Consider the following 60,602-nt stretch of genomic DNA (forward strand, 5'->3'; position numbering starts at 1 on the left):
GGTCTTAATCCATGAAGGAACGATTGTAGTTCGGTGAGAAACGCTTAGAGCTGGAGTTAATTTGGTTGCTAGCGACGTTGTTAGGCACGCATTCAATCAATACCATGTTCAACTAATGACATCATTAATTATACAAAGAAAAACTGGCAAACTCAGGAGTGATGTGTCATAACTTCACGATGGGTATATGAGAGTAGGATACTCTCCTCAGTATATATTATTATGAACTCTTGCTACTATATAATTAGTGGGTGAAACTTTAGTAGACAGCAACAAAAATGTAATACCTTATCTCATTAGAATTTTTGGCAGGCTCCAATGAACCTTGAATATATAATACAATGTTGAATTCAACACAATAGTGAGTGTTTTGTGTGATCCCTTTGATGTGGCCACACTGCTACATTATTGAACAACCATGTATACTACTTATGTGAAAAGTTTCATCCTTTTATGAAAAAGTGCACGATTTTTGCATTGTGCCACTATACTAGATGGCTTATCAGAAAAGATACTCAGTTCTTATCAAACAGTACGGTAGTACTGTTTAAGTAGGGATTCCCCAAAAATGATGTGCCACCTAAATTGCTGCCTTTAGAAATCATCCTAGAGGCATCTTACACCACAAAAATCACCTTTATGGAATAATATTAGTCCATCTAACATGAACTACAGCATTAAAAACTTACCGGTGACCGGATATAGAATTTTTTTAAATCTCCAAACTTGTAATTTTGTCTCATTCACTGACTGACTGACTGACTAACCATAGTTGCAAACCTAGACCCAAACGAAGCAGCACACGGTCAACTTTTTACGTCACAACAACAAACTCGCTGGTGGGATGTGCCTTTTGGGCTTCCAACGAGTGTACGCTCTGTGTGCCTTGTCTTTCCTTTTATCTTCAATCAGGTTGGTTGTCTTCTTCAAGCATCAAAACCATACCGAGGCATTAATTTTTCGTATCAACACTTTTCTGTAGACACCACAAAATTATTTCAAAAAGGGCTTATGTTGCTGAAAGAGTGGGGTGCTTATAATTTTAAGTGTTGCACATGAAACATAAGGCTGCTGAGTTGTCACTTCGACTTTTGCCAATGCCTGGACTGCAACCAACAAAGAGATTTGTTACTTAATAGATGGACTGATACTTGATGGCTTGTTCCTCTGAACACACTAACTCAGCCACTCAGTGCTGAACGGCAAGATCAGCGAGTGATTGGATAGTACTTGAGTAGAAATTGTATTACTTCATCCTGTTAGTTGAGACTAAGCTCCAGGCAACTGAAAGGGCCTGTTCATTTGAACAACTTCCGGCCCGGGTGGACCATCGTACTGAGACAGGTCATAGATCTGAGTGTCACTGCTACCACGATCAAAGGTAAGCTATGCATACTACTACAGGTCTATGTGCTTCCAAATTTGGCACAGTACGTACTTTGATAAGCTGTACAGGAACTTAATAGCTAGCTCACAAGTTACACTGTAACTAACTGTGCCACAACAAAAAACCAAACAAACTAGTGTTTTAAAACAATAAATACTTTAGGTTTAAAGAAGAAAATCCATCCCTCCTGGAGGAGACTGAGTGTGGCCCTGACTAGACATTGGGTGACCTGCAGTTCGAATCCTGGGGTTGGAGGGATTTTTTTCCTTATATTGGCCCCTTTTCTGTTACACCTTTTCAACTATAAGTCACTAAGTCTAAGTCCTTGCAATTAGGTTAGGTAATCCTAAGGCTGCAGCACATGTTGCTGTCAGACCTTCAGTGCTGGTCACTGTAAAGCGCTAATAACAATAGCAATAAAAATTGTTAATTTAAAAATATATTAGGGATCTATGCAACAAAAAGTAGTGAAACAAGAGATGAATGATGGTATTACAGCATAGCTTGATGGGAAAGTCCCTACTTTGGCACATTAGCTATAATTTGCTCAATGCCAAAGTAGGGACTTTCCCACCGAGCTATGCTGTAATACCATTGTTCATCTCTTGCTTCACTGCTTTTTATTGCATAGATCCCTACTTCATTTTTAAATTAAAAATACTAGTAGTCTATTATATACGGGACAAGATTAAACATTATAACAATTTATTTTAGGTGAAGACAGGACCAAGTTTGGTTGAATAAAATGCCTCAACCTGACCTGGACAGGTCAAATTTATCAACCTAAAGTGTTTCAACTTTGGCAATATTTATTACCCTAACCAAAATTATAGCCCAGCCACTTTACATTAGACACTGAGCATGCGTATTTGTTTTTCCTTTCTTTTTTATTTCCTTGGCTTAATTGTATTACTGTAAGTACTGATCCTAATAGACTTGTTCACTTACACAACAGTCAACAGAGTTAGGGATAAGGTTCGGGTTCAGGTTTAGTGGTGCTTAGTTACCTTATCCCCAAAACATACAATTTTATTGTGTAATGCTTTCCGGCTAATTTAAAGGAGGCTAGGTGGTGGATGAAAGTGGTGAAATAGTTCTATGATTATTTGTAGTGCATTACAAGCTCATGCACACAAGTGCCATAAATCACTTACCGTACAGTATGTACGTACTCCACAGTCATGTATTATATCATTTTTGTCCATTCTTTCAATTAGTCAAAGATGGGTCAATGCCATAACAAAGGACTACAACAATTTGGTGCACCAGAGAAGGGTATGTGTGTGCATGGTCAGTATTACATCATGTATACTATGTGTATCATACAGTACGATAATATAGGATCATGAAGATTTGGGTTTTTCTGGCCAAAAATCACCCTAAACCCAGCTTCACAATACCATCCTGATGTATTGACAGTATTGGTTAGGTATATAACCAAGCCCAAAAGTGCCTTCAGTACTACCCTAAATGCTTCCAATAAATTGCAACAAATTTCTAAAAAGTTGTTCACTATACTAACTGACTAACTGCCTGCCTGCCTGATGCCTTCAGACAAGCATAACTTGATAACAGCTTTACAGCTATTATTTTCACTGTTCGACTTTGCTTCAGCCTGACAAGTGCCTTTTGGCACACTGCAGTACATACAATGCACACATCATGGACTTACCTTTGTCCTCATTTGCGTACCATTTCTTTTGCTGACAGTCCGAGGTGTCAATTTGCGGTAGCTTGATGGCTTCCCTATGTTTTTAAATGGGAATTGTCCATATTTTCATGGTCAATGCATGGATTGATTGCAGAGACACTTCTCCTACTGTTCTTTGTTTGTAACGCTATGAAACAGGCTGAACATAACTGAAAGTGAAGTATAATGGCCACTTCACTTTCGAGTCAGTAATTGATAGTGTGCACTCCAGTACCTCCTATCTCTAGATGCATTATGCGAGGGCTCATCAGAAGCACTATAACTACGCAAAGTGTAACATGATACCATCAAGAGTTCAAAAAGTGATATGAAGTTTTATGGAAGTGATAAATTTTGGAAAGGATTTACAGTCATTCTAACGTTACAAAAAAGTAAACAAACAAGTATAAGGAAAAATTAATTTTAAGTTTGATTAGGAATCATAAAAAAAGAGTGTAGAGAAACAAGGGGTGTTGCCTACACCTGCAGATATGCTAGTGGACATTTAATCCATTCATGGGTATAGTGATTAAATGTCTACTAGTATATTTGCAGGTGTAGGCGACCTCCCTTGTTTCCCTCTACTTTTATCTATGATAACTAATCAAACTTAAAATTCTTAAATTTTCCTTTATATACTTATACTGCGTTTACACTTAGTAACAGCCCGTTCACACTATCCCGGGTTAGCCAGAGTGTTTTCAACTCGGGTTATTGAACTCGGGTTGGCACTTGTTCACACTACTGCATCTGACACGAGCTCGATAGTGCGAGCGCCGAATAATAATTAGCTAAGAGAAGTGCATGAGCTTTTGATTATTTAGGCGCTTAATAAAAAGACACTAGATTTGTAGCAAGGAAGTATAGAACCAGCTGAAATAAGCCGTACAATGTTAGAGACACCATGTTTAAGCTAGTGGATGCTCCTTTCTCCAGGATTATTAACACGTCGTTCGAGCGTAATTGTCACAAAGTCTACTAGAACTACGGTACGTCATAGCCATTCAGTTTGAAGAACAGTTTTAGAACATAGAATATACTTGCTGTGTGGCCAACAGAAACAAGTTATATTGTTAACCTGACTTGGCCAGCTCGGAATGCGTTCAGACTGTATGCTATCCTGAGTCAACTCAGGGCCAACCCGTGCCAGCCCACCTCTCCTTGTCGTGCCATGCTGGACCCAGTTCGGCACGGTTTGATTGATTCACACTCCAGTTTGTTTCAAGCCGTACCGTGCTCTACCGGGTTAGAGGGTAGTGTGAACGGGGTGTTAGCGTGGTTTTGCAACTAGGTTTATGAAACTGTGACATCCCATTTATGGGCACATGTTTAGATCACTATAATGAAGCATGCTAGCCTGGAAATGGCGTAAAATAGGGCTCTGTTAATGGGTGGTTGGGAAGAAAGGCAGTGGCGAATTAGCATGGTTGTGCTCTAGGGATGGTTAATAGCTTATACCAGCCATTAATACCCTTATTACAATGTGGTCGATACCCATAAGTAATCGTGTACTCTTCCTACTATGAAGTGTTGAATTGTTCTGTTCAATATAGTGTTTCTTTTATCCATTTAAGCTTTATTTTGATACAATATCTAGTGGACACATTCAATATAGAAAACCGAACCGAGTCATGCTGGCATGGCAGTTTTATACGGGTTGGCCCGGTTTGGTTCGGCTCGGTTTGGTGGGTGTTTATACTGTAGTGAAAACCAAAATGAGTTGTGCCGAACCAAGCTAGTGCACGATATGAAGCAAGTGTAAACGCAGTATTATATATTCTTTGTTTTAAAGTGTTAATAATTTACTGTTGTATTGTTTTGTTGTTGTGTGCATGCAGCAAAGTGTTGTGTTTGTTTATTAATTACTTTAGTGAAGCCTTTGAGCTTAATGCAGCGTTAGTTTCCTGTCTTATAATTTGCAAATGTAGGGACCACCACTCCACTGCTAAAAGATCTCTATGAACATATCACTCCACAATATGCAACAGACTGGAAAGTGTTAGGAACACTACTAGGTCTACCCAATGAAGACCTGAAGATCATACAACATGACAACTATCACAAAGCAGTTCCCTGTTGTAATGCCATGTTGGAGAAGTGGCTTGAAGTGGACAACACTGCCACTTGGAATAAGCTACTAAGTGTCATCCAGTCACCTGCTGTGTCCAGCAGTCAACATTGTGAGAAAGGTAACCATATAGCTACAGTACCTCTTGAGTATTTATTGCAATTCTGGGTTGAAACCGGATAAAATGCTGGTCTGGATGACCCATGCACTGACCCAGATGTGACCCAAATTAAGTAAAAATCAAGGAATATACGTCAAGGGCTGTTTTTGTGGCTTTCCGCTAGCTTATTATGTAAAAGGGTAGTTATAGGGTCTGTAAGAACAAAATCTTAGTTTTTAAATTGATAGTTGATTAGTTAACATTGTTTCATGACAGTAAAACAAAATTCCTGTACCTTTATGCATAGCTATAGACTTCAATACACCTTTACTTTCCCAATAAGTAGGCTTAACTACGAAAAAAGCTAAACTGCTGTGAGTGCTAGATTGTGACATGTGCAAGTGCTATTAATGATCAATACTGGTTACTGGGCATGGCTCAACATAAGCCTAAAGGCTTCATGTATATTACACAGACTGCAACACACATTAGTGTGGCTCTACACTGTCTACAGACATGAAGCCACACCCAGACTTATGATAGGTGGAGTTGGTTCATGAAAGAAGCCAGGAAGACTATATATGACATGTGCATACTTTTTCTCATTGTCAAGCTAATTTTACTTCACATGTGATCCAATCCGAGTCAGATATTAGTGGTTAAAATCTGAATGACCTAACCTGGTTTCAATCCTGCATGGTCCTATGTCCTTAGATATAATCATTGCATTGTGTTATTACATATTATAGCTACTAAACATGAATTGTCTGATGACAAGGTTACTGTCACTAACAAAGGTACAGTGTATGGTGTACTCCACATCAGCTGCTACACCTTGTTGTTTATCCTGTAGGAACTGAGGCTGTCTCAATATTATCCGGCAGGGTGGCAATTATCAATGTACAGACTCGGTATAATAGGGCTGATGAGGATACATGGCCACCAGACAAACCATATCATTTTACATCACTTCTAATGGTCCATCATGAGGGACAACACAGCATGGACCAAACTGTGGAATTTGCCAAAATATTACAAGAAAGTAAGATTACTTCATTAGCTACTAAAGATAGCACTCACACACACAATCCTGAGTTACATGGTGATGCGTTAGATACTCAGAAAGTTACCAAAGAGATAATGGATATTTTGGTCCCGCTAGAAAAAAATGATGAGCCACAATTTATAATGATTGATGGTGCAGCTGGCATTGGCAAATCTGTGTTGTTACGTGAAATAGCTTTTATGTGGGGTAAGCAATACATCTTAAAAGGCTTCAAGTTAGTCCTACTGCTCTGCCTGCGTGATCCCAATGTTCAACAAGCCACATCGGTTAACCATCTCCTGCAACTATTTTGTGAAGGAGATGAGAGGGCAACAGAAATTACCAATCCATGCAGCGATTACCTTTTTAAAACTGGTGGAAAAGAAGTGGTGGTCCTTTTTGATGGTTATGATGAACTTCCAGTACAATTGCAAGCAAACAGCTTGGTTGCTAAAATTCTTAACCGTCGAGTGTTACCTAATTGTGGCTTGATTGTATCATCTCGTCCACATGCTTCGGTGACCCTACGAAAGCAAGCCACCATCACAGTAGAAATATTGGGTTTCACTGAGGATGAACAACGTCATTATATTGAACACTCTTTGAAGGGACAACCTCAATGTATTGAAAAGCTAATTCACTATTTGGAAGATCACCCAATAATCAGTGACTTATGTCTGGTACCTTTCAATATAGTAATCTTACTATTCTTGTATAAAATGGGTATTCCCCTTCCCAGTGATACTAGCAAGTTATACCATCACTTCATTTGTCTTACCATCTGTCGACATCTTGCCAAATCTGGCCACACTCTTGAAAACAACACCATCACTGATTTAGACCACCTGCCAGAGCCATGCAGTAAAATAGTTAAACAACTTTCCAAGTTAGCATTACAAGCACTTAATAACAACCAGCTAGTGTTTACCTATGATGACATCAAAGTGACATGTCCTGATGTCATAGCAACTCCAGAGGCAATTAATGGTTATGGGCTGTTACATGCTGCACAACATTTTGGCCTTACTGGGAAGACAATAACATTTAATTTCATCCATCTTACCATCCAGGAATATCTTGCAGCTCACTACATCATCACTTATCTTTCACCAGATGAAGAGCTTTGTTTACTTCAAAATAAATTCTGGAGTGATGTTCATGCTAATATGTTCACCATCTATGTTGCACGTACTAAGGGACAGAGATCTGCTTTCAAACATTTCTTACGTGGTGGGAATGATAAAATCATCATTGCTGAAGAATTTCTTAAAGATCAATTAAAATGTCTTCACCTCTTTCGCTGTTTTCATGAAGCTTCTGACAGGAGAATGTGTGAAACCATTGAAAACTCAGTGGTTTTTAACAGAAGAATAATCAACCTTGACAAAATCAAACTGTCAACTGGTGACATTGAGTGCTTGTGCCTTTTCCTCACCTCCTCTACCCACAAACAGTGGGTGGAGGTTAGCTTACATGATTGCTATATCCAAGATCATGGCCTGCATATTATTCACAAATACCTCAATGATAGTGGCATTGCTATCACCTCATTGTGGTTGAACCATAATGGCCTCACCCAAGCCTCCTCTTCTTTCATCAGCAATATTGTCCTCAATTGTAGAGTAGAGACGATGATGATCAGTGGTAACCCTACTATTGGTGATAATGAAGAGCTGTACACCATGTTGTCCCATCCTTCGTCTGTAGTAGACTCCTTGCATATGAACAGTGCTTCGTTATCTTCTGCTGCTTGCAAAGCATTATTTGCTGCTGTCAAAGATGCTTCCAAATTGCAACATCTTTTCATTTCTAGGAATAACATCACTGATGATGTGGCTGATGACATAGCGAATGCTCTAGCTGTCAACAATTCTTTACAAAGATTAGATATGTACAGTAATCCCATCACTGGGGAAGGTATGCAAGTAATACTACAAGCGTTAAAAGGTAGCAAAAGCTTGATGAAACTAAAATTTCCTAGCTGCCTTCCAGCAAGTAAAGAGAAAGTTATATTGTTAAAAAACGAAATCAATAATGTGAGATCAAAACAAGGCATCACACAACACTTGGATGTTATCTTTCACTAGCAAATTTGTGTATACGTAATATTTTTGTACATTATTTCATATATGCGTATACTTATTATACATTTTACATAGCTTATTGAATTTTGTTTAATGTAATGTTAGTAGCACATTATACTTGTGACCAGATTTTACAAATCGCACATCAGGAAAAATCAAATTAACACCACCAATGGATTACACTATTATACTACTAGTTTTGACCTTCACTACTACTCAAACTACTCGAGGCAGGTTTTATCATGTCTTTTCTGGGTAGTGTGGAGCTCGACTGGCGGTTTCAGGCCTAGTGAAGGGTCTGGCTTGGGAAGAATCAGTACTGGTGGATGGACTGATTATGTTGGCCAAATTCTTTTTGTTGATTTTGCTTCATATCAGCCACTAAGAAGCCAGCACATACAGCCCTGTAATCTCGTGTCTGGGCTTCAGTCATGGTCTGCTTCCAGTTTGAAGTCTATCTCAGCCACTAAGAAGCCAGCACAGCCTGTGTCTGGATTTTAATCATGGTCTGCCTCCATTTTGAAGTCTACTGATCTCTTGCCCACCCTGCCACCCCCTTCCTTTTGTGAGAGGAAACTCTACAAGCAGTTACAAGTACAGGAAATGGTCTAAATCGATGCTTCTCTTTAAATTTCATATGCGTGTTAGTTATCCTTAGCAAGTTATGCTGACTTGAATTCTTTAAAACCGTTGATTTGGAATGTTGTGCCAACCATAGAGCAGTAAAGGATCTATTTCCCAACATTCAGTCACATTTTGATTAACTGTATACATTTTCTAATTTATTTTACTGTGTTAATTGAACTCACAGATAATCCTAGAAACAACAGATTATTATGCACAATTGATTATTAGCTAGGTAAATTGGTACATCAACTACATCATGCAACTATATTGGTTGGGATAGTAGTTTCTGCAATTTGATTGTTGAAGGTAGTAAATGAGTTGAAGTAGGACATAATAATTAGTTCTGATGGGAGGAATGGTGGAGTTTCTAGGACTATACATTTTCACAATACTTAATGAGGGATGTTAAAGTTATTGGAGGCGTTGACAGTCCCATGAATTATCATGCATATCTGAAAAGCTATTGTTCTTCATTATTTATGCATTGACTGGTCAGCTAGGGTTGTTTAGCATACAGTGTAGTGAGAAAAGTTATTCATGACAAGACAAGATGCACATTCACTCCATTGTATCTTTTCTTGGTGATTTATGATAAATTTTATCTCATCTGGTACTCAAGGTGTGGGGACCACACCATAGCTGCAAATTCTAAAATGAGTTTTAATTGCTAGAGATGCATCTATAACAGGCTGCAGCCGGCCTATAATATTAGATTAGACAGCAGTTAAATGCTGTATTGAAATTCATTTGCTTGTTAGGCATATGTTATAGCCTTATTCTTCATTTATGTATTCTTTCCAATTGTCATATATAGCTGGATATTCATGAGTTAATTTAATTCCCTGTATAAGTATTTGCCATTGGCAGGTGTACTTTGTTGTATATGCTCGAGATAGATCTGATAATAATGGTGGATAATTTCAAATTTTCTTGTAACCATAAATTAATTGTATCTCAAAAAATTATACAAATAATTATACTTTACACATAATAAATGCCATGCAAGGTCCTTGCATCACCAGTGTATATAGAAAGGGGGCTGGTACCTCCTTAATTGTGATGTATTATATTAAGACCAAATATTTCCTTGATGCCTGCATGGTTCACCAGTAGGCATGCAGAAGTTTAAGCAGCAAGCCTCTACAGGAAATTATTGTTTAGCAGAATATTGCATGATGGCTATTAGCTTAGAAGCAATTTTACTCAAACATTGTATCAAAAAAGAAAAGTGAAGTTAGATTGGTACAGTACCTTGAGGTGGTGGTGGCTGTGTAAGTCAGTAAATATAAGATACACGAACAAAGGACAATCATGCAAGAAAGTACCGAGTTGAATGAAAATAACAAGGCAACCATTTAAGACATATATCGATGATGTGGGATGCATATGAGTGAAATCACACTGCTGGTGTGGACCACCATTGCAATTATTGACAGCAGTGAGCAGATCTAGAGTACTGGAGGCAGCTAAATGCCAGTAGTAAATGGTCAAAACTCATATGAGAAAAATGATAGCTGACTAGGATGAATTATTGCTAAGAGCCTATGTATTCCAAGTCTTACAGGAGCATTCAGAATTAGGCCAATGAAACTTGATTACCAGTTTCTCGCTCAATTCTTTTTGAAAAGGGATGTGGGTGGGCAGGAGGTTATTATTCATTATTTCACAGTCATGTTTTAAATACATACAAACCACTAATGCATGTACATACATATTACTTGTCTTTTGTTTTTCTCCGCTTATCCGCTTTATTATATAGGTTGATGTACTTCTGCACATGAACTGCAAATGGCCTGGGATAACTACACCTTTCTTTTCCTCTACAATCAAGTCATCTGTAGTAGCACAATAGATGCTTCAAAATTTGCTGAAAAATAAAGTTTTTAATGGCATCTCCACACCTGTGGCCTTTTGTACTACTACTATAGGTGACTTGATTGTAAAGGAAATTTTACTACTACATTAGACAGGTTGCCTGTAAGATCAAAATCTTCTAATAAAGCACCACAGGCATACACAACATCTTCCAATATACAGTCCAGTTGAGTATGCTCAGAAAGTGTTATAACACAGTAAAAACAAACTAGTGAACGTCACTACTAATGTCTGCCACAATACTCACTATTTTTGTGTAGTAACGTTCACTACTAATTTTGTAGTGAATGACACTACATTGACCACCAAGTAGTGACGTTCACTGCAAAAAGTAGTGACGTTCACTACAAAAAGTAGTGAACGTCACTACTTAAAGGTAGTGAGTATTGTGGCAGAGCAATTCACTACTAAATTTTTACAGTGTAATTTTCATTTAGAAAACAAAAGAAGCCAATATTACAAGAAACTTTTCCTTAAAATTAGTACCATCAGCTTCCTGAATGGTGAAAGAAAAACTATCAGTATACGTCACCTGATGTATATCAGAGTTATGCGTAGCAATGCTAGATAACATACACTCGCAATGCTGTTATTATAGAGATGCAATAACATAACATAATAAACATTGTTGGAGTACCTTCTGGTTCTATGTACCTGTACTTTGTACATCCTTGGATGGCCAGAGTATCCATGGATTCCACAAATACATCTACAGTACTTTGACAGGGCAGTGGCGGATCTAGGATTTTTAAAAGGGGGTTTCTGAAAGTTGGTATAGCTGAATATGGCATCTGGCGACATTTCTCTGGAAATTTTTGAGATTTTAGAGGTTCTGAGATCAGATTTTAGGCTATTTTTAGTTAGCAATAACAATAAATCCAATGCTTTAAACTAGTACAAGGCAAATATGGTGACAAGCTGTAGCTTTGATTGCTCTATTAGAGTAGTTACTTGACTGGTCTATTACTGAGGGTTTAATAGCTATAAGGGTGTCATTAAGTGCAATTGCATGCATGCTACTGAAATACAGTGGTATATAGTTGTTTGCTATATATGACAAATTGTCAGTACAACAATGTTTATGTATTTAGACTGCCACTGAGCTAAATTTAAAAGGGGGTTTCTGTCGAAACCCCAGAAACCCATCTAGATCCGCCACTGCAGGGGTTACCCTCTGGTTCTATGAATGAGTGACATCTTACAATAGTACAATATTAAAATGATCGAAGACCGAAAATTATCCTACACAATCATTAATTAGCCAATCAATAGAGTATACAAGGAACATATTAAGACCAAAATCTTGCACGCTTCCATGGCACGTGATCGTGAGTTGCATCAGGATCTCGCTAGGTCGATCATGTTTCTTTCAACACAGGTTGATGCTCTAAAAGAGTTACTGGAACTTGCATGCCACTGACCAGAATTCTTGACAGCTTTCCTTGTAGATAGGTAAAAGCCAATTATTAAATCAACAGGAAATTCAAATTCAAAAGCAAAATAAACTGGTATAATCCCTGAAGCAACTCTGTCATCCTTCATCATTTCTCCTGTAACTGCCATATGATAGTTACTGATTCTATTTCATCAAAATTCCTTCCAACTACGTATCAGGATGACAGGATCACTGTGTTTCTTTACCAGCTCTTTGCCTTCATCTTGGGTCTAAAATTCACAACATGTAGCAAGAATTAATAGTAGTATAGTAAAGGTCAAAATTGCCTTTGAAAGCAAGCAAAATTTGTTTATCAATTGACCTCAAGGCTACTATACCTTGGCTTGAGCAGGCTTCAAATTAGTTAGGATGTACTTTAATTATAAACAGTACACAGTTAGCTCTACAAGTTAAAAATACTTATGAAACATATAGTTACACATTAGTAAAGATTACATTGCTATGCATTATGTATATACCATAAACATAATTTTTAACCAGAGGTGGTTCTAGAAAATGTGCTGACTGCATGGTTTCTAACACAAAGGCAGAAACTCCCATCTTGTGCGAGGGACATTTTAATTACAGCTGTTTTAGCTAAATATGAATAAAATCATCCTAACAAATCATATCATACCACTCTAAGCCTATACAGAAAGATTTGATGCATTTTTAACAGGGGCAGTTTTAGGGGGGTTTCTGGGGTTTCCAGAAGGGTTGGGTTTACTTCAGTACAGCTGTCCAGCCCTTAGGCAACTAGTATTATACTAATTCTTCCTTAACTACAACTATAAACTCATAGGACATAACACATGAATCATATCACATGACCAATTCCCATCTGCTAAGTGATACTTTCCCTATTCTTGCAGTACAACTCAAAGATCACAAGTTATTTTTGAGAGCATAAGATAGAGATACTCTAATAAAACAGTCATATATTCTAATAAAACATTCGGTTGAAACATTAAACAAGATGCTAGTTCCGCAATTTAATTTACTTTTAGGATGCAATTTATCCAAACCTGTCTGCAAGTTAGTAGAGTGGCATAGCACCACAAAGTGGGCATTTCGTGCACTTTGTGATACAATTATGAAACTTTCCACACAGATTGTGCTCCTCGTGATGTATGTTTTTTTGATATAGAGCCATCACAGATTCAACCTTTGGTGACCTTTAGAACCATTTTTTCACTGAAAATTAATCATTTTTGTCTTTATCTCCCTGAGGCATTATTTTACACTGTTAAAACATGGTATCAAATTAAAGGTGTTGATCTAAGAACTATATTGACTTTTATTTGAAGTTTGCATCTCATTCTACTACAAAGTTATGATCATTTTTGTAAGTCATGAAATTCTTTGCCCTTGGGGTGTAAATTACTAATGAGCAAGTAGTTCATAGAATTTCATAGTTAATATAAGTGATCATAACTTTGGAATGCAATCACCTATACACTTCAAATAAAAGCGAAGTAGTTTGTCTTTAATTTGAAGCTGTGCCAAATGATGCCTCAGGAAGATAAAGACAAAAACAATGAAACTTCAATACAAAAATGGCTGTAAAGGTCACCAAAGGTCAAATATGCGATGGCTCTATATCCAAAAAATCAGTCATGTCACAAGGAGTACATGGAAAGTTTCATAATTGTATCAAAAATTGCACAACTATCGCACTATGCCGCTCTACTAAGTAGATATGTGACCGGATTTCACATAACAAGGCTTCCACACACACAAAATCAAACTTATACGGTTTTACCAGAAATGGATTGCTGGCCTAATACACTATCATATTCCACACTGTGCTTCCTTCAGGACTGGCAAGTCTGGTTTCTGTGGCAGCTTTCTTCCGACCCTGTCAAAGCCACGAGTGGGAGATTGGTGCCATTGAATGGCCATGGCTTTGTGATAATGGTGTGTAGTGAGCGGGGACTTCACAGAGAGCTCGCCAATAGTGTTCTCAGTCAATTTGGAGTGATTTGAGGGCTATGGAGAGCCATGGAGAGCCCAAACTTGGCCTCTGGATTCCAATCGTCTTCTTGCTTCATTTTATACCCCTATATTAACGGGGACTTCACAGAGAGCTCGCCAATAGTGTTCTCAGTCAATTTGGAGTGATTTGAGGGCCATGCATGGAGAGCCATGGAGGGCCCAAACTTGGCCTCTGGATTCCAATCGTCACTGGGCTTCTTGCTTCATTTTATACCCCTATGTTAAGCCCACCCACCGCCCCCCACCCTCCCACCCTATTACTACCGCCCTTCACCCTCCCACCCTATTACTACCGCCCCCCACCCTCCCACCCTATTACTACCGCCCCCCGCCCTATTACTACCGCCCCCCACCCTCCCACCCTATTACTACCGCCCCCCGCCCTATTACTACCGCCCCCCACCCTATTACTACCGCCCCCCACCCTCCCACCCTATTACTACCGCCCCCCGGGCCATCCTCCCACCCTATTACTACCACCTGTGATATTATTACCCGCTCGAGAAAAGCTGCCCAAAACAGGGCTAATTTTGGGCATCAGAAATGTATACACCCACTCAGTGATAGCTAGTAAATAGATGTATACTTGGTGCAAATTTTGTTTGCACAGCTGTAGGCACTGGGAAGTTATTACACAATGATTACTTAAAATCACCATATCTCCTAACGAAGCTTTGTGCGTCGAAGCCGGGTTTTGTCAAATTCAGTCACATAGCTATGTATCTTTACAAATTTATGTGTGTGCCGCTTCAAAGGCCTTCATTTATTGATAGCTACTTGTACAGTACTTAATGACCAGTCATGAGGAATACTGTCTTCATCTCCCCATGCACGGTACTGAAATTGTTCTCAGATTCAATCTCAAAGCATTCAACTTTTAAAAATTTTCCTGTAGGACATGCATAGCTATATGGCCTAATATTGTGATTTGCACACTAAGGTGCCATTAATGATTCTTAGATACCTCCTGACTGTTAAACGCCTCATATGGCTTTGCCCCTCCCCCAACTTAGAGTACTTTTCTGTTAGGGTACTGTACCTTGCCCCTATTAATTCTTTTAACTGACATAGCAGTAAACCTTCCAAAGTTATACAGAGTAAACAGAAGAGGATATAGAAGGTGATGGTAACAGTGATAATGAAGGAGAAATGCTATAAGTAGCTATGGAGATTGATAAATGGAATCATGACTATAAATACTTGAATCTAATTGTAAAGATTCAGTAGACCAATCTATCATAGCTAACTACATAACTATTGGTGAAAACATGACATACTAAATGCTAGTGAGTATCAGTAGATCAGAAACTCTGTAAAACAGTAGGCTTTAAACAGCAAGCTTTAAAAATAAAACCTTGTCAGCATCTGGGCCCAGACCCCTGCATCTATGTCCTACTACCACTGAAAACCCCCTTCTAAAAATCCTATATCCACCCCTGTTTACAAACTTACATAAGTCACAACAGTTTAATCAATATTTATTTTTAGAAGCACTTAACATGTTCAAATGCTTGGGAGAAGCTATTTTGTGCTGGAGAGAAGCAGTTTACATAATTTGATCACTAGAAGTTACTAACTTTTTAGTATTACACTTTGTTTTAACTTAAATTTGGCTTACTGTTTTATACATTTTTTGGCTGACTGGTTTTCCATCTATAGAGGAAATTCCCATCTATTCTGGAGAAGGAAATTTGACAACCAGTGCTATCAAGTCAGCACAAACTTCACGTTCGTGTTACTTATAAAGAAATTAAGGAGCAACCTTAAGCATGCTTCAGTTTTTCCAGCTTTTTATGATTGCGCCAGAAACAGTGGCTTGAAAAGCTGCGCCAATCTTATAGCTATAACTTATAACGAAATAATGGAAATGGACCGAGGCCGAAATGGACCGCCCGCACTGCATGCGAATATGCCTGAGTCCAGGACGGGAAACAGAGAATTTATTTGGAGTGGCCCTTGCATGGGAGTGACCTAAGTTCAGTGGAAATCAGTCGCTAGCTCGGTCGCTAGCCGACGCCAAGTTTCTCAGTTCCTCGACAAGTCATTGCCACTGCCGGGCCTGAGTGCTCTTATCATCTTGACTTGAGGTCTAATTCAAACTCAGGATAGCAGCCGGCTGAGTTTTGCGGTGGAAAGACTTCACGAATTTGACACTGACCCGCTTAAATTTGGCCGGCGCCAGTGGGCAGGAACAGTAAAAAAAGTGGTATTTCCTGTGTTCAGTATTAAGGACTGTATTGTACCTTTCATTTTGTGAATGTGAGTCACTTAGCTACCGTGGCCATGTGCAAAAGTATCATTCTAAGGATCGATACTTTGAAAAGCAACAATCATTTGGACTCAATGATCCCACTATTTAATGATGGATCAATAAGAATCCTCACTTCTGTTTCTGATATAGTATTGTAAATTCACAGAAACAATGAGCATGTGAGGATCGAGCTTGGTAATTACATCAAGTATAACTATAGCTACCTTAAATTAATCACTTATCCCTACATGTGATCGCTCTTTGGATGACTAATTAAAATCACAATTTCTTGTTGAAACCTGTTGAAAATCAAGATTCCGTTGCTGAGAAAAAAATTGCCAAGTATACTTTATGAAGTTTGACCTCATTATGGATGGACTACACTATAATAAATTGGTTTTAGTAAAGAGGGCCTAGCCATGCAGGAATCTTTTTTTCCCTGGCCAACAACCTGCATACATCTTGGACTTTGTATACTCCTTCCCTTACTATGCAGCTCCAGGATCCATTCTGACCACTTCTGGGATTCATCCTTTTGAGGTTATTTTACTGCATTTTGATACCCTGCAGTACTAAGAAATTTAGCCACATTTAGCACAGACCAGGTGCCACTCACAATTTTGATAGGACAAAGAATCAGATTTTTTTTTTTGGGGGGGGGGGGGGGGGGTTATTCTCCAAATAGCCCCATGCAGAATAATCACTACAATCATACCAGCATATTTGAATTGGTAATTGGTTTGTATGGGAATTACGAAGTAAGGTGATGTTTTGGAGGAAACATGGTTTTTGTTTTTGTACACAAAGATACTAAAATTAGCATGCACTCAGACATTCTAACAGAACTTAGTGGCAGACATAAGCAGTTCATTGAAAGCAACAAACTACACACAGAGACTCCTTTAATGCAGCAAAAAATACAAGTTAATAATGTATTGCCAAAAGATATCTATAGACAAAAGATGGAACAAAACATATAGGCAACTTTAATAGAACAATGCTTAACATTTTGAGTGTTCATAAATTATAGCATGCATGCAGCCTTGTGATAAATTTTTTCATGCCAACACTCTTTTATCCCAAAAGTAGATTTACTATAATTTACGTAGTAGTAACATTCTAGTATCGTCACCCTGAAGGAGCTAATTAAACCCTGAAAGAAATTAAGAAACAGCACAACATAATTATAGTGGGTTAAAGGACAGAGGTGATGAAATTACAAGGATATTGCCATAATATTATATGGTCTCATAAAGGTTTTTTCAGCTTTGACCACAAGAATAAGGATTCATGATAGACTTAATGGGGCTATCTTGAGGTGTATACTTAAATGTAATTATATGTATGATTTATTATTTTAAAAATACAGTTCATATAGTTAGTTACTTAACACTGTAGTTTGTCTATCTGCAAATGTTGTTGTAGTACATGTATACAGTTATCACGTAGCTATCTAATCTTTTATTTTAAGTTCAAAGATACTAGTCATAATTATCACAGATACAAAGGTAAATGATATATATCCTCTAAAGTGCACTATACTTTTGGGAAAGATATAGAGTTTATATACACATTCTATGAAACTTAATCAAATTCCATAAGCAGCCACAAGCCAGGGGAAAATATTGAATTCCAAACACACACATGCATTAAGAGTGATGTAATGATTGTAAGTGGCTTGCATGTAGTGTTGGGTTTCTGAGTCTTTATAAGATATCTAACACTACAGCCATGCCAAATTTAACTGTCCCTTTATACTACACTACTTCTTCAGGTCCAAGTTATACAGGCAAAGATATGCAGCTATAAAAATGGGTATAACTTGGTACTAGCTTCTGCACAATTCTCTTAGCTTGTGTACCTCTTCTGTAATGATAATACAAAAGATGAACTGACAAAATATTTGCATGTTTTTCTTTCTAGTGTAGAAATTGATATGAAAAGAAAGCCAAGAGCTAATTGCAGTAAGTGCCAAGATAAAGTACAATTTTGAGAAAGGTATAGAGTTTGTAAAATCAAGTATAAGCATGATATCCAGGGGCGGATCTAGGGGGTGGGCTTTGTGGGCTGAAGCCCCCCCCTTCACTTATAGGCTGCTGAGGATTACAATGAAATTTTGTCTTAGCATAATGATATGATCACTAATAATACAAATACTCATAAACCCACCTTATAAACATCTCTCCAAGGAATTATTAGTGGATTTATGCTAAAGGTTATGGAACAAGGAGCATTGGAGGTGTACAAGATCGAGATACTCTAATAGAACAGTCACCTAACTACTCTAATAGAACATTCAGTGTAAGCATAAAAGTTGGTTCTGTTATGGAATTTTCCAAATATGCCTTCACCTATACATACAATGAAGTGCATTGGTCTGTTTTAAAAGGCTTGTTTATCTACTTGTAGTTATTACCGGTACTGGTATACTTAATTCATGCTCTCAGATTCAATCTCATATCATTCAAGTTTCAAAATTTTCTAGTTTCAACATTATTATTCTATCATGCGTGCAATTATGAGAGGGTATGGACTAAGCAAGAGTGGAAAGCAATCTGGTAAGTACACACTGTATAGTGCTTACAACTTGTAAAAAAAAATAATGCTGTGGCATTTTATGTATATGTAATGCAAGTTAATGTTGAATCAAAATATTAACTTACCATTAGTCATTTAATTTGTCTATGTAATTCCCCTGCGTCATTTTTGCACCATGCATTATAAATGCATGGTGCTTATGCAGAAAGCATCACAACCAGTGGCAATTCTAGACCTGATCTGCAGGGAATGCCAAGTAGGGAACAGCATAACTATTGTTGTTTAGCTGTAGTATAAAGTAGAATTTCAGGGAGGTCTGGGAATGCAACCCCCAGAAGCTGCAGGATTTTTTGCAATTTAAAGGCTTTAAAACAGCCTAAACGTTATGCTAAAAACATGAAAAATGCTAAAAATAACAATGTCAATCTATACTGCAACTTTTCCCCAAGATTTTTAGAAGTTATTTTTAGCAGGGGGGAGAATTGGCTATGATCACAACTTCATTCTTTTGCCATGTCGCCATTTAATGTTTTCAATGGTTTTAAGAATTTTGACTTATGTGTGCAGGATCTCAAATGTGGCAACTCTTTCATATTACAAACTTTGTTTCTTTGCCATTTGACACTGGATGTAACAATGAGTACTATGAATGTCTTTATACTTCTTCAAGAAATTGTAGCAATAGTGTTTTCGTCCCTTATTGCTGATAAGCAAATCAGTTATTTGGAAGTGTTATATAATCCATCAGTGCTTGAAAGCATTGAGGTAAGTAGGTAAGTATACTGTAGGAGGTATAGTATACTGTATAATTAGAAAATGTGTACATTGCTAGAACAGATGTTACCAATCATAAAGGCACATATACAGCTAGTAACTTCAGTTCTCTGCTCCATTCCATGGTCTGACCTGTGGAAACGAAATATAATTATGAAACAGTTGCACGTTTCTTAGATTTCTGTTACTATGTAGGCTCTAGCAATGATCAGCTATATCATTAATTGTATTAGCTCATAGGTTAAAGACAAGGAGATTATGATCATGTCAAGGTAATTTGTAAGTGTTTTTATTGCATATCAAATGTACCTATAGATGTTCACAAGTAACAATACAAGGAACAGAATATAAAGTTGGATGTTGGCTATGTACTGGTACAAAGTTGAATGACACATGTTCTCTACCCATAATTATTTGCAAAAAATATTCTTTACAGTTATCATCTGATGTATCCTACATATAAAGCTTATAATAATTATAAAGACTATATATATGTTGCTGATTGTACAAGTCAGTGACACTTGGATTTATTAGAAGGGTCTATGGATATGTGGGTACAGTTGGATGAACCAGAAAAACATAATTATTTGCATTTCTGTTAGCTGTTTAAAGTGTTATCACCCTCTTGATGCAATTTTGACTGATTAAGGTTAGAAACAAGATTTGCATACCTTTATAAGTGACAATTAATAATAATCATGCAAATATCACAGTAATACCAGATTGTAACTGATGTACAATAATTGAATACACGTAGTTGTTGTACCATGCCAATTAGGCAAGAGGCATGCCTTCTTATTTTAAGTGAATATAGCTATATAACTGAAATTAAGATAGAATTTTGAACTGAATGTTCAGATTTGCATTAAGTATAGAAACTTTAATGCATTGCATGGCCTTCTTAAAATAATTGTGTAGGTTTAAAAGTTTTTGTACTAAATCTTAGATGAATTATTGGAATGTATTATGATGATACATAGCATACGTAAGTATTATAAGTTTTTCTAAAAAGAAATCAGACATCTAATACTAAATTTATGGACATTCTCTTTTTAAACTCATCATCTTACATTAATACAGTTTGGTTTAATAAATAATATGTTTAAATTTAAATTAAGCACTAAAGCTTAGAGTAAACATAGCATACTAGATATTATAGATCATAAATTGAATAATACACTGTAAATTTTGGAGTATGAATGTCATACAAAATTGCCACAACAGCCATACAAAATGACCATTTCGTATGATTCCTGTTGGAATTTGGTATGATATTTATACTTCTGAATTTACAGTGTAGCACTTAGGCAATATAAGAAGGGATGCTTACATTAAGGGTAATTTCACTAATACTCAGAGTGTTCTCTCTCATTGTGAGAAAACATTTTTTGCTGTGTGTGCATGTTTTGTAACACTCAATTAAGCTCTTTCAATGTTGATATAAATAGTATGTGTTCAGGTAATTTTTGTAAGTTTTCTGTTGTAATCTGTCCTGTATAAATTGTGCTATTATCAGTGAGACTAGAGTAGTGATAAGACAACTGTCTAGTAAATCTACTGAGTAGTAACTACAAAGTTCTACAGCTTCAAGTCGCGGATCAAGGTGAAATTTTGTCTGGTAAATATCTTTGACCATGATCACAGATCAACCTACAGTAAGTGTCAAACTTCCTTGTAATGCTAATTACCTTTTGATGAGATGTTCACTGTAAAATTAATGATAATTAAAATGCTGGTGTGACTATATATACAATTGGAAAAACCCTAGATGAATAACAATTATGTGTAGTGTAAGTTAATACATGGTATTCTTAGCAATGTAATACTATTCATAGTGTGGTAAGGTAAATGGAGGTGAAAGGACCGACACCACCCCAAAATGCTTAAGATTCCGAATCTCACCAATGCTTTTGCAAAGATTTCAAATTCCAAGTTTAAAATCCAGATTCCAAATTTTGAAGTTTACATAGCTGGGTACACATATAATACTATTAACAATTTTTATGCACTCGGCTGGCTTCCAGGCTGATTGGATCACTGGTGAGGCCAGAAATAGAGGTTAAAGTTGTGCCATTACCTGTGCAAACGTGTTGAGACACATGCTCAGTGCTCATGAGACTAAACTGATTGCAACTAGCACACGAGATAATACATCTAATCCAAAGCAGACAAGATGTATTAAAAGAGTGCAGCCCTCAAAAAGGCTATGGTGAAAAAAGATGTGAAATCCAAGGTGGCGGCCAAGAGATGGCTTATGGTAGGTTAATAGTAAAAATTTTAATAATGACAATTCAGGTCAAGTTGGTGTCGCTTGAATTTGGCACCAAATTCACCTGAATTGTCATTATTAAAAATTTTACCATTGATCTACCATCACAGCCATTTCTTGGCCGCCACTTTGGATTTCACATCTTTTTTCACCATAGCCTTTTTGAGGGCTGCACTTTTTTTACAGCTTGGCTGTTCTGGATTGGATATCACTTCTTTTTGTATTTGTATTCCCTAAGCCAGTCTATGGCTGGCTTTGGGGCTTTTAAACCTACCTTTTTGTCTTTAACACAGCAAGAAGAAAAGATAAAGTAGATTTCTAATACTTTAACTATTTCTGATTTTATCAGTAAATATACAAACTATATAATACACACATTTATTACGTTCCCTGCAGGATAACTTGTTTGCAGCTGATCTCTCTACTGGGTGACTTGAAATGTAGCTGAACTCTCTACATGGTTATCTGTTGTAGTTGAACTCTCTACAGGGTGATTTGTTTGTATATAGATGAAGTCTTTACAGGGTGGGTGATTTGTTTATAACTGAATTTTCTAAAGGGTCATTTTGTTTGTAGCTGAACTCTCTACAAGGTGACTTGTTTCTAGCTGATCTCTCTACAGGGCGACTTGGGGCTGATCTTTCTACAGGGTAACTTTAAGTTACTCTGTAAAAAGATCAGAGAGATGATCTAGAAATCAGATACAATGTAAAGAGTGCAGCTACAAGCAAATCACCCTGTAGAGAGTTCAGCTACAAATACTCTATAAGGTGACTTGTTTCTAGCCGATCTCTCTACAGGGTAACTTGTTTATACAGTAGCTGAAGTCTCTAGACTCTCTACATGCAGGGTGGTTTCTTTGTAGCTGAACTCTCTACAGGGTGATTTGTTTCTTGCTGATCTCTCTACAGGGTTACTTTGTCTGGCTGATCTCTTTAAAGCGATTTGTTTTTGTAGCTGAACTCTCTACAGGTCACTGATTTCTAGCTGATCTCTCTACAGGGTGATCTGTTTGCGGCTGAAATATCTACAGGGTGATTTGTTAGTAGGTGAATTCTCTACAGGGTGAATGGTTTCTAGCTGATCTCTATATAGGGTAATTTGTTTTTAGCTGAGCTCTCTACAGGGTGGATTCTTTGTAGCTGGACTCTCTACAAGACCTGATCTCTCTACAGGGTGACTTATATCTAGCTAAATTCTCTCTATATGGTGAACTGTTTGTAGCTGAAATCTCTACAGGGTGATTTGTTTGCAGCTGAATTCTCTACAGGGTGACTTGTTTCTAACTGATCTCTCTATAGGTAACTTATTGTGGTTGAACTCTCTACAGGGTAGATTCTTTGCAGCTGAACTCTCTACAAAGTAACTTCCTCTAGCTGATCTCTCTACTGGGTGACTTTTTCTTTCTAATCTCCCTACAGTGTGACTTGTTTCTAGCTGAACTCTCTACAGGGTGATCTGTTCGTAACTGAACTCTCTACACGGTGATTTGTTTGTAGCTGAACTCTCTACAGGGTGATTTGTTTGTAGCTGAACTCTCTACAGGATGATTTGTTTGAAGCTGAAACTCTCTGCACGGTGATTTGTCTGTAGCTGAACTCTCTACAGGGTGGTTTTTTATAGCTGAACTATCTACAAGGTAACTTCTTCTAGCTAATCTCTCTACAGGGTGACTTGTTTCTAACTGATCTCTACTGGGCGACTTGTTCCTAGCTGAACTCTCTACAGGGCGATCTCTACTCTCTACCGAGTGATTTTTTTGTAGCTGAAATCTCTACAGGTTGATTTGTTTGTAGCTGAACTCTCTACAGGGTGACTTGTTTCTAGCTGATCTCTCTATGGGGTAACTTGTTTGTGACTGAACTCTCTACAGGGTGGGATTTTTTTGTAGCTGAACTCTCTACAAAGCAACTTAATTCTTCTAGAGATATTCTTCTAGCTGATCTCTCTACAGAATGACTTGTTTCTAGCTGAACTCTCTACGGGTGATCTCCTTACAGTTGCCTGTTTGTACAAACAGAGGGAGGTAAAAGGTAAATATAGGGACAGATACACTAGACAGTGGACACTAAATCCATTTTAAAGAGCCACAATATTCAGCATGTCCCTGTGGCAGATGGAACAGTTTAAAATGAAGGTTTGGAATAATTTTGTTTTGCAAGTGCCCAGATAGCCATGATTAAGAACACACAATGGCTAAAGAGATCATGTGGCAAAAGGGTATTACAGTGGAACCTCTCTTAACGGACACCCCTGAATAGCAGACAGCCTCTTTCTAAAGGATGTTTAATCAAGTCCTGAATCCAACTTCCAATACTTATGTGTACTAATACCCCCTGAATAGCGGACACCCCTCTATTCCATAAACCGGACACCATACAATTCCCTGGATGTGCAAACACTATGTAAACCAACCTCGCTAATCGCGGACACAGATAAAATCTGGATTAGTAAATTTACAAAGGTTCATTGTCAGTTTATAATGTTAATTAATGTATTTCCTAAGTGTGTCTACATGTTTCTTTGGACCATACAGACGATATTTACAAGGAATTTCTAGTCCGTATCCTACTCCTCTGTTAATTTGCTCTCCGGTAACTTCTACAGTCCCCTTGGTTACGCTACTGTTTAAAAAGCGAGATACTGTGGGAGCAATGTTGAAGGGGAGATGTTCTACCACACGACCTTCAAGCTTTACAGCGACTGCAAATTTATCCTCAGGGTTAGTGGGCTCCCGCTCGATAGGCAGAACTTCTAGCTGAGGACTCCACAAGTCTTGATATTAAGCATGGTAGCCCCTGACAAATGACTTGATTTCAAAGACTTCTAGTGGTTTGTTTCCACAAACTACTTGACTTGCCATAACATACTTTATAACACGCTTGCCATACTGAGCTACTACAAAATTTGTTCACTATAATTAGTGCTCTTGTCGGTTTTCACGTGCTTGCTAATTAGTCCAGCTGTAACAGAGCGTGACTGGCAACTATCTTTGAGGGATATGTCTACTTTAAAGCCTAGGCCTCCAGGGAAAAATACACTTACTCTCAAGCAAAAGGTAGAGGTAATAAAGACAGCTGATAGCAATCTGGCCTAAACTAGGTGTAAGGAAGCTGGCTGAGTTATATGACTGTGGAAAGACACAGATTTCCAGTATCCTGAAAGAAAAACAATCAATTCTTGAGCTTTATGAGGCAAATGTGGCTAATGACAGTGTAAGTTCAAGGAAAAGGACAAGAGCTTGTGAGTATTCAGATATTAATGAAGCTCTACATGAGTGATATTTACTTGCGTGCTCTAAGAATATCTATCTGGTTGGTTCACAATTATGTGAAAAGGCCCAACAAATAGCAGAACGTCTTCAGAAGCCAGAATTCAAGGCATCTAATGGCTGGCTTGATAGATGGAAGAAACGGTATAACATAAAACATGTAAAGTGAAAATATTTGGAATCTTGATGAAACTGTTTGCTTTTGGCGTGCCCTTCCTGACCATGGATTTGGCCAAAAGGGGACTCAGTGTAAAGGTGGAAAAAAAGCAAAACATAGAATAACAGTTGCCTTAATTGCTAATGCAGCAGGTGGTAAGGAATCTACTGTGGTTATTTGGAAATCAGCAAAGCCAAGGTGCTTCAAGTCAGTTGATACAGCCACTCTTCCTGTACAATATTTTAGTCAACCAAAGGCGTGGATGACAGGAGAAATACACCAATCTGTGTTGCGCAAGTTGAATCGACAATTGAGTGCCAAATCTCGGAAAATTGTTCTGTTCATGGATAATGCAGGATGTCATTGAGAGGATATCAAAGATAACTTTAGCAACATCAAAATTATATTCTTACCTGCAAACACAACATTGATGTTACAACCACTGGATTTGGGAATTATCAAAAACTTTAAGGTGCATTATCACACTCATCTGCTGAGATTTGTTATTTCTAAAATTGAAACTTGCACAACTGCATCGAGGTCACGAATAGTATAAATATTTTACATGCAATTAGATGGGTGGCCCAAGCTTGGGAAGCAGTCAAACCTGAAACAATCAAGAAGTGCTTTAGGAAGGGAGGTGTCTTAGATGAAAGCTTTGCAGTACCCAGTCGTCCATGTGAGGAAAGTGACCCATTTGAAGATGACGATGAGGTAGACACTTCAGAGATGCACAAACTCATAGGTCAGTTAGGACCTGCAGAAGATAATTGTTCAGTTAGTGAATACATCAGTGGGGATGACAATTTACCTGAGGTTGACAGTGAACAGTGGGAAGAACAGCTTTTCTCATCCATTGACCCAACACATTCACCATCTTCTTGCATTGAGTCTGAAGATGAACCTGAAAGCCTCCACCTCCTAAGTTAAGGAACCTTGGTGAAGCTGTAAGAAATCTAGAAGATGTACAGGAGTTTCTAGACAACAAAGGCTATATCTCTGAAGCCACTGCCACAGCTTCTGTGATTGATGCAGTGGGTACTTTACGATTCAAAGTCAGCCATCTGAGTACTCTTGACCAGTTCTTATCCAAATCTTAGCTACCGATTATTCAATTAGAAACTAGCTTGTTGATTACCATAATATTAAATCATCTCTCTACATGTTTGTTATACTACAATGTACATGTTGTTATACTACAGTGTACGCTTTTTTTCAACAAAACTGTTTTTACATTAAAAATTGATTGTTTTAAAAATTGAAAAAAACCCTAAAATGAGGACACCTCCATGTAAAGGACACAAGCCATTTCCCAAATGGTGTCCATCTTAGAGAGGTTCCACTGTACAAGTAGCTAGCATAAAATCATTGGAATTGTCACACATCAAATCACATCACAATCATAAAACATCAGTCTATGATATTTACAATGAACATATATGATCCTTATACATGCATAGCTGCATGAATATCTGTTCAAAATTGCCACCAGTTCAATATCAGAAAGTTGATTTTTCAAAATTTACTTAATGCTATACTAGCTACATGTAATCCTTTCTAGCTCAGTATAATTATAGCTACAGCTATACCTCCAGTGTTAAACTCAACCAAGTTCAATCTCAGAATGTTACTTTTTCAAAATTTCCTTAGGGAGCAGCCTATAGGCCTTTACACTATACTACTTCTGGTTTTTAACTCAGTAGCTATATTGTTAGCATTCATACTTCTGGTGTTTAACTATCAACAGATTTCAGTCAAAATTGCCACCAAATTCAGTCTAAGAACGTTAATTTTTCAAAATTATCTGGCCCTCACCCCAGACCCCCTGGAGGGCTCATGCTTCACATTTCGCAGAGTGAGCTTCGCACACTGTGAGTGACTTCTACCTGTGCCCCCCCTCCCACCTTAGCAAAATCCTGGATCTGCCCATGCCAAGCGCCACACTCAGTGGTCAAAGCAGGTAAAGTTGTTGTTTTTATCTGCTTTACCAGTTAGGCACTGGAGGGTGAACATTGGAGACAAAGCCTGTACAAGGTGCTTACCACAAGCCAAGGAACCTAAGCAAAAATTGATAACTAAATTAAGTGAAATGAGACAAATACCTAGAAGGGGTTTAAAAATTTCACCAGACCCATGAAAGGCAACAGCTGTTTTGGCTATGAAACCACCATTCTCAGTGACAAAACTTCGAAGACTTATGGGAATGGTGACAAAATTCTCCCCAAACATTGCTCAGATTTCCAAACCACTGAGGGAATTATTAAGCACCAACCAAAAATGCCTGGACATGGGAAGTTACTCAAGAAGACTCTTTCAACAAGTTTAAAGAAGAAATCACCTCACACAGAGTGCTGGCACTTTATGGCCCATCAGCAAGAACCAAAAGTAGTGCAGATGCCTCTGCTTATGGCCTAGGAGCTGTTCGTCTTCAGGATCAGTGGTGCTTGACTGTATTCAGTTCTTGCGCCTTGAGTGAGATAGAACTTTGATGCACCCAAATTAAAGAGGAGGCTTTCGCTCTGACATGGACCTTAAAGAAGTTTTCAGAATACATCCTTGGCAAGGTCATCCAGCTGGAAGCTGATCACAAGCCCCTTGAACCATCCTTAGAACAGAAGAGTTTGAATTTACTACCTTCCAGAGTGTCACTGCCTTACAGTTTAGACAAAAAAGAGTTACTAAAATGAAAAAAACCCAAAAAACTTATCTGAGGCTCAAACCCTGGACTACCGATGTGTTAGGCCAGTTTGCTAACCACTGTGCTACCTCTGCTAGCTACCCACCCCCTACTTTTCTTTCTTATAAATGTGACTCAGAAGTAAGCTGTATGTAGTGAGAAGAATGTAACCTAAAGGTGCAGAAGAAATCCTGATCCTAACCCTAATGCTAATGCTATTTGTTGCATGCCCTAAAGTTGAATACTTAGGGCAAAAAACCGTGTGCCCTAAAGTTGAATACTCAGCTACTAACCCTAACATACAATCAGTTGCTTGATACTCATGTAGATAGATGACTGTCAGTTATTTTGTGATGATACTCCCTAATAGAACAGTCAGCAAAAACTGCAAAGTGCTACAGAGTACTCAAATGCATAGTATATAGCTCCTTAGATCAATACCGAACAGTCACACTTAGTCATGAAATCCTCTAATAGAGCATTCACCAATTTACGTTCCAAGAAATGTTACATCAATGCCTTCTAGAGAAAAGCTACAGCAGATAGAAGCTTTATTTAAAAATGAAGCAATTCTTAGATTATGGGTGCTTTGCGTTTACCATAGCGACTACTTCAACATGTTAGTGAGATAATTGTGTGATGTCACAGGAATGTATCTATAAACATACAGATGGCTTTTCAGCTCTGATGTCATACAGCTGAAGGAGAATGGGTGTTAGCTGAGAATAATAACATAGTGGATAGTATAGCCTAGCCTTGAAAATCAAGAACCAGCTTTAGTATTTTAAGTCTTGAATATTTTTGCTATGTATTTTGCTGCAAAGCCCTTTTTTGGGAATAGCTACAATACTCATGTATCACAAATCTCAGTCATACTATCCAAAATAGTTATACAATACAGCACCAGGGGCGAATCCAGGAGCTGGCAAGGGGAGGGGCACAGGAGCCTAAGTTGTATGTGGTTCAGATTCTCTTTTTAGGTGCTGTATTTTTTAAATAGCAATGATCACTCCTAAGAAGGTTGATTTTTTCATTATGTCTTGCAGGTGGTTGTGAAGTCTTAAAAGCTGTATTACACACCAGCAGCATGATAATTATTTTTAGAGGCGCTTAGTTCGTATGGAGGTACCGTATAGCCTAAATATTTTGAGGGCAAACTTTTCACTGATTTCGCGGTTTTGGATGTTATCAGCAAAAATTTTACTCTAGAAATATTTAGACTTCCATATAGTCTAATACATTTGGGAGTGTGTGCAAATCCGCGAAAATTTTATTTTTAGCAACATTGCTCAACCTCGAAATATTTGCCCCTCGAAATATTTAGGCTATACGGTACTACCATATGCAAGGAAATTTTGATGTAAGAAAAATTTGACAAATTCACATTTCAGCAGATTTGACGAATAAAATGTTGACAAAAATCAAGAAATTGTTGACAAAACCTGTACTTTTAAAGGCGCTTATAAACAATTGACAGATTAAACTGATTCATCAAATTTTTCTGATGTCAAAATTTCCTTGCGTATGGTAGGTGACAGCTTGACAGCTGATTTAACTTTGGTTTCAGGTGAATTTGCAATAAATGGTGATATATATATATATATATATATATATATATATACATGTGATTGTAAAACTCACAAATTTGAGTATAAAAATGATGTCTATAGATTAGCTATCAATTACTGTTTTTCATTGAATGTGTCTGTGTTGATTGAAGAATGCTATCAAATCATTTAGGGAAAAATATCATTGATTGGTAGTTGATTCCATAGGGTAATTGATCTTGGATAAAAATTAAATTTGTATGCATCAACAGTAGCAGATGGTTTTATGAACTTATCCTGGTTTCCTTGTAAACATCTTGTAGAATGTACAATATAGCTGGGGATAGGAAGCTCTACTAGGTGATTGACAATTTTATAGAACATCAAGAGATGAAGCCTTGTAAAATGATACACTATGGATTTTAACTTTACTGAATTTAGGATATGTGATATACTACTTAATCTGCGACAATCTGACGAGCGGCATGTTGCTGAACAGCTTCTAGTTATTGATGCAGTATTGTGTGTGTGGGGACCAAACTGTTGCAGCTTAGTTTAAAATTGGTAGAACAAATATCTTATAGGCATCTAGCTTAACTCTTTGGTGACAGTGTTTCAGATTTCTTCATAAGAATGCTAAGGTGTTATTAGATTTTTGGAAAACAGTGTTCACATGATGGTTGAATGTAAGCTTGCTGTCAAAATTGATACCCAAGTATTTAGCATTTGCAACAGGATTCAGTTTTTTGCCATGGAGGGTGTATTCCGCAATGTAAGGATTATGTTTTAATGTGATTGTTACTACCATACATTTATTGAATTTCATCCCCCACGTCTCTTCCCATATGATAACATGCTTATATAAATTGATTTTGGTCTGAGAAGGTGTATAGTATTTCTATCAAAGAAGTATGGCTCTTCCACTGAGGGAGAGGGAGGGGGGGGAGCATTTTCCCAAAATGCCCCATCCTGGATCTGCCATTGAGCACAGTAACAGCAACAGAGGAAGGGGAAGGGACTAAAACTGGTTTTCAGAAGAGCTTAGCCCTCCACTTTGTAAGATTGAGATACTCTAATACAGCAGAAATAAAGCATTTTATTAACTAATTTTAGAAGGGCAACTTTATTTTTAAGGAACATGCATGTGCCTTCAAACCTTCCTAGATACAGCATGGTTTTTACAATGTGCAAATTATATCACCCAGTTACCACACTTCTTATGTGTATTATTTTTTTATTTACTATTCCACTAGGGGCCTGCAAGAAAGCTATAGCTTTTGTAGCAGAGAGTCAGAGACATAACATGATTCTCAACCCCTTCACTTAAAATTTTGCTGCTGTTCCCCTGCAATATAGCTAAATTGTAGCCTCACTACATATCATGTGTAACATTGTTGTTGTTTGCTCTCCATAATAGGTCAAACTGAAAGATGGGGCAAAGTGATAACAAAGGACTACAACAGTTTAGTACACCAGAGAAAGGTATGTGTGCAATGTCAAACTTTATTTAGGCAACCAGTATTCTGTATCATATGTAAATAGGATTCCATTATGAATTGCATTATTGCATTTTACATTGATTGTGTGTACCTGTAGGTATGTGTATGGTTTATAATAAGGTGCTTGAGCTAATTGCTTGAGTATTATCAAACAGTACTACCAGCAGTACTGTTTTAAGTATAGGGATACCCTCAAAAACGACACACACTGCCTAAAATGCTGCCTTTAAATCATCCTAGAAACATCTGAAACATCTCCTATATTAGTCACTTATGGGCAGCCAGATACAGAAATACAATCATTTATGATGAAAATATGTACCAAAAATGTGTAAACGTGTGAGTCCTCGGGAAACGTACAGCCACAAATGGGACAATGAATGGAACCAATGTGGGCATGGTAAGGAAAAGAAATAAAATAATCATTTAAAAAATAACTGAAACTCAAATTTTTGCCTGCCTGCCTTCCTATCTGCCTGACAACAGTCGCAAGGCTGAGGCCAAATGAAGGAGATGGCATTAGGGAGAGGATGTTATCCGTAACATGAACGTATGTAGTATACTGAAAATAAAGATACTTCTAAATGGAGCACGGTAGAGTCAGCTGGATTGATATACTCAGATACTGATGCTTCAGGTGAGCTTTAAACATTGTGTATGTACTGTGTAAAGCAACTAACCCGTCTATTCTGTCTAACCTGTCTATAGCAACTAACTTGTCTATACTATCTATAGCGACTACCCTGTCTATAGCAACTAACTTGTCTATACTATCTATAGCGACTACCCTGTCTATAGCAACTAACTTGTTTATCATGACTAACCTGTCTATAGAGCAGGTATGTTTAACAGCCAATTTTGGCACGTTTTGATAAACCTGCTTTTTGCCAGTTTTGGCAACATTCAGTATCACACTTTTGCCAATTGCGGCAAAATTAGGCTTATCCCAGATGTTGGTAAATTCAGTATTGTCCACATTTTGCCAAATGTAGATCCAACCTGTTGCCATTTTTGTCAATTTATTGGGTTCCATATTTTGCAGCATTTGGGTTATTGCAAAAGTTGGAACACCCTTAAAAGCAAAGTCTAGCAATGTAAAGAATTTTATTTTGCCATTGTTGGAAATATACGAAATGCAACTTCAAAGTTGTGACAACAACAAAGTTAATGTAAAAGTTACCAAGCTTCCAAAACTGGCTCTTTTAAGCCCAAATTTGGCAGGACATTTTTTTGTCAAATTAGGCAATAATTTGTAACCCCCATTATTGCCAACATTGGCATTATGTGGGATCTGAATTATTGCAAAAAAAATAGAACGTATTTTCCTTGGCAAGCTAAGGAGAGTATATACAGCTTTGTCATGGAACCAGTAAGTGTTTCAATTTCTCTCACAAGCATATTACAGTTATTCCAAAATTGGAAGGTATCGGGTTTTAGTTATATAGTGGTGTGTGTAACCATTGATTGTGGGTTTGAGTTTCCATTTTTGGCAAGAAAATGAGATACAGTACTTATAATTATTGTTTTTATTGCCAAGTTTGGCATGCCTACTCCATGCCAATAATGGAATATTGGAAATTCTAACTAGCCAATTTTGGAAAATCAAACTTGCCAATTTTGGAAATTATAAACTTACCAACATTGGATATTACGAAACTTGCCAATTTTGGTAATTACAGAACTTGCCCATTTTGGAAATTAATTTTTATAAACTTACCAAGTTTGGACTTATAAACTTGCCAATTTCGGTAGCTATAAAAACTTCCAGTTTTGAAACTCCAAACTGAAATTCAATCCCACAATTAAAAGATACTTTTGCAACTATAAAAGGACATGGAATTTTGGAAATAACATAAAGCTGCTAGCGATACATTTTTGAAGCAGCTCTTAAAGTTGCCAGTTTTGGCAGCTTATGAAGTTGCCAGTTTTGGCACCGTTTGAAGTTGCCAGTTTTGGCAGCTTTGAAAGTTGCCAAAAATGGCAAAAAATAAGTTTATCAAAACCTGCCAACAATGGTTCAGGAACATATCTCGTCTATAGTGACTAACCTGCATGTCTATAATTTATACTGTCTATGGTGATTAACCTGTCTATACTGTCTATGGTGACTGACCTGTCTATATTGTCTATGGTGGCTAACCTGTCTATAGCAACTCACCTGACTGTAGCGACTAACCTGTCTACACTGTCTAACCTGTCTACACTGTCTAACCTGTCTGTAGCGACTAACGTGTCTAACTTATAATATCTACACTGTCTAACCTGTCTACAACAATCAACATGTCCATACTTTCTAGAGTGACTAACATGTCTATACTGTCTAACATGTCTAACTTGTCTATATAGCAACTAATCTATCTGTACCGTCTAACCTGTCTACTATGTGTATACTGTCTATAGTGACAAATCTGTCTATACTGTCTAACCTGTCTACACTGTCTAATGTGTCTATAGTGACTACACTGTCATTAGCGACTAATCTGTCTACACTGTCTAACCCATCTATATTGTCTACAGTGTCTAAAATGTCTAACCTGTCTCTACTGTCTGTGGTGACTAACCCTTCTATAACGCCTAACCTGTCCACACTGTCCTGTCTATACTGTCTTTAATGTCTAACATGTCAATACTGTATAATGTCTAACATGTCTATAGCGACCAACCCTGTCTAACCTGTCTATACTGTCTAGAGTGACTAACATGTCTACACTGTCTAAAATGTCTAACCTGTCTATAGCAACAAATCTGTCTACACTGTCTAACCTGTCTACACTGTCTAACCTGTCTATGCTGACTAACCTGTCTATGGTGGCTAACCTGTCTATGGTGGCTAACCTGTCTATAGTGACTAACCTGTCACCTGTCTACACTGTCTAATATGTCTATAGTGACTAACCTGTCTATACTGCCTATAGTGACTAACCTGTCTATACTGCCTATAGCGACTAACCTGTCTGCACTGTCCCTGTCTACACTGTCTAACCCGTCTACATTGTGTAACCTGTCTACACTGGACAAGTTAGTTGCTATAGACAGTAGGGATGCACCAATAATTGTGACTGTCTCTGGGAAAACCGGTCTTATTGCCCATTTAAAAGTGTTGAGAAACATCGGTTTTAAATATTCAGAGTGTTGTAGCTGGTCAATGGTGGTAGCTATGCATACCAAATTTTCACACGTTTTACAACAATTTCTTACCTTCCTGATCACCCACTGAAGAAGTAGTCAACAGCTAAGTTTCCCGCCATTTTAGATAGTTTTAAACCTGTTATCAGGCGAGCTGCAAAAAGGGTGGGAGGTGGGGGCCCTGGAAGGCAGACAAGATGGTGTTCAAAAAATGAAAATGAATGTGTTGGGATGAATTAGGCCAAGTTATGAGCCATTCAGGGCTCAGAACTGGCTAAAATGAAAGGAAATTTACAGCACCAGTCATTGTCCAACCCCACGGAGCTGTACAGCCACACACAGCCATCTCCTGGTTGGCCAGGGCTCCATCAAGACCCCAGAGCACTTGTACCAGTGCTTTAAAAAAACAGCCAGCAAAAGCAGACCATTTTACTCTGGTCAACTGTGACAGTGAAATTTGATAGTGCATTCAATAAGCTTTGTGTGTGTGTGAAAAAATCTAACTTCCTGTCTTGGGTGATAACAACGATTTTTGCAGATCCAGTCACAATTGGCTTGCTTATCGCCAATAAGGCATTTCTACCATATTGGTAATTGGCACAAATGCTCTACAAACCGATATTACTACTGATAGCAAACACCATTATTGCATTGCAGAATAAAAAGGCCAGTACAAACAAATAGAAATCCCTATTTCTATGCTATATAGCACTAAGCTATTAGAAGCCATACAAGTGTACAAGCTAACATGGCTGTTGTTATTATTCTTACTTAAGTTTTCTGAATACATTACAGCTGTTACAACACTAAGAATAAAGAACTGCACCACAGGATGAACTAAACAATTTGTTAAATAGCCAGCTAGCCATTTTAATAACTAATTAAAATATGGAGTAATCCAGACAATTCTTGGTGGAAGCATTAATTAAAATTTTTGTGGTGCCTAACTGTCTAACACAGGCCACACCATCGGGTAGGTATAAACAGTTGACCTGGGGACTGGGGATCCAAAGATCCAAAGATCCAAAGACTCGGGGACCCAAGGACCTGTCTACACTGTCTAACCTGTTAATACTGTCTATAGCGACTAACCTGACTAGTAGAGATGTACTGATGAATTGTACCAATATCTGATTAATCTGTACCTTAGAGAGCCGATACCGATTATACTGATCCAATATTTTTTGCAAATGTAAATCAAATAGTACAGGTGAAGCTACTACATCTTTAGTATTGAAGAAACAGAAATCTTAACTATAAAGCATAACATTAATATACCTAGTTATAATACTTATGGTGGTGTGGGGTAGGTATAAACAGTGGACCCGGGGACCGGGATACAAGAACCCGGGGACCCAAGGCCTGAAGGGGACCCTACATTTTGTAGAATTTTTGATGTTTATACATTCTATCCTTGTACTAGACTTTCAAGTCACAATGGCTGGTCTCAAATGGTCTAGATCACTCTTTCTCTGTCCTGTCATCATGGTGGTTCCTTGCACAATGCCTAGAAATTAGAAGTACCTTGTAAGCCAATCATTCTTCATGCCTTCACTGCTTCAGTAACTGTAGTATAAATTAATGTTCTAACAGGTCATATCCTTCTGTGCTACATGGCACAAAGCTGTTTATCGAGTTGCTGGTATGCTTTGCAGTAATTGCTTCACTGAAGCCATTTTTATGTGCACTGAAGACTGACCTGGTGACATAATAATCTAGCATGCTCTTTGTGCAGCACAGGTGCAGCAATGAATAGCATACTGCAGGCAATTTTCAGAGGTGCTTGTAATTTATTCTGATTAAAACATGGTGTGAACAATTGCAACATACAGAAAGCAGAGAAAGTTAAGGAGAAAGTGGATTGGCCATGTGAGATTAGCCACTGTGACTAGCAGAGGTGTCTAGTGAAAGTACAGAATGTATTATGAATATTGCAAAGTATGTAAAATTCCATGAAAAGTTGGGTCTTCGTGCAGGTTATACAGGATTAATCATTATAGACAGTATAGTCATGTTAGACACTGTAGACAATATATAGACAGGTTAGACAGTGTAGACAGGTTGGACAGTGTATACGTACAGGCTGGTTACTATAGACAGCATAGAGAGGTTAGGCAGTGTAGACAGGTTAGTCACTATAGACAGGTTAGACAGTGTAGACAGATTAGACAGAATAGTTGCTATAGACAGTGTATAATTATAGACAGTGTAGACAGGTTAGGCAGTGTAGACAGGTTAGGCAGTATAGACAGGTTAGTCACTACAGACAAGTTAGACTGTGTAGACAGGTTAGACAGCTAGTATAGACAGATTAGTCACTATAGACAAGTTAGACTGTGTAGACAGGTTAGACAGCTAGTATAGACAGATTAGTTGCTATAGACTGGTAAGTCACTATTAAGTATCACCAAGTCCTCTTCGAGACACAACACACAGGCTTACAATACAAGAACTGGATGTTGTATATGGTACCAATATGACTGTTTAGAGCTGTCACTTGCTGAGGCCAGAGCCTGGGAACTCCTACAGCAACATTTGTGTGTCCACATTGCAATGACAGCAGCACTTCCAACATTTCTGATTTTTCATCTGTTGCTACTGACTGCTGAACAGAACTCAGATCTTAGTGATTACACCCTTACTTTTATAAGCCCTGCACTGAGTTTTTGTGGAATGACATGAGTGATGGGGAATTCTGTAAGTTTCTCGTGTTGAAAAGGTTGTCCATTGGAAACCACACATTTTCTGATACCTTTTGGGAAAGAAGGCAAATCTTTTGTTCGTGAGCTGGCAAGAGCCTTTGCTGACAATTCTGCACTTGGTTCAGTTGCACTGATGGCCTGCTCTGTGATGCAGCCCTTGCTACTTCAGAAGTGAGGGGCATTGTATACAAGACCATCTCAGGCGCTCGCTACCATCTAAGAAGTCTGATGATAAATCTCGACTTTTTGACCACCTGACGTCAGAAGGAATAGTCAATATGGCCATAGTGGCCCTACTTCTCCTTGCAAAGGATTTTAAGAGTGGAGTGCTGTCCCTTGACTCTATGATCCCATGTGGCTTGGACTCCTATTCTCCGTACAGCTAAGGACGTTCTACTGGAGAAACATCCCTCCCACTTTTTGATTGTTTAACCGGTGGTATCATCAGATGGGCATCACTTCACACTCATGGGGCAGCAGGTCAATCTGGTGTCGATGCTCACGCTTGGAGACATACTCATTCAAAGAGGCCTGGGCTGGACTGTCTAAGGCTCTAGCTTCTGTTGCCTTTTACCTCTGTACCACTTTGTTAGAGGATCCTGCTGTTCTGATGCCCTTTGTGGCATGTAGATTGATCCCTTTGAATAAGTGTCCTGGTGTGCATCCCATTGGTATTGGTGACGTACCCTGATAGATTGTGGCAAAGGCTACACTGTGTGTAATTGTTGAGGATATTATTGTTTCTGCTGTTGGCCCACTTCAGACCTGTGCTGGCCATGCTGCTAGATCAGAGGCTGCAGTCCATGCAATGAAAGAACTGTTTGAGGATAATGAATGTGAAGCCACTCTCTTTGTTGATGGTTTAACTGTATCAACCGTCAGGCTGCATTATATAACATATCGGTGCTTTGTCCTTCTTTTTCACCAATCCTACTAAATATTTATGATGCTCCTATTCATTTGTTCATTGTTGGAGATGGGGAGATCCCCTCTATGGAAGGAACCACCCAAGGTGATCCCCTTACATTGCCATGGATGCATTGGCTGTAGTTCCCTTGATTAGGCATCGCCGAATAGCTGTCCCTGGTGTATCCCAGGCCTGGTTTGTGGATGATGCTTCTGTAGTTGGATCACTGTCAGCATCTTTCATCTGTTGGACCAGACTATGGTTACTTTATAAATGGCTACCAAGATAGTTTTGATTGCAAAACCGGAACATCTCTCTGCTACACAAACCATGTTTGTAATACAAATATACAGATTACTGCACGTGGTCAGTGACATCTTGGTGCTGCTCTAAAGTTTGCTGAAGCTGCAAAGGTAAAGTCTTGGACTGCAGAAGTTTCTGCTTTAGCTGAGGTTGCTACTAGTAAGCTGCTTGCTGCTCTTTGTGCACTTACCCATGGGTTGATTGGTCATTGGGACTATCTGATGAGAACCACTCCTAGTATTAGTTCCTTTTTTCAACCAGGATGCTAACTCTTTACAACTTTTTCCTACACCAACTGGACATCCAGCAAGCTCTTCCATCGAGCATAGCTTGTTTTCTTTTCCATGCCATATTGGTGGTCTAGGTGTGATTAACCACACTAGCATATGTGATTCACAGTTTGCTGCTTCAGTTCTCAACAGATCATTAAATGCACTGATAGTTGAACAGACTGTTTGTGCTCACCCTCAGGACACTCAACACATCAAGGCTCGGGTCCATCAGAACAGACATGTGGTCTCTAAGGAGCATTCTCTAGAGATAAGGAACAGCTTCTCTCCACAGCTTCAGAGAGCAGTTGATTTGAACAGTGAGCCTGGAGCCTCTTCATGGTTGTTGGTCCTACCACTACATGATCAGAGTTTTCATTTAACTAAGCAGGAGTTCTGGGATGCATTCCACTTGCACTATGGTGGACTTTGTTGAACACTCCTGTCAACTGTGTTTGTGGTGCTAATTTTAGAGATGATCATGCTATAATCTGTCACCATGGTGGCATATTCATAATGAGGTACAGGACATTACAGTTGAGTTACTATCTAAGGTTTGCAATGATGTTGCAATTGAGCTTCCTCTTCAATCTCTCAGTGGAGAAGTGATTCTTCTTCCGACTGCTGACCAACAGGATGATGCCAGAGCTAACATTCATGTCCGTGGATTCTGGGGGTGGCAGCAAAGTGCATATTTCGATACAAGGGCATTTCATCCAAATGTACAGAGCTACCGCAAAACCTCTATTCCATCTATTTATAAATGCCATGAGCTACTGAAGAAGAGGGAATATAGTGACCGTGTTTGAGAGGTGGAGTTGGCATCAATCACTGCTTGAGTGTTTACTACAACTGGGGGAATGGGCAGGGAAGGACTTACCTTCTATTGTTGCTTGGCTGAGTTTCTTTCCAGGTGTAACACCATGACTTATAGCAGCACTCTTGCATGGCTTTAAAGCACACTTTCTTTTTCTTTGTTGCAATCAGCAACAATGTGCATCCGGGGAAGCCGTTCCATCTTTTACAGGTCATCTGATGCTTCCCTGGAATTGGGCCTTGTAAGTGGCCCTGGGAACTTCTAATCTGTCCCCTAACACCTTTGTTTCAGTTAAGTCCAGTGCATTTGCCTCTTGTGCTGGGGGTGGTAGGTAAGGGCATTCCATCTAGTCCTGGGAAAAAAAACTTTTAATGATCACATGATTTGTACAAGCGTGGCATAATCACGCAATTACAATCTATAAAGACACACAATACTGTGCCATGTGGCCAAGTACAGCCAGTATGGGCAATCGACAGACAAGTGTGCATCTTACAAGAACCAAGAAAATGCCATTTTCATGCATCCGTAGCTTGACAATGCTCTGGATGGAAACTAACCATTTTTTGCTGTGGAAACTCCTTCAGAGTAGGGAACCTCCCATGCCAGAATTCACCATCCATCGCTGCCTTCAAAGGTCGCCTTATTTTCTTCTTAATAGTCTTCTGGTTCTTCTTTTTGCACACTTTAGAAAAATCATAATAACTCGCACATGCTTTGGTCGATTTACTCAAACGTTAGAGGGTGGTAAGAGCGTAATACTGCACAATTACTGTCCAATTTTGGTACAGATCAAAGAAAGAACAAGGCAGTTATGTGCATAATCTTTTGTGGTTTGAAAGAAATTGCACTAACAGTCATGGAAGTATACCAAAAATGCCAACCATGTGTAAAAATAGTATGATCATAATAAAAAGTATTACTTACCACGTCTACCAGGCAAACTATCTAATGGAATCAGCTGAAAATAGGTAGAGAGGTAGATTAATTATTTTAGAACAACCGTTCAGTAGTTTACAAGGAATGAGATTAAAAACCACTGAGTTACACTATGAAAGTCAACTAGGTGTAACAAGTATGCGATCAAGATACAGTACTCTAGAATGTTCAGCTACAATCGAATCACCATGTAGAGAGTTCATCCACAAACAATCACCCTGTAGAGAGTTCAGCTACGAACAAGTCACCTTGTAGAGAGTTCGGTTACAAACAAGTCACCTGTAGCGGAGAGTTCAACTACAAACAAGTCACCCTGAAGAGAGTTCAGCAACAAACAAGTAACCTTGTGGAGAGTTCAGCTACAAACAAATCACCCTGTGGGAGTTCAGTTACAAACAAGTCACCCTGTAGAGAGTTGAACTACAAACAAGTTACCCTGTAGAGAGTTCAACTACAAAAAAAGTCACCCTGTAGAGCGTTCAGCTACAAACAAACACCCTTTGGAGCATTCAGCTACAAACAACCCAGTTCAGCTACAAATGAAGAGAGTCCAGCTATACTGGAAATCACCCTATGGTATTAATTGTTGTAAAAATATGCATTATTATAAAAAAGTATCCAGAGAATTCAGGTCTGATGTCTTCTACCTTTTTGCAGTAAAGAAAAAGACAAGTAAAAGAAACTCCAAAGCTGGCCACAGGCTAACTTTGGAGTATACAAATACAAAAAGAAGCGATATCTATGCAAAACAGCCAAGTTGTGAAAAAAGGGTGTAGCCCCCATAAAACTCAGGGTGAAATAAGATGTGAAATCAAAGGTGGCAGCCAAGAAATGACTAAGGTTAATAGCAAAAAATTTAAAAACAACAATTCAGGTAAATTTGGTGCTGAATCCTAGAAGAAGGCAACACAAATTCACCTGAATTGTCATTATTAAAACTTTTGCTATTAACCTGCCATCACAGTCATTTCTTGGCCGCTACCATTGATTTCACATCTTTTTTTACCCAGACTTTTTGGGGGCCCCTCACCCTTTCTTACAACTTGGATTAAATTACATTACGTATTCTATACAATTACTACAAATAAATGTTACTAGTTCATCTCAACAACAATAACAAACTCACCAATGGGATGCACCTTTTGGGATTTTGATGACGGTAATGACTGTGTGCCCTCTGCACCTTGTCTTTTCTTAAATCTTCAATCAGTCCTTCTTCATGCAATAAATCAAATTGAGGCATCGATTTTCCCTATCAACCTTTCCTTGAGCAGCATATTTAGGCATCGCAAACTTATTTAAGTGCTTACACTAGGTAGATACACGAAACGTCATGATAGGTTCGATATCACGTGTATTAATGCAATATTGGTTGCTAATAACGATCAAGCATCAAGACCACACAACATAACAATCTATTTACTCAATCACAGACACAATAACACACCCTATTATTACTGGTCTAGCTGTATAGTGACACACTCCCTGGTAGGTGAAAAGCTGACTCGAGATACTCTAATACAGCAGTCACCCTATTAGACCGTTACCATACTCACCTGTATATTTGAATTTCATTTCTTTGTTTTTTTCTGGACTGAAATGTGGTGAGGGGTTAGCCATAGGTAGCAGTGGTGGGTGTAGGCATGTCAGATCAATACTGGTTAGAATTAGTCCAACTAATTTATGGCTTTACATGTACTGTACAGCCGTTCCCATAAGCTGTATGCTATGACAAAATAACCAAACAAGCTAGTATATTTGAAATTATTAATTTAAAAAATGAAGTAGGGACCATGCAACAAAAAAGGTAATGAAACAAGAGATGAATGATGGTATTACAGCATAGTTCAGCCGGGATATCTCTACTTTGGCATTGAACAAAATCATTGTTATAACATGCCAATGTAGGGATTTTACCACCAAACTACACTGTAATACCATCTTTCATTTCTTGTTTCGCTACTTTTTATTGTTTGGATTCCTTCTTTCATTTTTAAGTTATTATTTTTAACATGCAAGTCAATATGTAGTCATGATGTTCAATTGGGGACTTGTTTTATTATTATATATTCAGGGAAGACAACACCGCTACTGAAGGATCTCCAAAACCACATCACTCCAAACTATGCGGCTTATTGGAGAGTGATAGGGACACAGCTGGGTCTACACAAGGGAAGGCTTGACATTATAGAACATAACAACTACTTCAAAGCTGAGCGTTGCTGTCATGCAGTACTGGAGGAGTGGCTTGAAGTTGACAGCACTGCCACTTGGAATAAGCTACTAAGTGTCATCCTGTCACCTGCTATGTGCAGCTGTCAACATCCTGAAAAAGGTGACCATATACCCAATGGCGGATCCAGGATGGGGCATTTGGGGCAAATGCCCCCCCTTAAACTTGTGGAGGAGCCAGCCATACTTCTGATTAAAATAGCTACTAAACTTTATGTCAGGCCAAGTAATTCTTGAAAATATGCACATTTTACTAGCAAATTCACCTGAAATCAAAGCATACCAAAGTCAAACTAACTGTGAAATAGTCACTCAGCACCTTCGTGCGTATCAAGCGCCTCTAAAAATAATTATCGTGTAGCTGTTGTTTGAGACATTCAGAGCCTTTTAAACCGCTTTTAAGACTTCACAACTATCTGAAAAGGCCAAATGGCAAAAATCAACAGTGGGACACTACTAAGAGGTGATTATTTGCTGCTTCAAAAATGTAGCACTGAACTAGAGAATCTGGCTATCCCCAACCACTTAAAACTTAGCCTGTTTGTGCCCCTCCCCTTGCCAGCTCCTGGATCCGCCCCTGATACCCTTGTGTATTTGTTGTATCTACAGTAGCTTAGTTGATTATTGTATTGTTATAGTTGTGACTACTAAACATGAAAAGGACCATTGTTATTTCTTGTTTACATAAATGATTTACCCGATACTATTTCTTCATGTTGTAGTCTATTTGCTGACGACCGTTTGTTATATAGACAAATAAAAAACAAAAATGACCAGGAAATTCTCCAACATGATTTACACAATTTAGAGCAGTGGGCCAAGAAGTGGATGATGATCTTCAATGTCGATAAGTGCCAAGTATTACAGACATCACTAAGAAATATATTTGCTTTCCCCTATACATTGTATAATCACTTTCTTGAAAATGTAAATGAAGCTAAATATTTGGGAATTGTCATCGATTCCAAGCTAAATTTTAACAAGCATATTGACTCGGTGTGTAAAAAAGCAAACAGTGCTCTAGCTTTCTTAAAGAGGAACTTGTCTTCATGTAAATGTGAAATGAAATCTGATGCTTATCTGATGTATGTTCGACCAATTTTAGAATATGCTGCTTGTTCCTGGGCCCCCCATACTAAATTTAACATCGATAAACTGGAATCGGTACAGCGACGAGCAGCAAGATTTGTAAATGGCGATTACCGATATACGAGTAGTGTTACTGAGATGATAAATACACTAAGATGGAACAGCCTGCACAGCCGTAGAGATACTCTCAGATTACAAATGATGTATAAGATTACCCACCATATAATAGACTTAAAACTACCTAACTATATCAACTACAATCCAGGAATTACTAGAGGCCATGATTACAAACTTACTGTACCCTTTACACGGATTGATCCATACAAGTTTAGCTTTTTCCCAGCCACCATTGCATTATGGAACAAATTACCAACTGAAATAGTTAACGCTACTTCAATTGACTCTTTTACTTACTTACTTAATATTAATTAATTTTGTACATAATTATTATATTGCACTTACATACTCGCTTGCGAGGTTTTGCAATTATTATAATAATAATAATAATAAAGTCTGATAACAAGTTTACTGTCACTGACAAAGGTATATACAGTGTATGGTGTACTCCACATCAGCTGTTACACCTTGTTGTTTATCCTGTAGGAGCTGAGGCTGTCTCCATAATATCCAATAGGGTGACAATAATCAACATACAGACACGGTTTAGGGTTGATGAGGATACATGGCCACCTGATAAGCCAAAAAACTTTACACCACTTTTATTGATCCATCATGAGGGACAACATCATAACATGTACCATACAGTTGAAGTCGCTAAACTGATCCAAAAAGGAGATATTATCTCATTAGCTACTAAAGAGCTATCAGACAAGCCTGAGCTTCATGGTCATGCACCACACACTCATAAAGTTACCAAAGACATGATGGATATTTTGGCTCCACTAGAGAAAAATGATGAGCCACAATTTATTATGATTGATGGTGCACCAGGAATTGGAAAATCTGTGTTGTTACGTGAAATAGCTTTTATGTGGGGTAAGCAACAGATTTTAAAAGGCTTCAAGTTAGTTCTACTGCTGTGCCTGCGTGATCCCAATGTTCAACAAGCCACATCAGTTAACCATCTACTGCAACTATTCTGTGAAGGAGATGATAGTGCAACAGAAATTACCAAACCATGTAGTGATTACCTTTTTAAAACTGGTGGAAAAGAAATGGTAGTCCTTCTTGATGGTTATGATGAACTGCCAGTAAAGCTACAAACAAACAGCTTGGTTGCTAAAATTCTTAGTCGCCGAGTGCTGCCTAATTGTGGCTTGATTGTATCATCACGTCCGCATGCTTCAGTGACCCTGCGAGAGCAAGCCACCATCTCGGCAGATATCTTGGGTTTCACTGATGATGAACAACGTCATTATATTGAGCACTCTTTGAAGGGACATCCTCAATGTATTGAAAAGCTTATTCATTATCTGGAAGATCACCCAATAATCAGTAACCTATGTCTGGTACCTTTTAATATAGTAATCTTACTTTTCTTGCGTAAAATGGGTATTCCCCTTCCCAGTGACACTAGCAAATTATACCATCACTTCATTTGTCTTACCATCTGTCGACATCTTGCCAAATCTGGCCACAATCTTGAAAACAACACCATCACTGATTTAGACCACCTGCCAGAGCCATGCAGTAAAATAGTTAAACAACTTTCCAAGTTAGCATTACAAGCACTTAATAACAACCAACTAGTGTTTACCTATGATGACATCAAAGTGACATGTCCTGATGTCATAGCTACCTCAGAGGCAATCAATGGTTATGGGCTGTTACATGCTGCACAACATTTTGGCCTCACTGGGAAAACAATGACATTTAATTTCCTCCATATTACCATCCAGGAATATCTTGCAGCTCGCTACATCATCACTCAACTCTCACCAGATGAAGAGCTTTGTCTGCTTCAAAAAAAATTCTGGAGTGATGTTCATGCTAACATGTTCGCCATCTATGTTTCACTGACTAAAGGACAGAGATCTGCTTTCAAACAATTCCTTTGTGGTGGGAATAACAAGATCACCATTGCTGAAGAATTTCTTAATGATCAGTTAAAATGTCTTCACCTCTTTCACTGCTTTCATGAAGCTTCTGACAGGAGAATATGTGAATCCATTGAGAAGGCAGCAGTGTTTAATAAAAAAGAAATTGACGTCAGTGAAGTTAAACTGTCGTCTGGTGACATTGAGTGTTTGTGTCTTTTCCTTACTTCCTCTTCCCACAAACAGTGGGTGAAAGTTAACTTATATGACTGCTATATCCAAGATCGTGGTCTCCACATTATTCATAAATACCTCAATGATAGTGGCATTATTATCACCCAATTGTGGTTGAGCTTTAATGGCCTCACGCAAACATCCTCCTCCTTCATCAGCAATATTGTCCTCAGTTGTAAAGTAGAGATGGTGATGATCAGTGATAACTCCACTATTGGTGATAATGAAGAACTATACACCATGTTGTCCCATCCTTCCTCTGTAGTAACCTGCCTGTTTATGGACAGTGTTACATTATCTTCCACTTCATGTAGAGCATTATTTGCTTCTGTGAAAGATTCTACCAAGTTGAAGTTTCTTTACATTAGTCACAATAACATCACTGATGATGTGGCTGATGATATGGCCAATGCTCTAGCTGTCAACAAATCTCTACACACACTAGTGATATATAGTAACCCCATTAGTGGGGAAGGTATACAACTAATACTACAAGCCTTAACGACTAACAAAATTTTAGAGGAACTACAACTTCCTAGATGCCCTCCAGAGAAGTTAGTATCATTAAAAGATGAAATTAACAATATGAGAACAAAACAAGGAATTACACAACACCTGAATATTAACTTTATCTAGCAAAGATTTAATTGCAACTACTTGTAATAGTAAAACTTATTGAAGTTATGCAGTATAACTTATGAAGTTATACAGTATAGTTGCATTGTGACTAGCACACTTGTGTTGATATAATGATTAACTGTATACAACTATATGCATATTTACTATGTAACACTTTTACACCTCTGATCAAAGGAATCCCAGAGGATACATTTGCCATGTATCAAGACACACGATAGTGTGTCGTGCGGCCCAAGAAGCCGGCGCGCCACACCGTGAGTATATTGACAGGAAGAAAGAAAACGTCATTTTCACACTTTTGTATCTCGGTGATAGCTTATCCGATTGAAACCAAATTTGCTGCAGAGTTGCCCGCCAGCTAGGGGAGTCTACATTCCAAATTTGAAGGAAATCACTCAAGCCATTTCCGAGATATGAGCGGCCAAAGTTTCGTTTTTTTTCTTCGTTTTTTTTCTTCTTCTTTTCGCACACTTGCAAAAATTGCTATAAAACGCAAACACGTGCTCCAATCGCCTTGAAATTTGGCACACAGAAAGGGAGTCCAAAGGCGCATCCTAGCATCAAATTTGGTGCAAATCCGATGAATGGTTCAGGCGTTATGACCTATTATTCGCATAAAACAAGATCGATTTGTTGTCACGCCTACAGGGTAAACCGCTTCATGGAATGAGCTGAAAATTGCTATGTAGATGGAGTAACCATCGTAGGAGTGCCTATTGGTGGTTTGAAAGGAATCGAGATTAAGACCACGGAGATATGACACAAAACCCAACCTGTGTCACAATTACGCGATCGATTTTTAGTAATAAAAAAGTATTAGTTTTTACGCCTACTAGGCAAACCGCTAAGAGCAATGAGCTGAAAATCGGTGTATAGCTGGAATAATCTTCATAGAAAGTCCTTGCAGTAGTATAGAAGAATTGGATTACAAACCACTGAGTTATGATTCGAAAGCCAACTCTGTGTAGCAAATGCGAGATCGAGATACTCTAATAGAACAGTCACCCTAATAGAGCATTCAGCTAATTTATTTACTCCATTATAGAATCCTATTACATTACAAGTTATCCTGTAGGGACTTCAGCTGCAACCAGTTAATCTTATAGACAGTTCAGCAAGAAGCAAGTCACCCTGTGGAGAATTAAGCTACAATTATATCACTGTAGAGATTCAGAACATTACAAGTCACACTGAAGAGAGTTCAGCTATAAACAAGTCATGCACCCTGTAGAGAGTTCACCTACAATTAAATCACTCTCTAGAGAATTCAGCTACACACAAATCACTGTGCAGAGAGTTCAGCTACAAACAAATTATCCTGTAGAGAGATCAGCTACAAACAAAACACTTTGCAGAGAGTTCAGCTACAAACAAATCAATCTTTAGAGTGATCAGCAACAAACAAATCAACTTGTAGAGAGTTCAGCTATAAACAAGTCATGCACCCTGTAGAGAGTTCACCTACAATTAAATCACTCTCTAGAGAATTCAGCTACACACAAATCACTGTGCAGAGAGTTCAGCTACAAACAAATTATCCTGTAGAGAGATCAGCTACAAACAAAACACTTTGCAGAGAGTTCAGCTACAAACAAATCAATCTTTAGAGTGATCAGCAACAAACAAATCAACTTGTAGAGAGATCAGCTAGAAACAAATCAACCTGCAGAGAGATCAGCTACAAACAAATCAGCTTGTAGAGAGATCAGTTACACACAAATCAACCTGTAGAGAGATAAGCTAGAAACAAATCACCCTGTAGAGAGTTCAGCTAAAACAAATCAACCTGCAGAGAGATCAGCTACAAACATATCACCTTATAGACAGTTCAGCTACAAACAAATTACCCTGTAGAGAGATCGACTACAAACAAATCAACTTGCAGAGAGATCAGCTACACACAGATCAACTTGTAGAGAGATCAGCTAGAAACAAATCACCCTGTAGAGAGTTCAGCTAAAACAAATCAACCTGCAGAGAGATCAGCTACAAACATATCACCTTATAGACAGCTCAGCTACAAACAAATTACCCTGTAGAGAGATCGACTACAAACAAATCAACTGGCAGAGAGATCAGCTACTCACAAATCAACTTGTAGAGAGATCAGCTAGAAACAAATCACCCTGTAGAGAGTTCAGCTACAAACAAATCAATGTGCAGAGAGATCAACTACAAACAAATCACCCTGTAGAAAGATCATCTAGGAACTAGACACAATGTAAGGAGTTCAGCTACAAGCAATACACCCTGTTGAGATTTCAGCTACAAACAAATCAACCTGTAGAGCGATCAGCTAGAAACAAATCACCCTGAAGAGAGGTCAGCTACAAAAAATCACCCTGTAGAGAGATCAGCTAGAAACAAATCACCCTGTGGAGACTTCAGCTACAAACAAATCAACCTGCAGAGAGATCAGCTACAAACAAATCACCCTGTAGAGAGTTCAGCTAAAACAAATCAACCTGCAGAGAGTTCAGCTAAAACAAATCAACCTGCAGAGAGATCAGCTGCAAACAAATCACCTTATAGACAGTTCAGCTACAAACAGATTACCCTGTAGAGAGATCGACTACAAACAAATCACCCTGTAGAGACTTCAGCTACAAATAAATCAACCTGCAGAGAGATCAGCTACAAACAAATCACCCTGTAGAGAGATCAGCTAGAAACTAGACACAATGTAAGGAGTTCAGCTACAAGCAAATCACCCTTTAGAGAGTTCAGCTACAAACAAATCAACCTGCAGAGAGATCAAATCACCTTATGGAGAGTTCAGCTACAAACAAATTGCCCTGTAGAGAGATCAGTTACAAACAAATCAACCTGCAGAGAGATCAGCTACACACAAATCAACTTGTAGAGAGATCAGCTACAAGCAAATCACACTGTGGAGATCAGCTAGAAACTAGACACAATGTAAGGAGTTCAGCTACAAGCAAATCACCCTGTAGAGATTTCAGCTGCAAACAAATCACCCTATAGAGAGATCAGCTAGAAACTAGACACCATGTAAAGAGTTCAGCTATAGAAGAGGTCACCTTATAGAGAGTTCAGCTACAAAGAAACCATCATGTAGATAGTTCAGCTGAAAACAAATTACTCTGTATAGAGTTCAGCTAGAAAAAGTCACCTTGTAGAGAGTTCAGCTACAAAGAAACTGCCATGTAGAGAGTTTAGCCTCAAACAAATTACCGTGTAGAGAATTCAACAACAAACAAATCGCCCTGTAGAGGGATCAGCTAGAAGAAGTTACCTTGTAGAGAGTTCAGCTACAAAGAAACCATCATGTAGAGAGTTCAGCTACAAAGAAAGCACCATGTAGAGAGTTTAGCTGCAAACAAATCACCTGTAGAGAGTTCAGCTAGAAACAAATCACCCTGTAGAGAGATCAGCTAGAAGAGGTCACCTTGGAGAGAGTTCAGCTACAAAGAAATCACCACCTAAAGAGTTCAGCTACAAAGAAATCACCCTGTAGAGAGTTCAGCTAGAAGAAGTCACCTTGTAGAGAGTTCAGCTACAAAGAAACCATCATGTAGAGAGTTCAGCTGCAAACAAATCACTCTGTATAGAGTTCAGCCAGAAAAAGTCACCTTGTAGAGAGTTCAGCTACAAAGAAACCGCCATGTAGAGAGTTCAGCCTCAAACAAATTACCGTGTAGAGAATTCAACAACAAACAAATCGTCCTGTAGAGGGATCAGCTAGAAGAAGTTACCTTGTAGAGAGTTCAGCTACAAAGAAACCATCATGTAGAGAGTTCAGCTGCAAACAAATCACTCTGTATAGAGTTCAGTCAGAAAAAGTCACCTTGTAGAGAGTTCAGCTACAAAGAAACCGCCATGTAGAGAGTTCAGCCTCAAACAAATTACCGTGTAGAGAATTCAACAACAAACAAATCGTCCTGTAGAGGGATCAGCTAGAAGAAGTTACCTTGTAGAGAGTTCAGCTACAAAGAAACCATCATGTAGAGAGTTCAGCTACAAAGAAATCACCCTGTAGAGAGTTCAGCTAGAAGAAGTCACCTTGTAGAGAGTTCAGCTACAAAGAAACCATCATGTAGAGAGTTCAGTTACAAAGAAACCACCACGGATGTAGAGAGTTTAGCTGCTAACAAATAACCTGTAGAGAGTTCAGCTAGAAACAAATCACCCTGTAGAGAAATCAGCTAGAAGAGGTCACCTTGTAGAGAGTTCAGCTACAAAGAAACCATTATGTAGAGAGTTCAGCTACAAAGAAAGCACCATGTAGAGAATTTAGCTACAAACAAATCACCTGTAGAGAGTTCAGCTAGAAGAAGTCACCTTGTAGAGAGTTCAGCTACAAAGAAACCATCATGTAGAGAGTTCAGCTACAAAGAAACCACCATGGATGTAGAGAGTTTAGCTGCAAACAAATCACCTGTAGAGAGTTCAGCTAGAAGAAGTCACTTTGTAGAGAGTTCAGCTACAAAGAAACCATCATGTAGAGAGTTCAGCTACAAAGAAAGCACCATGTAGAGAGTTTAGCTGCAAACAAATCACCTGTAGAGAGTTCAGCTAGAAACAAATCACCCTGTAGAGAGATCAGCTAGAAGAGGTCACCTTGTAGAGAGTTCAGCTACAAAGAAACCATCATGTGGAGAGTTCAGCTACAAAGAAATCACCCTGTAGAGAGTTCAGCTAGAAGAAGTCACCTTGTAGAGAGTTCAGCTACAAAGAAACCATCATGTAGAGAGTTCAGCTACAAAGAAACCACCATGGATGTAGAAAGTTTAGCTGCAAACAAATCACCTGTAGAGAGTTCAGCTAGAAACAAATCACCCTGTAGAGAAATCATCTAGAAGAATTTATCTTGTAGAGAGTTCAGCTACAAAGAAACCATCCTGTATATAGTTCAGCTATATTTTAAGTCACCCAGTAGAGAGATCAGCTGCTAAAAAATATCCTGTGGGGAATAATGGGCATGTAATAAATATATGTATATAATTTGTATAATTACTAATAAAATCAAAAATAATTGAAGTATTAAAAATCTTCTATAAGTTCTTTTCTTCTTCCTGTGGTAAATAAAAAAAAACACATGGGTTAAAAAAAAACCCATACAAATACAAAAAGAAGTGATATCTAATCAAAAACAGCCAAGCTGTAAAAAAAGGTGCGGCCCCCAAAAAGGCCATGGTGAAAAAAGATGTGAAATCCAAGGTGGCGGCCAAGAAATGGCTGTGATGGTAGGTTAATGGTAAAAATTTTAATAACGACAATTCAGGTGAATTTTGTGCCACTTGGTCTTGGCATCAAATTCACCTGAATTGTCGCTATTAAAATTTTTACCATTAACCTACCATCACAGCCATTTCTTGGCCGCCACCTTGGATTTCACATCTTTTTTCACCATGGCCTTTTTGGGGGCCGCACCTTTTTTTACAGCTTGGCTGTTTTTGATTAGATATATCTTTACAGGGAGACATCTAAATGTACACCGGTGTACATTGAAATGTATTCCGGGAAAGTGGTTGCACTTCTAAAAGAGCAAGCCATTTTCATCAAAGCAAGCATGGCCTTGCTGTGTATGAAGTAGTGGTACCGCCCTCTGTTTGATTTATATATACAGAAATAGATTGTGGGAATAAATTAATGCTCACATGATGATTACTAGAAATTGAAGTGTTGCTACAAGAAGCACTCAAACGAGTGCATTTCAATTTTAGTATCCTTGCCGTTCTACAAGTTGGAAGGTATAAAGGTGATAACTAGTGTTACAGTGCATTCAGAAGCATTTCAGCATGTTATTGAAGTGGACATGCCCACATTACAGACGTCATGACTTAACCACTCTATAACAACGCTTATCCCTTTAGGTCTTTATTATACGTTGTGATCAGTCTTTACACAATGTGAAAGCATTAAAACACTCGTAAATTCCCTGAAATTTGCCCTACTCCACTTTTCCATATATCCGTAGGACTCGTCCGTTTATTATAACAATCATAGCTACAACATTACCTACTGCCTAACCATAATCGAATCTTTCAGGCATGCATATAAAATGAATCCAGTGGTTACACTTGTATTGGCATCAAGGTTATCAGCCTGAAACAGAAGTGTTACATAGTAGCTGTAACATGGGCACTCGTGATTTGCCTGATATGCATAGGTGGATCTGAGGGGGGGCCAAGGGGTGCTTTATTATTATTATTATTATTGTTTACTGAGCAGTCAGCCCTGCTGGTGTGCTCAGGAATCACATAAACAAATACATTAGGTACAATAATATGATTGGATGCTGTGCCCCCCCCTGGCCCTTCTCTTGCCCCCCTTGGACTTATAGCACCATATTGATACCAGAAACTGGAATCATGCATTCACACTGTATTCAGAAGCATAGAAAGCCAATGCAATAGACAAATAAAAGGAAACAGTTATAAAAGTACTTTGCAGTTATACTGTACACTGTAACGAAAGTGAGGCAGAATTTTTGTGCTATACAAGATCGAGATACTCTAATAGAGCAGTCATTACTCTAATAGAACAGTCGCAATTCTAGTGTCATCAATTTATAATTTTTACAAATTATAACAATACTAGCTACACCTTATTATTGATTTAGTACACTTTACCATCAAACAGGTTTATCTCAGCCGGGCTAACTATAGCTAAATGCTCCCAAATTCAAACCTAGGAGGTCTAATTTTTAAAAGTTTTCTTCAACTACAGTCTTTACAACTGTATATGTCCATCATTTATCCGTCTATACCAAACAAAGTTATGCTAATAAATATATCTAATCCAAAACAGCCAAGCTGTAAAAAAAGTGTGCGGCCCTCAGAAAGGCTATGGTGAAAAAAGATGTGAAATCCAAGGTGGCGGCCAAGAAATGGCTGTGATGGTAGGTTAGTGGTAAAAATTTTAATAATGACAATTCAGGTGAATTTTTGTGCCGCTTCACAAAAATTCACCTGAATTGTCGTTATTAAAATTTTTACCACTAACCTACCATCACAGCCATTTCTTGGCCGCCACCTTGGATTTCACATCTTTTTTCACCATAGCCTTTCTGAGGGCCGCACACTTTTTTTACAGCTTGGCTGTTTTGGATTAGATTTCATTTCTTTTTGTATTTGTATACCCCAAAGCCGGCCTATGGCCAGCTTTGGGACTTTTTTAACCTATGTTTTTTTCTTTACTACAGGAAGAAGAAAAGATGAAGTAGATGTACTTTAAATATTTTATCAGTAAATGTACAAATTATATATACTGTATAATACATATGTGACCGGATTTGCGAAAAGGGGTCCAATTTGCCAACTTTGACAATTGATAACTTCAGATTGGAAAGAGCTATTGCCTTGATATTTGGGCAGTGGTGAGCACCACTATAGCTGAATACATGGTGAAATGTTCAGGTTAATATGTTACTTGAACACTGAGTTATGGTCTCCAACATTTACGGAATTGGATGTGTGTGGAAGACCCCTTTTCGCAAATCCGGTCACATATATTGATTACAGAAATCTCCATGGTGGTTTCTTTGTAACTGAACACTCTACAAGGTGACTTCTTCTAATTGCTCTCTCTACAGGGTGAATTGTTTGTAGCTGAACGATCTACAAGGTAACTTCTTCTAGCTGATCTCTCTACAGGGTGATGTGTTTGTAGCTGAATTTTGTATAGGTGATTTGTTTGCAGTTGAGCTCTTTACAGAATGGTTTCTTTGTAGCTGAACTCTCTAAAAGGTAACTTCTTCTAACTGATCTTTCTACAGGGCAATTTGTTTCTGGCAGAATTTTCTACAGGATGATTTCTTTGCAGCTGAACTCTCTACATGGTGGTTTCTTTGTAGCTGAACTCTCTACAAGGTAATTTCTTCTAGCTGATCTCTCTACAGGGAGATTTGTTTGTAGCTGAACTATCTACAAGGTAACTTCTTATAGCTGATCTCTACAGGGTGATTTGTTCATAGTTGAATTCTGTACAGGTGATTTGTTTGCAGCTGAGCTCTTTACAAAATGGTTTCTTTGTAGCTGAACTTTCTCCAAGGTAACTTCTTCTAACTGATCTTTCTACAGGGTGATTTGTTTGTAGCTGAACTATCTACAAGGTAATTTCTTCTAGCTGATCTCTCTACAGGGCGATTTGTTTGTAGCTGAATTCTGTACAAGTGATTTGTTTGCAGCTGAGCTCTTTACAGAATAGTTTCTTTGTAGCTGAACTCTCTACAGGGTGATTTGTTTGTAGCTGAAATCCCTACAAGGTAACTTCTTCTAGCTGATCTCTCTACAGGGTGATTTGTTTGTAGCTGAACTCTCTACAGGTGATTTGTTTGTAGCTGAACTCTACAAGGCGATACTTCTAGGTGATCTCTCTACAGGATTCCTTGTTTCTAACTGAACTCTCAGCAGGGTGATCTGTTCATAGCTGAACTTTCTACTGGGTGATTTGTTTGCAGCTGAACTCTCTAAATGGTGGTTTCTTTGTAGCTGAACTCTCTACAATGTGACTTCTTCTAGCTGAACTCTCTACAAGGTGACTTGTTTCTAGCTGATCTCTCTACAGGGTGACTTGTTTCTAGCTGAACTCTCTACAGGTGATTTGTTTGTAGCTGAACTCTCTACATGGTGGTTTCGTTGTAGCTGAACTCTCTACAAGGTAACTTCTTCTAGCTGATCTTTTTCACTGCATATTTGTTTGTAGCTGAGTTCTCTACAGGGTGATTTGTTTGCAGCTGAACTCTCTACATGGGAGTTTCATTGTAGCTGAACTCTCTACAATGTGACTTCTTCTAGCTGAACTCTCTACAGGGTGACTTGTTTCTAGCTGAACTCTCTACAGGTGATTTGTTTGCAGCTGAACTCTCTACATGGTGGTTTCTTTGTAGCTGAACTCTCTACAAGGTAACTTCTTCTAGCCGATCTTTCTACAAGGTGATTGAGTTTTTTGCAGCTGAACTCTTTACATGGTGGTTGCTTTGTAGCTGAACTCTCTAAAAGGTGACTTCTTCTAGCTGAACTCTCTACAGGATGATTTGTTTGCAGCTGGATTCTCTACGTGGTAGTTTCTTTGTAGCTGAACTCTCTACAATGTGACTTCTTCTAGCTGAACTCTCTACAGGGTGACTTGTTTTTAGCTGATCTCTCTACAGGGTGACTTGTTTCTAGCTGAACTCTCTACAGGTGATTTGTTTGCAGCTGAACTCTCTACATGGTGGTTTCTTTGTAGCTGAACTCTCTACAAGGTAACTTCTTCTAGCTGATCTTTCTACAGGGTGATTTGTTTGTAGCTGAATTCTCTACAGGGTGATTTATTTGCAGCTTAACTCTCTACAAGGTGACTTCTTCTAGCTGAACTCTCTACAGAGTGATTGATTTTTTTTGCAGCTGAACTCTCTACATGGTGGTTTCTTTGTAACTTAACTCTCTACAGGGTGATTTGTTTGTAGCTGAACTCTCTACAGGGTGATCTGTTCATAGCTGAACTCCCTATAAGGTAACTTCTTCTAGCTAATCTTTCTACAGGGCGATTTGTTTGTAGCTGAGTTCTCTACAGGGTGATTTGTTTGCAGCTGAACTCTACATGGTAGCTTCTTTGTAGCTCTACAATGTTACTTCTTCTAGCTGAACTCTCTACAAGGTGACTTGTTTCTAGCTGATCTCTCTACAGGGTGACTTGTTTCTAGCTGAACTCTCTACAGGTGATTTGTTTGCAGCTGAACTCTCTACATGATTGTTTCTTTGTAGCTGAACTCTCTACAAGGTAATTTCTTCTAGCTGATCTCTCTACAGGCCGATTTGTTTGTAGCTGAACTCTCTACATGATGGTTTCTTTGTAGCTGAACTCTCTACAAGGTGATTTCTTCTATAGCTGATCTTTCTACAGGGTGATTTGTTTGTAGTTAAACTCTCTACACGATAGATTCTTTGTAGCTGAACTCTCTACAAGGTGATTTCTTCTATAGCTGATCTTTCTACAGGGTGATTTGTTTGTACCTGAACTATCTACATGATGGTTTCTTTGTAGCTGAACTCTCTACAAGGTAACTTCTTCTAGCTGATCTCTCTACAGGACAATTTGTTTGTACCTGAACTCTCACATGATTGTTTCTTTGAAGCTGAACTCTCTACGAGGTGATTTCTTCTAGCTGATCTTTCTACAGGGTGATTTGTTTGTAGCAGAACTCTCTACAAGGAAACTTCTTCTAGCTGATCTCTCTACAGGGAGATTTGTTTGTAGCTGAACTCTCTATACATGATTTGTTTGCGGCTGAATTCTCTACATGATGGTTTCTTTGTAGCTGAACTCTCTACAAGGTAACTTCTTCTAGCTGATCTCTTTACAGGGTGAATTGTTTGTAGCAGAACGATGTACAAGGTAACTTCTTCTTACTTATCTCTCTACAGGGTGATTTGTTTGTAGCTGAACTTTTTACAAGGAAACCTCTTTTAACTGAGCTCTGTACAGGGTGAATTGTTTGTAGCTGAACTATCTACAAGGTAACTTCTTCTAGCTGATCTCTCTACAGGATGATTTGTTTGTAGCTGAACTATCTACAAGGTAACTTCTTCTAGCTGATCTCTCTACAGGGTGATTTGTTTGTAGCTGAATTCTGTATAGGTGATTTGTTTGCAGCTGAGCTCTTTACAGAATGGTTTCTTTGTAGCTGAACTCTCTACAAGGTAACTTCTTCTAGCTGATGTATCTACAGGGTCACTAGTTTGTAGCTGAATTCTCTACATGGTGGTTTCTTTGTAACTGAAGTATCTACAAGGTGACATCTTCTAGCTGATCTTTCAACAGGGTGATTTGTTTGTATCTGAACTCTCTACAAGAAATCTTCTTCTAACTGATGTTTTAACAGGGTGAATTGTTTGTAGCTGAACTCTCTACAGGGTGATTTGTTTGTAGCTGATCTCTATACAGGTTACTTATTTCTAACTGATCTCTTGAATTCTGTTCAGGGTGACTGCTCTATTAGGATGACTGCTCTATTAGAGTATCTCGATCTCGCACTTGCTACACCAAGTTGGATTTCGTGTTATAACTCCGTGGCTTTAAGTCTGATTCTTCTACACCATTGAAGAGCCTTTCTAAGATGATAACTCCATCTGTACAGCGATTTTGAAAACATTACCCCAAGCGGTTTACCTGGTAGGCGTGGCAAGCATAATAATAATAATAATAATAAAATAAAAATATTAAAAATTAGCTAATCTCGATTGCGTAATTGTTACACACTGTTGATTTTTTCGCTGTATCTTCCTGGTTTTTAGCTCGATTTCTTTCAAACCACAAAAGGTTTGAGGTTCAATAGTTAACCTATTCACCCACCGATTTTCAGCTTCTTCCCATACGCGGTTTACCCTGTAGGCGTGACAACATATTGGTGTTATTTTTCGTGCATAATCGCTCATAATTCTTTGTCTGTTTATGGTATTCCAGCCAAAGTTGGTACCGAGATGCGCCTTTATACCCCCCTTCTGTGTGCCAAATTTCAAGGCAATCGGATAACGCGTTCGAGTTTTATAGCAGTTTTTGTAAGTGTGCGACAAGAAAAAGAAAAATAAGAAGAAAAAAAAAACGAAGAAACTCAGCCAATTTTTGAAGTCGCATATCTCGGGAACGCGCGAAGCGATTTCGCTCAAATTTGGAATGTAGAGTGCTGCAGTTGGGGGGCATGTCCACAGCAAAAATCGTCTTGTTTCATCAAGGAAGCACAGAGCTACGGAGGTGCGAAAATTGCGTTTTCTTTCTTCCTGTCAATATACTCACGGGTGTTACGCGCCGGCTTCTTGGGCCGCACGACACACTACCGTGTGTCTTGATAACTTGTGTACTAGAGTCCTTTTAGTGGAATAAACGCTGTTGTACACTAAAGCTTCTTGCCCCCCTTGGCCCCCCTTGATAGTGTTTCCTAGATCCGCCTATGCTGATATGTATGCCTGCAGCCCTCGGATTTTGGGCATACATATCAGGCAATCACTCGTGCCCATGTTACAACTATAAAATATCCCATAAATAATTATATACATGGACTATATCTCAAAAGAGTTTAATTTACCAGTATAAGCAAAAATTAAGAATTTAAAGTTTGATTAGAGATCACAGAAAGAAAGTTGGAAAGCAAGGGAGGTTGCCTACACCTGTAGATATACTAGTGGACATTAAATCCCTATACTCTTGACTGAATTAGGGATTAAATGTCCACTAGTATATCTGCAAATGTAGGTGACCTCCCTTGTTTCCCTACTTTTTTCTATGATCCCTAATCAAATTCAAAATTCTTAAATTTCCTTGTGCCTTTTTGTTTGCTTTTCGTAACATTACTATATATATATATGCACTGTGAAAAAGGTAGGATATAAGATGGTATTTCCAGTGGCTTATTAAATACAAATAAGCTTTAATATAAACCCTGTATTATACTCATGTTATACTTTAGTATAATGCATACTATACCATTACATATATGATTTCAGTTTATTTACCACATTACCTGAAATAGTTTATATCTAGTATAATTCCCACACTATACCATCACATATATGGTTTCAGTATGTTTAACACATTAACTAAAGCCTTACATGAGATTGTTAGTATAATACAGGTTATACCAAGCTTTTTTGTATTCAATAAGCCACTGGAAATACCATCTTATATCCCTCTTTTTTTCACAGTGATGACCGGTGAGCCCACGTTTACCATATCAAAAGAAAGGATGGTGCCAGAACTGAATGTGTGCCCCAACTATTATTACCAACTCGAAAGTGAAGTGGCTATTATGCTTTGCATTCAGCTATGTTCAGTCTGTTTCACAACATTACAAATGAAGAACAGTAGGAGAAGCTCCTATGCAATCAATCTAGTCAATGTGTGACTGGATCTGCAATAAGGGGTTTTAAAATCTTTCCAAATTCCTAAGTTTGACTACTCATAACTACTTGAGTTTTTATCCTGTCACCTTTATATTGCACTACAAAATAGTGCTGTGATAGGAATGCAATGTGACCAAATTTCAGGGTGGTACCATAATAACAATTCAAGTTATGGTTGCCAAGTACACACAATTGGAAAGGCTATAAGACTACTTTTCACTGATCCAGTAACATAATTATGTAAAATACAGATGATTTCCATAGAGAACTATGACACCATCAAGCTACCATAAATCAACACTTTAAGGGCTATCAGCAAAAAGAAATGAAACAAAAGGAGGATAAAGAAAGGTAAGTCCATGATGCATCCACTGTATGTACTGTGGTATGCCAAAAGACACCTATCTGGCTGTACGTAATTTGCGACAACTGCATTATAATACTCTTTATAAGACCTAAGAAATTCACAAAACTGGAGCATGTCCCCAACCCTGACCTAGAAAAAGTTTACTAATTAATACATATATAAGATGCACAGAGTAGTTACGTCTAGGGTGATGAGACCATAAGGTTGGTTATACATACATAGGCCTAGGTCAGAATAATTATGTTAATTGTGTTCACAGAGAAATCAGGACAAAAAGAGTACAAAAACTAACAATGGGGCATGGTGTCAACCAAATGGCTACTTGTTTGTGTTTCAGGGCTAGGTCATTGAGAAGATATTTGCAGTAGTTAATTTCACACAGCATAATCTAGCTAGTGATAGGTGACAATTACTTGCAAAATCCCACAACAAAAATCATTAATGTGACCAGAGATAAAAATATGTCATACTAGCTAGCGTTGGTAGTTGGCGGCTTACCAGTAAAATCTGATGTACTGTAAGATAATGAAAATATTCACCAGGACATAATGCACTGTAAATTTGATTATCATGTAAACTACGAATGTACTTAAATGCATTTGTCATGTTTTTGCAAGCAACCTGACAAATATGATAATATTACCAATACACAAACATGACCACACCACTACATCACTTTGTAGTGGTATATGTTACCCTACAAGTGAAATGGAAGGATTTTAAAATTGACACAAAACATGTACATCATGTGATCATCAACTTTATGATTTCTGCCATATAATTACTGTTTGCTATAATTTCAAAAATGTCTGGAGCTTTCTTTGTTGTGTAGTACACTGGTATTACT

The 60,602-nt window shown here is 38.2% G+C and overlaps 1 protein-coding gene across 1 annotated transcript; it reads left to right on the forward strand.

The window, feature by feature from the left end:
- The first annotated feature begins 2,059 nt into the window (after positions 1 to 2,059).
- LOC136255217 (NACHT, LRR and PYD domains-containing protein 14-like) lies at positions 2,060 to 46,540 on the forward strand. Its single transcript, XM_066047942.1, has 4 exons — positions 2,060 to 2,662; positions 5,006 to 5,266; positions 5,995 to 6,042; positions 44,277 to 46,540. Exons 1-4 carry the CDS (start codon positions 2,611 to 2,613, stop codon positions 46,538 to 46,540), a joined length of 2,625 nt encoding a protein of 874 aa, XP_065904014.1. The 5' UTR covers positions 2,060 to 2,610.
- Positions 46,541 to 60,602: the final 14,062 nt, after the last annotated feature.

This window comes from Dysidea avara, chromosome 5 (assembly GCF_963678975.1).
Source record: "Dysidea avara chromosome 5, odDysAvar1.4, whole genome shotgun sequence".
Lineage (NCBI taxonomy): Eukaryota > Metazoa > Porifera > Demospongiae > Dictyoceratida > Dysideidae > Dysidea > Dysidea avara.

Coding starts and splice junctions, on each gene's coding strand:
- LOC136255217 (XM_066047942.1), top strand. CDS start 2,611: ATGGGTCAATGCCATAACAAAGGACTACAACAATTTGGTGCACCAGAG. Junction 5,267..5,994: donor CAGTCAACATTGTGAGAAAG/GTAACCATATAG, acceptor TACATATTATAG/CTACTAAACATGAATTGTCT. Junction 6,043..44,276: donor GGTTACTGTCACTAACAAAG/GTACAGTGTATG, acceptor TTTATCCTGTAG/GAGCTGAGGCTGTCTCCATA.